A 72,089-nucleotide genomic window follows, 5' to 3' on the forward strand; every position below is an offset into this window, starting at 1 on the left:
TTCTACCAAGTGCTGCGGTGGAGAAAAGGAAAAGCGGTGGATGAAATGACGCCCTTCCAGCAAAAACAAGTCGCTAAGAGTGGGCAGACAAACTCTTCCAGGCATTCAAGAAAGTGACGTTTTTTCAGAGGAAAGGTAGTGTGGAAATCGCAGCGGCGGCAGCAGCAGCGGATCCCTGGAGAGGTTTGGGGGCTGATGATGGCGCAGCAGTGCCTGTCAGTGGTGGTTGTGCGTCTGCGGCTTGAGATTTGGGCACAGAGAGGCTTTTTTGTTGTTGGTGGGTGGAAACATGTCAGCGGTTTGCACCTGATAGGGTAATCTTGGAGAGACCATCAGCTTGGAGAGGGTTTTTTCCCTCTCGGTGGGCAAAGCGCTGCGCAGAGGAGAACAAGAGCAAGGAGATGAACTGCTTTTTGGTTTGTTTGTTTTTCCTTTTAATTACAATTAGTAAACCTGGGAGAAGATTTAATTGGTATGCAAATGACTGATTTAATAGATCTAAGTCTAATTTAGAGGCATGAGATGGTACGAGCCAGCCTACTTTTCGTTAAACTAAACTTTTACGTTAAGCAAAAATGTACTTTTCATCACTTTAAGGCCCGTGCGATAATAAAATGATCACAATTAATCATTAATTAATCATCATTACTACATAGCTTCCGCTTGTGACAATAAGCAGAGCTGTTGTGTTGTAAGAGCTACAGAAACTGCTTCTCCCTCTCTGTTATTTGTGCGTTTTAAGCCGCTGCTGGTTTGTGGATTGGCCTCGGCTCTCCCAGACACCATTCAAATGCAGGTTGTTGTCGGCCTTGATTTTTTTCAATAATGTGCTATAACTTATCCCGCATTTAAATGAAAGAGAGGTGTGAATGTGTTTACGAGCTGGCAGCAGTAAAGTGAGCCCACATCCCTGCTGCCGTTAAAGAAGAAACAAGAAAAAGAAAAAAGAAAAAAAGAAAAACCTTTGTGGTTCGCCTTTATTGTTCCATTAAAACTGGATCCTCGGCATTCCTGCGCCATTGATATTCAAAATGATCCTAAATGATTACATACTAAACTTCCCATGTTGGGGATTTCAAAGGGCCTCCTGTGGCGAGTTTAGTGGGAAATGAAAAGGAGTGTTTGACTAAGTGCTGATCAACATCAGGCCAACAGCAAAATAAACAAAAATCAATTATTTATCTGGGAAAATATGAATTTATGGCTTTTATTTCAAAGTGTTTCTGATTTATAATGACAAGTTAAGTCACAAAATCGTTTGTATTGCCTGTAAGTACAAATGTGGATAAAGTGGGTTGATGTGGGTTTACCCTGTGATTCATGGCTGTCTGCCTAACAAGAAGGTTTGATCCTGTCAACCACAGTGCACTTTAATAATCCCTGTAACACAACTGATGTATAATGTCATTTAAAGCATGACTAATTTAGCCTTGTCTGCCTAAGGGAGGGAAATCACAGCAAAAATAAGCAAATAGTAATTACCCAGACAGATAATTTGATTATTTCTTTACAAATGCAAGGCTTTGGGTAGTGTTTGATCAAATAAGGCTTACATTAGCTGTTGCTCACCGCCGATAAAGATTTCTCTGGAAGTCCAAAATAAAGGCACCCGACAACTGATTTAAAGAAGGCAGGATGATAAACAGCAATTAGCACACTGACTGTGAGAGAGCCAGCACTGTGGAGTCACTCATCGCCTCTTAAGCACATGTTTGTGACAAACTTCTCGGAGCATGACTGTAAATCCACAACTGAGGAAGGAGAGCGCAGCAGCCGGCTTGGATGTGGCCACCTGTGAGTCACGAGGAGGAGGAAACGAATCCGTGCTCGTGGCGAAAGGGAAGATCCCAGTTTTTTAAGAGGACTATTTTTTATCATTTTTCAGCTTGAAGAGTGTGGGACATGAGTAATGGCTCCGAGCCAGTTTTTGGAGGGGTCTACCATGCACTTGTCTGGACTCACAGTCACTTTGTCAGCGGGCCAATCAGGAGGCAGAGGCACAGATTTATTCCAGAAATGTGAACTAATGTGCTGCACAAAAGAAAGCAAAGCGGGCAGTACTTTACTGCTCTACCTGCGGGCCATTTGATTTACTATAAGAGATGAATAATGACTGTTGAAATTAAAGAACTTTATTGGCTGCGTCCCCTTTGAAGACCCTCTTGTCATTTTACCTTTTCCATATTTACCTGCTTACTTTTTGAGCTGTTGAAGTTGAACACAACGCCTGAAAATGTGAAGAATAAAGTGATGCTTTTTTAACTATACGTCTGAGATTTCTGCACATCAGTTGTTGACAATATGAATTCTGTGGATATCCAGAATAAGTACTGATTAATAATAATAATAACTGATTTTGCTGCTGAATTTTCAGTGCTTAGAGCAGCACACAGTCACCTGTAATGGTGTGTTGGCAAAAATGTCAAAACCTGAGCATCTAAAATCAGGACAATGTGCACGGCCAGATACTGTTGCACTTTTTTTTCTATTTGGGTGAACTGACCCTTTAAACACAGGACTTTAGATGTGGATTGCAGAATACATTTTCACACCATGACTTAGAAGATCTGATGCTCCAACAAACTGTGAGCTGAAAAAAAATGATAAAACGACAAGAATGAATCGAATGCAGTAGCTGCTGGTCGAGCATAACAAGAGAGCGAGCTTTATGAATGGGGAGCTGTTCCACAGTCCAGTTTCTGAGGCTCGGAGGAGGAGGGGGGGGCAGCCACTCAAGAGTTGGGATAAGGTTACCCACAGAGATTAGCTGACAAGAGCGAGGGAGTGAGAAAAACAAGCAAGCAAGTTAAAGGTCTTAGTTTACCTGGCTTGCTGTGCTTGGCAGCCAATGAAAGTGCTTTCAAACCACAGATTCAAACCTGCAGTGATCCTCTGCAGACACATTTGCCGATTCTGTTTCACTTCTGATGAAAACAAATTTAGCTTTTAAGTCAGGAGCTGCAAAGTGGCGAATGAGGTTATTTACACGAATCCCAGACTCCTTTCAAGCCTTTGAATTTGAACCTCGCCACGTCCGTGCAGCTATGCGTGTCTGTCCGCAGCGACGGGACTGTGGGAATGTCACCGAGGATATCTCATTGAAGCTAAAGGAGGAGGCATCTGAGGGCGGGCGAGCGCTCAGCGGTTCAAAGGGCCCTAGCAGGCATTTAGGGCTTGACAAAAGAACTTGGCAGATCAGTAAGTGAAGCCCGATGTACTACATTAGTGTCAGGACCCCCTCCGCGTCCCTCCCACTTTGCACTTTCATCTCTGACACCGACATATTGACTTAAAGGAAAGGAGGGGTGCCAGGGCCGCAAAGGAGGAGTGGGTTTGCCGGGGGGGTAAATGTGTCCCATTCAATTCTCAAGGTGAGGCGATTGATGCAGAGGGGTGACCACTGACTCATATAAGCCACCCAGAAGCCTTTTTTTTAACTAGAAGTCACAGGCCGACAAGCGTGTGAGACCTAAACGGGACGGCCCTCTTCCTCTCATCTCACTGAAATCAGCCTCACCCCATTAGCACAAGCTGACCCCACCCCGCCTCTCCAAACACACACACTCACATCGCTTTTCACACTGCCGGCCGTGCCCTTCTGCAGGCTACTGAAGTCCAACGGCCAACGCGGGTTTGGGTCGTAACGGGGTCGCGACACCTTGACATTGCGGAGGGTGACAGAGAGAGGAGCCAGAGGAGGGAGGGCGCTGCCATCCAGCTCCCTCGGAGACCTTTCAAGTATCACCTGAAGGAGAGGGAGGAGGGAAAAAAGCGGGAAGTGTTTCAGTAATTTGTCCCCCGTCACACGTTGTTTGCATGGAGTCATTAAGGGCCGTTTAGGTTTTGCCTTGAAGGGAAGAGGCCAGGGAATTTGGGTGCGGGTGCTCTTTTGGAGGAGAGGCAGTGGGAGTGAAGGGTGAGAATTAAAGCGTCGCTCCTCAACAAATCATCTCTGAGCACCGCGGGACATGCAGAACATATTAATGTTTCCACTGACTTCAGTTGCCTGTTTGACATTAATGATGATTTGCTCCATCTCGTCCAGTGGGGAGTCTGGGGTTGTCCAAAAACATAAACAAAAGTATGGCTCTCTTGTTGCTAACACGTGGAATAACTTTATGTGACTACATGCATTTTGAAGACATCACTAAACTATTCTTGCTTGGACGGATTCTCTGGCCGCTGCTCAGCTCAGAGAAACTGCCAAAATGTGTCACAGCGCTACAACTGAGTAACAATCAGCCGACAGACCCCATGTGTTCTAAGTTTTTGGCCAGTGTTTGACAGATAAATGTCAAGTCTCTTGGACGAGCAGAGGTAATGAAAAAGTCTTGTTTCTGTTCTCAGACTTTTGCTGAACAATATGAGTGCCTTAATGACATAATAAGCCGTCAGAGCTGGGCGGACTGGTGGTGAAAGTTTGGGAAGTAAAATGATGTAAGTGTTTTTTTGTCAGCTCTTTAATTTCTTTTTCCTCCCTGAATTGAACGACCCAATAATTGTTTTCTTGGATTGCCGTAATTACTAAATTAAGGGGCTGGTTGTTTGTAATGTGGCATAAAATTGCTGTGAGACTCAAACTGGCCAGAAGGTTTGACTCATTCACACAAAATATGTGATTATTTGACAATTGTTAGAAACACCTCGCTGCCCCACTGTGTTTGAAATGCATCTTCAACCCTTGAAGAAATGGCAGTTTATAGATCTCATTAATGACACAAAGTCAATTAAAAAGCAGCTTTGAAAAGGTGATGCTTTGGAATCAAAAGGATGTTGAAGCCCACCAAGAGTGTGACCCGGACTCACCCACATGACTTGATGAGGACTTTGATTTTAAGTCATTACCTTCATGTTAGGGGCGAGAAGTACTAAGTGAGTGTTCAAAGCCGAAACCTGTCAGGCTAATGTTTATCTGATTACTGTGCTGTCTGAAAAGCACTTCCTCAGGTGCAACTGGTCTGTTGTGCCCTTGTTGTGGCAACACAGGAGATTGGTCTCATGTTGTGTAACTCGGGAGCATATTTAATGATTAAGAGGTGCATCATTCTGTCTATTAATTACGTTTGGAATAAACCCTATAATTCTGACTTATTGTTAAAGTCAAAACCTGCTTTTTCTTTGAAGAAAACCTCTCTTGTACACACATTTCAGGCTAAACTTGTGCTAGAATCAGCAATTTTGAACGATCCTAGCACCAAATCTGCGACATGATTTAGTTTTTTTGACAGATGAAAAGAGAAATCTAGCAGAAAAGTTCAGTTTTCTCTGCCAGCCATTTTGATTTTGTTTCAATTAATCACTTCCTGAAAGTGTCCAACACAGCCTCATAAATAGGACAACTATGTCACCTAATGTCTTTGGGATAAACTGTTTTACTTTACCTAAGCTTGTGCTGCTTTGTGGCTGCTTTAATGTCAAAGTAGCTTAATCCTAACCCAGCTCTCAGCAGCATCTGCACAGAGCGAGATCAACAATCAAGGGCAACACAAGGGGTCAGTTAGTCCACCATCAAACTCCCGAGGCTCTGCCTTACAGTTTAAGTTCAACAATAAGCTGCACTGCAGTGCAGCTGCTGCACACTTTTCCCAGTCACGAAAGGTCCCACAGCAATTGGAGTGGAGTCCCTCCTTGAGCTGCCTCTGCTGTGGTAAGCTAGCCTGAACCTGCAGTTCCACTCATCCTAATCGCTGAGCCCAATCCATTCCCCTGTCTAGCACCTCTTCAGAGGCCGCTCGCCCCTTTGTTCTGACAATACACAAACGACCATTGAAATGGAGGGACTCTGTAATCAGTGAAATACTAGCCTCTGGGCTTTGTAGGATAGAAAAAAGGGAGAGAGAGAGAGAGAGAGAGAGAGAGAGAGAGAGAGAGAGAGAGAGAGAGAGAGAGGGAGCAACATAGAGTGAGAAGACAGGGAGAAAATCCATCCATGACCAATCAACTCTAACTACCTGTCTGGCTTTTTAGCTGCAGATGTTATTTGGGAGAGAGGGGAAAAAATGTGCCCGTTCCAGATGTAAGATGTACAAAGGGAAGGCAGGCTGGTACCTCCACCCACCAAGAAAAGGGCCAGACCCTTCCACACCCATCCAGCTTTGATATGGCTCATGTTGTTTTTGCTCTTGCCTACGCCATTGCCTTCAAAGAAATATGCGATGCATTGCGTCACCTGAAACTAAATTTAGACAGTACCAAAGATGAAAATATGATTGATGCAGTCTCACTGTCAAAGCCTGCTGGCATCTTACTGGATCATTTGGTGCTGAATGTCACCTGGGAATGTTTCTGGATCATTTCTGCAGGTAAAAAAAAAGTACATAAATATTCATATGACTAGGTTTTCAGTGGGTATAATCCACCTTTGGAAAATACAAGATTTGAAAAAGTGTTTGTTATTAGAAATTCAGGGTGATGCCTTTTAATTTATGTTCTTTATGTGTGCTTTGCAGGGTGGAAATATTTACTTTGCTGTATTTGGTTCATTTAGTTTCATCCTGCACAACAATAAACAAGCACATGGTCAGTCATGTAGGTTATTTATTGCACAGAGGTTTGGAGGTAACAGAATGCTGTCGTCTGCAAGGCGGCAGATTTTTGTTTCTAATCGTAGTCTTGCACTTTGACTTAGAATGATGTTGTGCTGTAATATAGGAATGTATTATCAATACAGTGGTATCACTTATCACTGAAGTCTTTTCACATGTTAGACTGAAAATTTTGTGATGTCACTGTGCCGAACAGTCCAATATGTCCATATCACCAATTGTTGGAAAACCTCTCAGTCGGTGAAATTAAGAACGTAGCTCTTATCACTTTCCTGAAATAGCTTGGCATGCTTCAAGTTGTGATTGTTAACCCCTGCCAGTGCTGATACACTGACATGTCAACAGGTAAGAAAGCAAATGCTCCAAAATACTGAACACATTTTAATTTGTGGCGATAAAAAAAGAAACAACAAAGCTAAAACAGAAGCAGCTAAACCAGTAAATCAGGTTAAAGCCTGGTGGAGCATTGGTAAAAGTGTGTTGTAGGTCAAGTAATGCATTTGCTCAACACAGTAAAGTGTTGGATGTTTTTCATTGTTGGTTGTAAGTCATCTCCCTCCTCTGTACTCCTGCTGTGAAAACCATTTTAAATGAGAATCATAACAGTCTGCAGCCCTGCAGCTTAGCCTACCTGTGCAGGGCAGAAACACATGTTTAAGTTACTATGTTTGTGTGTGTGTGTGTGTGTGTGTGTGTGTGTGTGTGTGTGTGTGTGTGTGTGTGTGTGTGTGTGTGTGTTTAGAGGTTTAGAGGCACTTAGACCTTCTATAGCTTCAAACACTTATCTCCTTATATCCTGGATTTTCCCCTACCTTTGCAGGGAAGGAGTCAATGACGATTGCATGTGTTGGATAATTTGTAATGTTTTCTCACTTAACTTTCTCTTCTGTTTCACTGGCAAAGAGAGCAAACCAACCAATCATTGCAGTTGTCGTATTTCGATGTAATTACAAAATGGAAGCATCTCCTTGTTCTCCTTGTTAAACCCTCGCTGAGAAGAAGCTGGAAAAGAGATCAATTGAGACAACATGCAAGGTGCATAACGGTCTCACAGAGCTCGGGGGCTGAAGTCATTACAGATATCAGCTTTTTGAAGTTTGGGGACTGACAAATTACCTTGTTGAAGTACACTGGTTTGAGTGAGGCATGTCTGTCAAATATATGATAAAAGTGCTGCCTGGGGCTGCTGATGATCTTGGACAGATAGGTGTGAAACAGTGTGTGTTGAGTGAAGTAAACTTGTGTTGTTGTGATAAACTATTGTAAGTTGAATGCCAACTCCTATCTGTGGTCACCACAATGTTCAAGCAATAAGAACTCTCAACCTAATCTAACATCTAACATGGTTAACATGCAACACTGGAGAGGCAAGCTGAAGCTCTTGATTTTTCTGGTTCTATCTCCCCTGCTGAAGCCTACTGGTCAGGTAATACTCTGAAGATATCAGCAGTCAAAGCAATTAGTTCTCCACCACTGAGAACCACAACTCCACCCACGCCTGCAACACAGGGTTTGAACGCTGAGCCAACAGGACAAATTTGCGCTTCTAGCATTGTTCACCAATGATAGCAGCCCAGTCCATACTGAGGGTGATTATCGATCAGCTTGTCAACCACTGGCAACGAGCCACAAAGTCCGTAATTCATAGTTCACCTGTTCTATACAATCAGATTATTCTCCATCCCCATTGTCTGTACTCTGTGGGCCCACCATCAAACCATTCGGGCCAGTGCACTGGCAGGGATACAGGAAGTACCTTCAGAGTCGTCACAGCTTGTCTGTTGGACACAAGAGACGGCAAATTGTTGTATTGAGTCTCAAACTGAGTATCTTTATTTGCTTCTTGATATTCTGAGTTTTTATTGAGACAAGGACTCATTCATTGGTAGTTGAACTGTGGGTTTTGTATTTAGCACTGACTACTTCCTTGGTGGAGGTCTGAGAACATTTTCGAATTCAGTAAATTCATTCATTCATTCATTCATTCATTCATTCATTCATTCATTCATTCATTCATCATTATGGATTCCTTCACACTATCTGTTTACACTGATACATACTCATGGAAATAACAATAATTTTGTAAGAAAGTGAAACTTTTCAACAATAAAAGTCTAATTAGGCCTATTTTTATGAATATTATTATTATTTTACAGCCCAGCCACCACAGTGTGCCCTTGGTCCAATGCAGTTGATGATCCCTGGCGCAGGAGACCCTACGTTTGTCTTCAGGTAGCATAAAAACACGCAAGGCCCTCTCTAGGGCAGGAAAAACCTTTCTGGTTTTTCCATTCTGGGCTACTGCAGAGACATCGTTGTGTAACATGGCAGGCTCCGTGGAAGAGGACCCACTCCCTCTGTAGATATAAAGCTAAGCTAACAAAAACAAATTAGCTTCAGGTGATTATACACCAATGAAAACATAATAATGAACACTATATTCCATTTCAGCCAATAGATCCCCTTAAATCCTACACATTGGTCCTTTAAAGCAGCGCAGTGCAAGTCATTGTGATGGTTACCAAACGAAAACCAAACACTGAGTCATATAGAATTTGGCTTGTCACTGGAAATTTTTTGGAATATCAGATAATCTTCTGAAAAAAGCTGAGCTGCATAAAGCCGTTATTGCTCTTAGTCATGCCCTATCTAGTTCAACCTTAACTGAACAGGTAACAGAGATCCCAACATATTGTTTCAGTGGAGCTGTTGTCTCTGCCACCATTCAGTCAAATGTCAACTAAAAAAGATTCTTTTCCAAAATGCGAGTATAATCTTAAACTGATGAAAATGTGGCAGACAAGGACACAGAACAAAGTGTAGGTGCGTTTTCTTTAGCATTGCCTGAGCCCTCAAACTCCCCCAGATCTGAGCCTAACTCTCAGAAGCCTCTCCTCTGTGTTAGGGGAAAAAAGCTCTGAGTTTGTGGGCAGAGGAATGCAGCTCACATCTTTGCCATAGCAGCCGTAGAGGTAATGCGCTCGCGTGTTGGCGCTTGTCGAGGTGAGCGCACCTCCCTCTTCTGTATTAATAACCGCATGTCCTATTGCTGTACCAACTGGGCTGTGTTTTACTGGGCCAGGGTTTGCTTACGGGAAGATAGATGATGAACTCCCCCACCTCTTCCTCTAATTTACACAATTACTTCCCCTGATGTCTGTTTCGCTGAAGTGTTCCCAATCCCTGGTTGAACAACCCTCACACATCCCCACCCTGTCACATGTTACCAATGCCAAGAGCAGACTTCAGCAAAAAAAATGACTGCGGCATTAAAAAAAAAAATGTACAACAGAGTGCAAGGACTTCATTTCTGACTAGAATAGTTAAAAATAACTCTGTTTAGTATTCACACTTTTCATGATGATGCCACAGAGTTCACAAATCCTGACAGGAAAAGAGTTGCCTGCTTCTTTTCCTTCTTTTTTTTTTTTCTTGTGAAATGTTTACATAAGCGCATCATCCGTGACAATTGACTTATACATAGAAGGAATTGTTATTAAGATACAGTCAACTGTCAAAATCTTGCCGTGAAAGAGAAAATCACTGGTGATGACAATGATGGCTTCCTTTCCGTCTAATATAAACATACCAGCATGATCACTTTTTTCCCCCAGGGCAAAGTCATTGTTCCATTTTGAAAGCTCTCTCTGAATGCTTGAAATGTTCCCTTGATATTTTTTCCCTCTGCTCGTTTATTTGCTTGTATCCAGGTGATGTGCCAACCTGTCACATCAAGCACAGACGGCCTTATTTCCTCAGAGCAAAGGTCAAAACAATTGTCATGGGAGGGATGGGTGTGTGCGCGGGGGGATAAACCACGCTCAGTAGTTTTAGTCTGAAGCACAAACTACCCGAGGACACAGATATTGTTCACGAAATGCTCACTCAAACATGTCTTTGACAGAGGTTTTGACATTTTGGAAGATATTTTTGATTTTTGTGTGGCTGCACAGAAAAGATGTTGATCCCTTTAGCAGACTGTGTTTTGTCAGATTTGTGTAATAAATGAAATTCAGCTGGTTTGTTTCAGGACATAAAGAAGCTAATCACAACGTTAAAAAAAAATCTACTTTGTCCAAATCATATTATGTCACACTCCACAGCTAATGAAGGGTAATTAAGTCCAAAAATCAGAGTTATCTTTCACTGCCACTTGGGGCCGCCAAAGAGCAAATCTGACAGTGCAGCCTTAAAAAGAATGCTTCTTCTTCAACACATCTGCATGTCCCAGTTTGGAGGACAAATACTGAGCTGCTTTCCAACTTCACTCTGTCTTAATAGCAACACTTATCACCAGTTACAGCACTGACCACATTCTAAACCGCACAATTATTATATAGCATTAACATGTGTTAACAACACCTGTTGTCGTGAAGAGAGTTTTTTTCAAACGAGACGCACAGATGTGTTTAAAATCACACATCCCTTTGGGTCGTGAGAAAAAAGAGGGCGGAAATGTACATGCCTGCAGAGACATGACCTTACATTTCTTTCCACCAGAGATGAGCATGAAAATATTGTCCTCAATTAGATGTCCTGCAGGTAAACCCTATAAAGACAATTTGACTGGTAATACATGATTTCACTGAACTTCTGCAGAACTAGCAAAACAAGACCTAACAAACAGTTGGAGTTTATACTAAAATAGATACATAGCAGGGCTCTCCGAGGTGACACTACTTTAAAAAGCCTCACAATTAGAGCAGGTTTAGCTGCCATCCAGCACAGCTTTTAGCTATCAAAACTGGAGTAGTAAAAATGCAGGCTGAGGCGTCGAGAGCGGACTGATGCAGTCAGTCTGACAGCCGTGTTAGCATTCCCTGAAGGCAGTTTAAAGAACAGTGTAGGATGAGGTTGCATAATCTGTGCTTCAGATTCATGGAAAAGAGTGCCTGGTCTTTGAGAAAGATATACTGACACTTCCAAGACGTCTGGAGAGAAGCATGTGGAGCAACACTCTTGGCAAGAACACACGTGATTGTATCAAATGGAAATTTGTAGCTTAATTGATGCTAGTTGCTACAAGTCATACCGACAGTGGAGGTGATGATGTGGTGACAACACACTGTCTGAATTTTAATGTGAATTTAACATTTGAGTGGCTTCTTCAAGCTTATGTAAGGAGATTTTTGATCAGAAATGATGGGCTATGACCTGGAAACAAACTTTGAATTAATGTCATTTGTATTTTGTTGTTGTTGAGAGGCAACTCTGAAGACTACAAGCCAGCGAGCATGGATGTAAACAACGTACAATTATGTACAATATGCTAAGAAATACGACTGCAATGTTTTACGAGGAAGAAAATGCATTCAGCATGTTTGTTAGACCTCAAGGTTACACACAGTGCGTTCTGGTGGGAAACACTGAATGTAAGCATAACTTTCATATGTTTATAGGAAAACTCCACAGGGCACCTTTAATTTGAAATGGATTTTCAACTGGCAGACTGCTGCACCGACAAGCTGAAAGAGTCTGATCATTCTTACTGGAGTTCAAAGGAATGGGTTAAACCATAGAAAGGATCCCATGTTATTATATAAGTCCTAGAAATATCCTGGAAGATATATAATTCTGGATTTCATCTGTCAAAGGCCTCTCGCAGCCTTGACATTTGCATATTTTCCTGCATAAGTGTTCAGTGTTTCGTAGTGTATTCTGTCATGGCTCATTGATCAGGTGAATCCAGGTGAAAGTTGTAACATGTTATTGCTTTCATTTACTAAATCCACTACAGCCATCGTGCAGAAGAGACTGGAAGTGTAACCAGAGGTAAATAGATGGTGAACGACAACGTGCAAATGAATTTTGATGACAATTCATGCACTTTAATTTGGAGTATAGCCGACATATTTTTCTGTCCTCTTAATTTTTCTGTAACTCTGCTGCAATAACATCTGAAATACACTTTCCCTGAAAGCTGAATCTCATGTTTTGTTCACATTTTGTGACTTTGTCTGATCTACGATCAGTCACTCAAAGTGTTGACGTTAGAGTAACTTACTCGTTTTTGTTGTAAGTAGCATTTTGTTAGCGAAGAGCTCCACCTCGAACGTGAAGTAGCACCTGCAAGCTAAACACTCTGTCCCCTCGGTTTCTAAACATGTCGTACAAACCTGTTAGGCTACATGCACCGAGCCTCTGGGAGCTCTTGATTTTCTGTTTATTTGTGATAAAACATAATCATTAGCAAAGCTCTGTAAAGGGGATGTTGCGTCTGTTATTCCTGACATTATCCTGCACAGTTACAGATGATGGGCTGTGCAGTGAGTCAATACATTTAACTGCAGATGTAAACAGAAGTTACTTTTTAGTGGCAGTAATCCTGTACAGTAACAAGTTACCTTTAGACCAAAGCACTGGTCACTTGTAGAACAGGATGCGCTGGTTCATATAACATGAGTATGAAACCTTTTAAAGTGTTTGAAGAACTATGAGAACATGTTTTCTGCTGCTTTTCCAACAGATTGTTTGAATGTACATGAACAGCCTGAGCCTATTAGATGTTATCTACTGTCCCTCCTCCCCCCTGATAGCATCTCACTAAGAAGTGCTGTGAAAACTGTTTGTGTGTGATCATGTCTGGTTTGCAGTTGTTTGTGCCTTTAAAGATACAATAAACATAAAATCCCCGGAGCTGCAAGTTTTTCTGTTTCAATGTAGAAAAAAAAAAAAAATCAGACGCAAATTATGTTTTGTTTGAGCTAAAATACCCGTGAAGAGTACAAATGATTCACAGTGGATGAAAGATTATTTAATCTATCCCTCCCACACACACACACGCACACACCCGCAAACACACACACACACACACACACACACACACACACACACACACACACACACACACACACACACACACACACACACACACACACACACACACACACACACACACACACACACACACACACACTTCAGGCTTCAGGCTCTTAATAAAGCAGATGGTTGAACAAGCTGGTTTTACGCAGCACAGACTGGCCGCCCTGTCCTTCCCTCACACGTTCTTCACGGGGGGCACGAACACACTCACAAACAGAACACACCTGTTCTCCTGTGAGCACACACAGGTTGAAGAGGTCCTCAGATGGAGGCGTTTATGGTTCAGAACAGACTGTCACGGCTGTCCTGTGCCATATCGTGTGACTGCTGGATTAGAGAAAGGGCGATATTTCCCTAATGGCCTGATGTTGTGTTTGGCTGCCTCACGTAGGGAAGTGATACCTGCAGCGTCACATGCACACCTGCCTCATCCCTCTGTGGTTTAACTGTTAAAGTAAGGAGCAAACACCACCAGAGGATGGAGTACCATTTAAGGGTCAGTTCACCCAAAATACAAAAGAAACCTATTCTCACTCACCTCTAGTGGAATCCAGTCTCTTATTTCTGCCTTCAGCCAAAACAATAATGATGATAATTAACAGAAATTGATGTTTTCTCAGGTACTATACTTTGTACCAAAGAAATAATGCCAATGAGTAGTTAACGATATGTTTTGTGGATTGTCCAGAGTAATGTGGACTCCCACAAGTCGCCATTTTAAAATTTAACGGCCAAGGCGAGATGCCATCAGAATAAGTGAGCTATTTTGTTGTAATTTGTTGATGTTTTGGGGTTTTTAACAGTATGACCACACCTGCACTTCAAAACCAGTGCAGATGTTACCTGTGTTGCATTTTGTTTGTATTTTGTTGCTTCAGTTCACAGACGGAGCTAGACTTGATAAGATATACCGTGTTATTATTTGTGAGTTTTTCTATGAGGTTTTCCTTTCTTTTCTGTTTAAACTAAATTTTATAGAAGCAGATACTGTAAGATGGCTGAAATGATGCAATGCAAATGCTTTTCCAAGGCTACCATTTGTTCCAAAGTTCACTCATTATCTTACTTTATTTTGCCCGTTACTACAAATCCAGCTTATTCTGACGTGCCCCTACAGGGGACTGTTGCCCCCCCGCCCCCCCCCCCCCCCCCCCCCCCGTTAACTACCATCTGATTGATGCTCCTTTTATTGGATATTAGTCGTTCAAATGGAATTAAATCTGCAAGCTTTACTATTTTTTCTCCACTGACGCACACAGGCAACTTGCATGCCTACCTTTATAAATATGTGTGTGTATGTGTGCTTTGAGATTTTGGTGTGTGTGTATGTGTGTGTCAATACCTCCAGGCTGGTTCAGTCAAACCCTGGACTGGAATTCAAGTCAACCACAAAGGGGGGATTTCCACGTGCCTCTCAGTCGTCTTGTTTGGAACATAAAATTGTGCGTCATCCCGTGGCTGCATCCGCTAGTGCGCCTCACTTCCTCGTGGCTACGGGGCAAAAAGTGTTCAGCTGGCAGTGAAGTAATGCCTGACTCACACTTCAGGTAAAAGCTTAATCAATTTCTATCATTATGAGGTCTCCTTTGAAGTTGATGCCTGGACTTCAGTGCCACCCTGTGGTGACGTGTGTCGTTTTTTTTTTAACTATGTCTCAAATACTCACACGTCCACATGTGCACTGAAAGCACCGCTGGTGGCTTGAACTGTTCTTCTTGTAATCAGTCGATGCAAAAAAAAATCTTAACGTTTTTTTAACGTATGACAAAATCCATGACACTGTTACAGTGCAAAAGCAAAGTTCAGCCGAAGCTAACATGAGTTTTCAGGCAAATCGAGGAGGCATTTACGTTGCTATCCCTCCGTCACAGCTCAGCCAGCAAACACTGACTGTGGAAACACACAACACATGAATTTGGTGCTAAAACACATTAACTTTGGATGAAAACTACTCGATTTGTCGAACTCGGGCTGCCGAAGCCTCAAATTATCTGAACTTTTTAAGTCATTTTAGCACAGAACAAGTTCCTCCTTCATTCAGACTGAAATTGCTTCGTAAAGGAATCTCTTCTCAGCCAGTTCAGACATGAGGAACAAAAGCAGCGACTAGTGCTTCTTTCAGCGTACGAATCGGCTTTTTCAAAGTGCAGAAAATTATCCTGTGACTGTCCACGTATGAATAATCTGTGCATTATCATTAGTCAAGCATTAACGATAAAGCAGGTTTTTGCTGTTCTGTTGAGCTCATTTTAGACTGCAGCTAATGATACTTTCATTCTGGATTTATCTGCTGATTAACTGCTCTATTGACTGATTGGTTTATAAAAACTCTGAAAATAGAGAGAAATGCTGTTACGAGTTGAATAGCGTTCCCTAATCTCTTTGTGTTGGACATTTACGTTGAAGCTGAATTCACACGTGGCTAATACTTTGCTCTGGTCCACAGTCCACAAAAAACATCAAACTGCGTGGCTCAAAACCAGCTGGGATTCACTTTATTCAGATAAACGTTACAGATAGGATAAAAAAAAAACTGGATGGATGTGTTCATCTCAACAAACCATGAACGGATCGAGTATCCACCATCAGGAATCATGCACCAACTAATCAATAAAGTTTGACAAAAAAGACAAAATGCACTTTCAACATGTCAGCTCATGTCGGGGGGGGGGGGGGGGGGGGGGGGGGATTGATACAGTATCAATCAGAGATCATCTCAGAACTACTTCAGTCTGATACTGCAGTTCATACTATGACTCAAAATCCAGGAAACTTTATATTTAATAACTCATTGTTTTACCATGCTAGTAGCTTCATAACAAGGAAATAAACTCCTGTTTGCTGCATATTCTATTTGTGGAAGCCGAATTTCAATCCCACTGCTGTTATTACTAAAACGATTAAAAATAATGAGCTATCAGCTACACATTATCAATAAAGATCATGATCGTTGGAGATGTTTAGGAAAACTGGAATCAAAGGAGGACAACTCAAAGATAACAAACTAGAAGAAGACGTTAACAAAAGGGCAGTATTTTAAAAAGGGGGGGTTAAACTCAACAGAAAACACTTCTTTACCAAACTAGAACACAAACATCATGACAACAGATCCAAGCTGCATAAACAGCTATGAGCAGGGCGGATTAAGCAAACACGTAAAAACATAACTGTTCAGCTGCCGTACTTGTAAATAAAAGCAAGCGATTTATTTACAGAAAAAGGTTCATTAAGTTTGATGCGAGGGGAGAATCGTGAATTTAACACGCAAACCAAAATTAGACCCTCAGGATGGCAACCTGCTGCTGCTGAAGCCTCAGGACAAAGAGGACCTTACAGACATTTCAAATGCAATATTCAGGTCAATTATCAGGGTGACTTGAATGGTCTAAATTAGTTGAAGTAGTTCAGTTTCCAGCTATGGAATTTCAAATATCCTCTACAACAACAGAAAGGTCGGCCTAAGCGATTTGATTGGTTAAAGATGGCATCCAACTGCCAACATTTGGCTCATAAAAGCATTATACAGGATCATAAACACATTATACACACAGAGCGAGTGTATGCTTGTTGTCACCCCAGCACTGACTTACAAGAGTGCAAACAATTACGGGGTTGAGTTCTTTATGGGGTTTCTGTAAATGACGTCATGTTATTCTGATGTCATTTTCTCATATCTGCCTAATGATTATGTTGTAATAAATAAGATAATCTGGCTTAATCACAGGCTTGTAATCTGTTTTTAGTGCATCAGGGAACAGTGAAATACACTGAAAACAGTGTTAGTGCCTCGCTGTAAATACGTATACTCCTGGAGCGAGTTAACAATCTCTGTTTTTAACTTGTGTGTGATGTATATTCCTTTAAAGAAAACCATGTTAGTCAGGGCATCTGCTGTCAGTTTATAGAGCTCACACTGCTCTTATGAACACTTCTGCCACAGATGATTTTTGGCTTTAAGTACCCCCTCAAATAACAGATGTTAATAGCTTGATATGAATTCACGCTCCAAAAAATGTCATCTGAAACGGCTCCAGTGAGCAGGTTCTGCCAGCTCAGATCATCCAAATATAAACTTAACTCCGTTTGTCTTGAAAGCATTTAAAATAAAATTAAAAACACGATGAATGACGCTGCTCTCGTCCACAAATGTCAGGTGTGTTCCAGGTGAAAACACACGATGCTGCTAAAGATAAGCAACAGCAACACGGTTAAAACTGCAAACATCCATGTAGACAGCATGTGGTTCTTACTGTTTCTGCTCTCCTTTCAAAGGGAAATGTTTTATCAACTCTTCAACCTTGTTGCTGATTCTCTTCATCGCTGCAGGAAACAAATAGTATAAAATGAAGGAAAAAAAAAAACTTCTTATCCTCGACCCACACTGGCGACTTTCTGTACAAAATGCACGCAGCAGACAAACTCATCGTACAATCTATAAGCGTGTTTCGCAAGCTAGTAAAGTCGGACACAACCTAAAATAACAAAACACTTGAGGAAAAATATACTGTCGCTGTCCCACTGCACCAGCTGTCTTAACCACCCTTGTCTGCAGCACTTACGTTCACACAAATTGGGACTCTGATTTATCTCAGTTTACAGTAGAGATATTTAAAGGCACATTCTGCAATATCTCCTATTGCATTGTTGACTCAACAAGGACACACAGTGTCATGGATGCGAAGCACCTGAAACCGCGCTCGGCCAATGTCATCAAATTGCAATTTCAATGCAAAACGCAGTACTTATACGTGAATTAAGTAAGATGCAGACATGCCGATAGCTCACCCCCTACAGGCAGGGACAGGAACAGCTTCTGTAATTTCAGTCACACCACCTGCGGCTGTTGTCATTTTCACAGGTGTTGTTTGAGGATGTATGTCTTGCTTCTATGAGCCCTTGTGTGTAGGATTTGAAAATGTATGTCTTTAGCGCCTCCTTGTGGTGGCATCAAAGAAAAGATACCGTAGCTAAACTCAGAGGAGGTTTTTTTAATGTGGAAAAAAAGAGTTATGACCGAGAGGCCATACAAAAAAATTAGCAATGACTAACTTCACACGGTTCTGTCTGGTCTGTCTTTGGCTCCAACTTTGTCATTACTTAATAGTTTACATATCTGTTCTTTATTGCAGCTATAAAAATCTGCAGGTGCAACATTTATTGCCTGCAGGTGGCGCAAGTGTTAGAATCGCAGCAGCCATTTCTTTCCTGTAGGAAAGCAACACCAGCAGGTCCTACTTGATGCTGCAATTACTCTCCTTCCCTGTAGGGGGTGCAGATTGGCATGCGACAGAAAATCTGCAGTCTGCCAGCACGATAGAGCGAGTTTGTGGGTGAATTACGAACGAGCTCCAGGAGGTGCTTCGCATCTAAAGAAAAACAAAAAACAACATAACAGTGACACCTGAATCATTAATGGCTTTCCTCATTCTCAGCTCTCAGTCCTTCGGTTCACTCATGATGACGTCGTAAGGCCGAGTAGGAAATCTCGCTGACTGTGCCTTTAAATGTCTTTGCAGGATGCAAAACATACAAACGCCTTAAAGTACGAGGTTTGTTACTTCTTTTCAATCTTCAGTGTTTGTACAAAACTCCAAAGGTCCTTGACCACCTGAGGAAGGCACAGAGAGGGGAAAGAGGGGCAACAACAGAACAGAACAGAAGAGAAGAAAGAAATTATAAATCATCCAGATGAAGTGCGATACAGCATTAGACACATGACTCACTTTTACTCCAACATGCTTTGTGCGTCTCGCCTGTGGGAACGCTGAGTTTAGACGGGGCTGCTGGGGAACGACGAGGGGTTGGGTGGGGGCAACAGTACATACCAGAGTATATGACTAGGTGCTCCAGGTCTGACAGATCTCAGCCTTGGCTGATGAAACCAAAGCACTTCCACAGATGTTTCTACACACGGGGATCGACGAGCTCCCCCCAGCCCAACTCCACCCCCCACTCCTCTCCCTGTCCAACCGGCCCATGCATGGGTCTAAAGAGCTTTCACCTGCTCTCATAGCGGTACAGTTCACATTTTAACAATGTAATGCAATCACAAACGAACGTCCCAATAACCTTTTTCAAGTGATCGCCTTCTTACAGATGCTTTGATACAGAAATACAACTCAAATAATTTAGTCTGTGGTGATAATGTTAAGTTTTTGGGTGATTAATTCATGCTCTGCAGCATAATGTGCAGGGGCTGTTGTTTTTCTTCTGAAATGACAAGCAGCATTAGAAAAGATTTAAGTCCTGCATTTAGAAAAAAAAGGGGTTTTTGGGGTTGGTCAAAGGCCTTGAACGTGAAAGAGACTGGTACCATCCACATACCGCCAGTCCCTTCATTAAGGCTACAAGAGACACACAATCCAGTAAATCACTGAGAAAGAGTTTGCCTTGGCAGGTATACTCCCATTCCATCTCGAAAGAGCTCGCTGACACAAAATGAATATAATTCAAAGAGAACACACTGTGCTGGAGAGACGTCTGAGGCATAATGGACAGTGTGAGGTATGAGGACAGTGTGAGGAACAATAATGCATTCCTCGGTATCTATCACAGCAAAAAGCTCTTAAAGCTAAATATGAAGGCTGATGTAAATGTGCCCGTGGCTACTAACACCCAGCAACTGGAATATTCCTAGAAAACAAACAACACCCCGTGGCTAAGCTTTCATGAGATTAAATGCAAAGACTGCAAAAGCAAAAAAAAGCATGGAATTGATATAAATTGCACATGTGATGTAAGAGCTGAAAACATAAAAACTAATAAACAGAGAGCTCATAATCATGGCTCTCAAAACCATGTGCAATCAATAAATATATACATAATACATCAAATGACTCACGATGACTTACTTTTTTGTCTGTGATCTTAAAAGAACTCCTCACGAAATTCTCAAACTTCTGCTCCGTCTTCGGTAGTGGTTTCCCCTGATGAAAAAAAGCCATTAAATCATCAGCTTAACCGCGCCTCAGACATTCAATTAAGAGCGGTAATTTGCAAAAGAGGATGACAGCCTTACCTCCTTGGCTGCCGTTGACAACTTGCTCTTAATCTCAGTCAGAGAGGGAGATTTAGACGGGCCAGCCTGGGCTTTGTCTTTTCCTGGGACAGGTGTCTTCAAAAAAAAAAATACCAGCTAGATAAGAAACACTGATTGATACGTCAAACAGAGATGTGCAGCTCTGTAGATAAAAGACACCTTCAGATATTACGACCAAATCTCTGCTTTTCCTCAGGTTCAGCTCTTTGATGTCACCTTTCATTTGTCTGTGTCCTTGTTTGAACACAAAACTGTTAATTCTGACTTATTGGTGATGAATCGTTTGCTGACCATCAGCTCCAGCCGGTCTGGACTACAGACCCATCGTGACCCATTTTGTCTGGGTCTGAGTTTACAGCCTTGGCATGAGCAACCAGCTGGAAGAAGATAAAAGCATCAGAAAGGACAACAAATTCTAGCCTAATTACACCATCTTTCTGTTTTTTTGTTTTTTTTCAAATACATGAGGTACAAATTATGCTTTTATTGTTTGCAAGCAGGAGAGGGCAAGCCCTGACTCTCCAATAAGTAATAGAGATTGTTTGTCAATGTGTTTTTCCCTTGATAGTAAATCCCAAACGACTGAACTAAAGAAAAAAAGGTCAAAGTGCAGCCAATGTTCTTGTGCTTGTTTCTCAATAAAAGTTATACTGACAAATCAAATTAATGAGTTCCACAAGTAAAGATGGCTCTTCTCGCTCTTCTGCTCAACATTTATAGACGGTCAAGACTCAAACAATACTGTCACAAGCAATCCGTCTTTTTCATGTTTGGTGCCATTTCAATGCACCCCGTGTGCGTGAAGATGAGAGCAGCGTGAGCGCCGAACTAGCCGGCCCACAGGTGTGTCCAGACCTGGGCAGTCGAGGCCCCAGAGGTCCTAAATTATTAGTGTATGAATGTGACAAAACAACAACACACACCATATGCCGTGACTGCATGTTACACAAGCCGCAGAGCTTGTCCCTACATGCAAAGCCAGTGTGGAATCCAGTGAAATTGCAGGGTTTCATTGATAGCCAGAGACACATTGGAGAGAAGAGGGAAGCCATGTTTCAAGCAACTTTTTTTTTTTTTTTTTTTTTTTTTAAGAGTCGAACGGCAGCAAAACCTCACCTGCAAATGGACGGCTGTCCAGCAGGTGTTCTGTCTGTGGTTTTAAGTCGGATTAGGTATAATTTGTCATTTTTTTTAAATCTGATTTTGTGTGTTTGGATTCAGATTTCTACTTTCTGGTCATATTAGTTGAGTCAGACACTAAACCAAAACATGCGGAAAGCAAAAACTTATTTATTTTCGAAGCTTATTTTCTGCAAATGTCAGGCCCAATCAGACAGAGAGCTTTTTGCAGGTTGCACAACGCAAAGCACCAAACGACCGTATATATGGACAGGTGAAGTTTTTTTCAGGTGTTTAGGTGTTCAGAGCTCTCATGCAAAAACATGAGGCACTCTGGATATCTGAAGCGCAAGGGCTCACAAGCAGTGTGCAAAACGCTCACTGACAACTGGTCTGATCGGACCTTTATGCTGGTGCAAACACTGATTTTTTACAAGTGACCAGACGTGTGTGATTTGTTTTGATTCAAATGAAAAAAATGATGTGCAATACCTATAATTGTTGAACTCTAACCACCCTTTTACACAGCAGCTCCATTACACCGCATATAGTATGCGTCCGGCCACTGCAGATGGTTTGGAGCCTCTGTAACATATGTAGGCTAAACGAATGCAATCAACAAATGCCCAGAGTTACAACTAAATAGTTCAAACACCTTTAGCCACTGCAGGCTCTGAGAACCAGGGTTAGACCTGAAAAGGTTAAAAACAGGTGGAACGATCTTGAGAAAATAAATTCTCTCTTTGGTTTGAAATATGTAATTATCTGTCCCTGTCCCCAACAGATCTGCACTTTATGGCACAGATCAAAAGGTATAAAATGGAGAAAGCCTGGACGACACACATATGCTGCTGGCTCCTGGCCAGACAAATGCACTATGTATTTATTATTTATGGGCAGCTCTCTACTTCCAAAGGACAGCTGTGGCCCTGAAACAGCTGATAAACACACAAAGCCAGCAAGCTTTTTCATCTGGGCCAGACACTGATTACAGATGCCACGAGACATGGAACTTAATCACAAGCACGCTATCATTTGATGCACTCTCTTGTCTTCAATCCAGTGCAAACACATGGTTGTGACACCTTTGCTCATCAGGTCTGTCCGGGGGTGGTAATTGTCTTTTTGTCGGAATGAGAGCCTTCTAGGTTCACGTCTGGGGAAACGTCAGGTCACCAGAAACTGTGACTCTTGTCCTTTGACTGAATATGTAAGTAAACTCTTGTGGTCATAATCTGTAGTCACAGTTAGAAGCAAACATCCTTACACTTACGGTGTAAAGACATAAGCGCTAATAAGACAGGCACCTGCTGGAACATATGTCAATCAGTCGCTAAAACAATGACTCGCACTTTTGGGAGAAGCCTGAGTGGAGCGGTTAACAACTTTACGACTGTGACGTGTGCTTGAAAGCATCGACGTCTCCAAACACATCAATCAAAAGGCACCAGCTGCAAGATAAAGTTACTTCAGATCAGCACAACTCGAGTTAGCTGGTTCTCGTTCCGAGCCGGTTACGCAAGAAGTCGCAGCGACACGCTGGGCTGTGAGAGGTGAGAACTGCGGTACTGGCAACAGATCTGACAAGCCAATCTAATGACCAGTCACCTGCGTTTAGTAAAGAAAAAACAGACATCCACGCCCGCTTCCTCGCTCCTCAGGGGCATCTGGAAGCGCAAGCTGCACCAGACATCAAACGCGGGTAATGAGAGCAATTGGGAGAAGGTGTGTCCAGGAAGTGAGGGGTGTGAAGAGGTTGTAGAGAGGGAACAGTTGTTGTGTATAAGTGGAGAGGGGATGGGGGCAGTCGAAGCTCCACGGGCCAGAAAGTTAAACTGGCGGGATGGTTTCGGCGCTTCAGCTGCCCGTCGGCTAATCCCCCAGAGCATTTCAAGAGCCACTGTGTTATGTCTGGACAACGGCCACCATAGAATTAGCTGCACTCTCCCACACACCAAGAACGCTGTCCGGGGGGGGGGGGGGGGGGGGGATCTCTTTCTCGCCTCAGGAATTTAGAAATCCTGCAGCTCAGTGTTTAACATGATAAGAATTACACAGCTTTCTTTCAAGACGTCAGACAAGAAGTGACAATGTTCTTGCGTGCAGGTGAGTGAGATGGTCTTATTTTAGCATCAGCCACATTTTGTCATTATCTTACATGCATGCCAACAAATAATCCTTTATCCTGTCATTTTTATCACAGCACAATGCTTTGAGAAGCTTGTAAACCTTGCCAATTTCTATTCCCTGATGTGTATGTGTGCTACAGGGGGTCGGAGGGGGGGCATCAAAGGTGGCTGCAACACAAGACGGCGGGGTCAGGCCAAGGGGTCGCGAGTTTAAACCTTGCCCCGGGAAACCCGTTTAGAGGTCAGGTGTGTTTGCTTAAAGAGAGGCAGAGTTCAAGCTTTGGGTTTTGAGAGGCGGCTGTCCAAGACATTCCATCCAAGAAATTAACTATCAGGTTGAGCTAATTGCAATGCGCATTTATCACATTCCTTGGCGGCGGAAAGAGACAGCTCTCCAAGGTTTTTTTTTGGTTCTTGTTTAATAGAGAATGCCAATAAATGTAAATGTAAACAATCACCCCTGGTCATAGACAGCTTGTGTCTTCTCAGGCTGAGGTTTGAGCAGAAAGAATTTAACACAAAAAGTTGTTTGTACAAGTTTTTCTTTTTCTATTTTAAATGCACTACATTGTGTAACGCATGTTGCTCGCAGGCCTCATCAGGTTTCAACAGCAGTCGGAGGTCCATGTCTGCTCGCAAAGAAGGTTTTACATTTGTTGCTCTCCGCTGCTTTAATCTGTCGCGAGTTCATTTATTTTTTGCATAACTGTGACAAATCAAATCATACTGTATCAACATGGCATGAGGAACATAGTAACCTAATTAATCAGCCAAGCAGAGATAATGTTCTGGCCTTCTGCACAAATCTAACCACAGCACATTATTTCTGAAAATTTGAAAATAATATGTGCAAAAAATATAGGACATAGGAGAACAGCTAGCTTTGTGTCAGACGTCTCTGTTGTCGTCTTTTACAGATGACTGTGCATCAGGGCGGAGACGTGTTCGTGACCGTACTTCTTCCTATTATGTTGAGACGTGAGGGTGCTCACAGGCTGCACTGCTCAAAGGCAGTGCAAGAGACAACTCACCCACCTTGTTGAAGTTGGAGCAACAATCTGGATTGCTTGTATTTACTGTTTGGACCAAGTCACACACAGAGGACGCTGCCAAGTGTTTTCCGGCTTGCTTTAAGAGCCTCGGCTCTCTCACAGCAGAGTCTCTGTCAAGTTGCAAAGTGGCCTCATATTTCTGAAGAACGGTGCTCATAACTGCGCTGCCAAAGCGGTGGAGGTCGTTTCATTCACATTTCATTCACCCCGGGCTGCTTCAATGAGCAAAAATGAGGATGTGTGTCTTTAACCTTCATGAAAAACATTACAGGGTTGTTCTTCATTCAGCTCGTTTCTCTATTTAGCAAGTGGGCGACTGGACTTTTCAGCTGACTAGCTCATTTGTTAGCAAGAGCTGGATGACTGAAATTCTTTGCACCTGCATAAAACACACCTGTTTTATCTGCTAGAAGTGGATGTGAACGACATCAGTTTGAGGCGGAGCCCCAAAGTAGCTGCTGTCTCTTGTTTTCTGGATATCCTCAGTAGGTGATTTGATTGGGTCAGATGTGTTGATGACATATGTAGATAAGAAATGTCTATTGATGACTAATAACTGTAATTCAGATTTTTGTCGCACACGTGCACCTGTGTGCCAGTTATGTGCACTCCTAACACAAATAAATAGGTCTGAGCAGGTGGTAGAGCCTTCCCTACCTTAATCTGTGGTTTGACCGCTGATCCTGAAGGTTTTCCTGTCGGGCCGTTTTGTTTCACCGGCGTCTTGTTGAGCTTCTTTGTTGAAATCTCCAGGCTCTGATAAAGAAACACAACCAAAACTGATATATAAGACATCCCAAGTGTGACTTCCCAACATTTTTAGGAAACGTGGGCAGTTTTTGTGTTAAAAGCTCAGACAAGGAGCTGAAAACTTTAGTAACACTTCATGCAAAAGGGCCCTGACTGACTTTGAATGAAAACTGCAAAACCTGGTGCAACGGCGGCTCAGTTTAGATGTGTATTGCATATACTTATCATATCCCTGCTGGTTAGTTTCAAACTGCAACAGTGGCTCCTGTCTGTCAATATGTGACTTAGAGCCCGTTCCTCCTCATATCTTATGTTGATGTTAAAAAAATAGCCTCGTTGGGGCTCTAGTAGTTGTGTCATGTTGTTTTGAAAACTCCCATATCAAAGCGCTATTTGCCAAGCCTCTTTTATAGCTGACAAATTATAATTGGCCTGTAACATAATGTGAACCACATTTGTAGAAGTGCCTGCAATTGTGGTTAATTTTCTTCAGAGTCTTTTGCCATGAGGTGTTCACGTTGTTTTCGCTCCCCCCTGTAAGGTCACATAATATCAATGCCGCATGTGTAGACTTTCATTTTAACCCAAGACAAAAATGTACCAGCTTCAACCAGAGAGGATACCAACACTTCATTCTGAGTACAAATGATTGTCCATCTACAGGCTGTGCTAAAACCATAACTGTGACCAAATCAGGGACGACATGTAGCCAAAACTGAAATTATCTCCAAGCAGCAGCGCTACATGAAATTACAGAGGAAGCACGAGACATACTTGGTAATTTGTCACTGATCAGATACTTAGTACCCCAATAACCTGTCATTGTTCTTCTCCACACTGGAGGCCTTCCCGTCAGGTTTCCATTGCTCTCAGTCACCTGTGTAATTACCTTGTAATAGCCGAGGCAAGTACCTGCATTTCCTGCGCACCAAGCCTTTCTTAGCAATCACTGGTATTCGCCTCAGAATGGGCTAGAAGTGTAATTGCCTGTGTTGACATAACTGCTACAAGGCAATTACACATGTTACTTCCTCGAGCAATGCCTGGTGATACAAGATGCTGTGAGGGAGTTCAAGTGTGGCTGCACAGCTTCTTTGTTGGAAATCAGACAGATATTACCGAAACACTGAGCTGTCTTCAAACCCTTCATGGGTGCACCTGATTGTATATGATCACTACTTTGAACTCAGAATGACAGAATAATAAGAGGAAGTGGATGGATCTGCCTCAAAGTTTGGACACCTGTCTACGTCACGGTGAAGATCTGCTCATTTGACTCCATTATCAGCAGTTATAACCAGATCTCACACCCTAAGCTACTGTGCCCCTCCCTAAAACAAAGGGAGAAATAATGCTAAAAAGCTCTGACCGACCATGAAACTATCACAGACTAATACATATTCACAATTAACAGATAAAGAACCAGGTAAAACCTCAATATCTCACGATTTGGTGACAGAAAAAAACGACTAGCTGGGCAGTCAGCTACACGACTGTCAGCAGTCTGAATGAATGCTGCACACAAGGTGCAGCATACACTGCTTGTGTTGGAGCAGTCTGAGATGTTCAACGCTGTAAATTCCAAGTTCCTGGATCATCGGAAAGTTCTACCTCGGGAGCAAAGACTTCTTAAGGCAAGAATTGCAGCCGAGGAGCCAAAACTGGTAAATTCTCAGAGAACTCTGCGCTCCTGGCAGTGTCTGTAGTGTAAAGGCACTGAGCTGAGTCTTCTTAAATACCATTTAACTCAGTTATTTCCTTTTCTTAACTCTGGTTGTGTTTTGTTCTCGGTGCCAACACCAGCGCTGCCAGACTGCTCTGTTGCCAAAATTAGCGTAATTGTCCTGAGTGATGATGTAAGATTTGCTTGTCATGGCACTGCTGTTAAATTACAAGTCAAACATCTAAATGCAAGTCAAACGTAGGCCCCGTGCCTCAGGATCTTATTTTGTAACACTCTAATAAAGTGTTTGCTCCTCAGAAAACATCAAAATCATGCAACAACAAATCAGCACAGGCACATTTTCAGCTGAGTGTGATTGACCCGAAAATCAAACTCCTATTAGAGCATGAAAATTTGATACCAGTGTCAGCATGTAATCAGCCTCACTACCAATGCCTGAAAAGAAAAAATGTGAAAGGTGTTCTCTAGAGCCAGCGTTTGGTTTGTCTCTTCTGGGCTACTGTAGAAACATGGCGGTGCAACATGGTGGACTCTGTGGAAGTGGACCCGCTCCCTCTGTGGCTATAAAGAGCTCATTCTAAGGTAACAAAGGTTCTTGTTTTAAGGTGATTACACACCAAAGAAAACATACTAATCTTCCTTTAACAGAAGTACATACTAGAACTCTGGCTAAAACATAGTCGAAACGAGTAAACTTGTAGTAGTAAACTACATTATAGTTTCTTTTTCTGACCAAGCATTGATCCTGAGGACACATCTTAGTCGGTACTTAAAACACTAACGAGGTTTGATACCACAAAAAAGGGGAAGAAATTATAACATATTACTGAATTAGCAGACAAAAAAACAGTAATTGCTCCCAGCCCTACTTTCTAGAGTTTTGTGCTTTCATTATCAAAGAATGAGACAGGAAAGGCATGGAGCTACAGAGAAGAAAGGTGAAGAAAAGGATTAAGGTCATGGAGGGGAGGGGTGCGGGAGGAGGAGGAGGAGGAATTGGAGGAGAAGACAACAGAATAAATCAACAGGTGACAGAAATGCTCAGCTGTCATCTAACCCCGAGGCAAGAATCGGCGCTCACATCGCAGGTATGCGCATCTGCCCTGCTTTGATCTTTTGCCTGGCACGGTTTGCACTGGGATGGCGTGTTTAAAAAAAAAAGAGAAAGAAAGAAAGAAAGAAATCACAAACAGACACCGACGTAAAAATGAGGCAGATACACACATGCACCCACACACTTGCAAATGATTGTGGTAACACGCAAAACAAGTGTTCAAAGGCAAAGGCCAGGTGCAAAGCTGAAATGGCATGAGAGACGATAAAAAGGAGCAATCATATTAACAGTGGGATGACAGAGGGACAAAGATATGCAGCGCTACAGAAAAATGGGAGGAAGATGTTTCCCATAACTGCTGTGTGTGTGTGTGTGTGTGTGTGTGTGTGTGTGTGTGAGAAAATGTATGTAGTATGTCCTTCTCTGCATATGTACTGTAGATATGCATTGTTAATGTTTACAGACTGTGTGTATTTTTGCAAGTATGTGTGTGTACTTCCTCATGTCTACATTGCAGTGTGCACACACCTTTGAGCATGTGTGTGTGTGTGTGTGTGTGTGTGTTTGTGTGTGTGTGTGTGTGTGTGTGTGTGTGTGTGTGAGTGTGTCTGTGTGTGTGTGTGTGTGTGTGTGTGTGTGTGTGTGTGTGTGAGTGTGTTTGTGTGCATGTCTGTGTGTGTAACTGTGTGTGTGTGTGTGTGTGTGTGTGTGTGTGTGTGTGTGTGTGTGTGTGAGTGTGTTTGTGTGCATGTCTGTGTGTGTGGGTGTGTTTGTGTGTATGTCTGTGTGTGTGTGTGTGTGTGTGTGTGTGTGTGTGTGTGTGTGTGTGTGTGTGTGTGTGTGTGTGTGTGTGTGTGTGTGTGTGTGAGTGTGTTTGTGTGCATGTCTGTGTGTGTGTGTGTGGGTGTGTTTGTGTGTATGTCTGTGTCTGTGTGTGTGTGTGTGTGTGTGTGTGTGTGTGTGTGTGTGTGTATGTATAGGATAACATAGTGTCGTCTTGTTGGTGAGACAGTGAGAATTCTAGCAGATTACAGAGGAGAAATCCGATCATTACGCCACACAGACCCTGTGTTTTACTCGTGGAAAACAGGTGGGTACATGAGCGAACAGGATGAAAAAGTTCCACGTTTTGTCTCGTACAAAACGGTGGACGGTCAGCGAGTGCAGGAATGGGAAGGGCCCGCTGAAATGAAACGAAACTATAGGATACAGTGTGTGGGAGTTTAAATGATGTGGTAGAAACAAAAGGGGAGCGGGCGGACTGCAGCAACACAGAGGAATTCCTCTCTCACAAACAAACTGAGGGCAAGCCCTTGGCTACCCTGACACCTGGTGGACAACAGGGGACCGGAGACACTCCAAGCACATTTAATGTACTGCACAAAGTAAAGTTTGAAGGCCTGGGACAAGATGTGAGGAAGATGTCTCACTTGATAATATTGAAGGCAGCTTCAAAAACACACATCTCAAAGGTCAAAAAACTAATCTCAATCTCTCACTGTTTAATTCAACGTCACTCAAACACAATCCAATACTATTAATGCTCTTTAAATTCTTTGGTGTTTATAACCTACAAGAACAGATGAAGAAGCAGCTGAAGAGGAGCATCAGCTCAGTCTGACTATAGGCTTTCAAAACATGTGGTACCTAACGAATGTAAACTACCATCCTCTTAATCATTAAATGCTTTACAGTCTTACAGAAATGTGGTAAACACTCCAGCAAATCAATAACTTGCTCCACAGAAGATTGGCAAGTTGTATTTTCAATAAATTCCCATTTAATGTCCTGGCATGTAAGTGATAGGTTGGTGATTTTGCAAGTGCTGAACAATGTTTGTTTTAAGATAGTAAACTGTGTATGATCTCTGCGTGTGGTGTAAGTGAGAATATATCCTGCAGTGAAATGAGATGTTTAAATTCTCATAACCTCCTCGTCATTAAACTTCAGATATCTTATTTATTGAACCAACAGCAGTTTACTTTTTCCTCTACAGCAGGGACTTTCAAAGTGCAACTCCCCAACATGTTTTTTTCTCTGATTTCTTTCTGATTTATGGACGCTGACGTCTTGGAAAGTGTAAGAAACACTGAATCTAAAAATACGCACATCGTGTCTGTGCGCCTCACAGTTTGCTACCTGTGTGAGGTGCAATCAAAGTTTACATTTTTTAATGTTATTTATAAAGGGAGCAAAAAAATCTTACTTTTTTGAGTTCTTTTCCGACAATCTTCTGAGGCTTCACGTCATTTTCATCACTGTCGTCCTCTTCATCATCACTAGAAGAAGGAGGAAGAGAAAGAACGTGAACGCTGTTTCTGAACAAACGCTGGAAAAGACATTTGGTGAAAAGAATGAATTAGGCTAAAAATTCAGATGAAACATACTCGTCATCATCCTCATCACTGTCGTCTTCATCGTCATCAGAATCCATCTTGAGTTTTTTCTAAAATGGAAATCAGGTGTAAGTTCATCAAACAAACAAACAAACAGGACTTTCACGGAGGGTCTGAATGATCATTATTTTTATGGGTATTAGTGTCAGTGTTAGTGATGACACAATAATAATTCCAATACTGACTAACGTGATGGCACATTATCTCATGAGCTCAGTGTGAAAGCAAGCCGTGTTTCCTCTGTGTGTTTAGTAGAACAGCAGCAATTAAATAAGCCCCACTGCTACAGAACAGTTTTTACTAACCATATTTAATTATCAAAGGTTAAAACTCTTTCTCTGAATAATGTTTCCTCACAGCTGAGGGCAGCTGTGTAGCTTAATGAATTCAAAGGACACACCAGCGGAGGCTTCTTCCCCGACATCAGGCTTGCAGGCCGCTTCACCGGTGATGTGTTGTTCTCCTCTTCCTCATCCTCTGAATCCTTCACACCTACAGACAAAACACTGGTTACTGGCACTGCGCAGTGATGAATTCAGATTTATATTTATAGATCTGCCCTCGTACAGACTTTCAAATCATGATTGGTAACAGAGAGCAGTATTGGCGGCATTAAAAACCGCCATGACTGCACTGATGATATTAATACATGGGCTCAGTTCGTTGCAGCACCTACATCTACATCATCCTGCACTCTACCATGCAAAGTGAAATCCATGTATCGACACCATCCAGTCCCTGCTTATTCCAGCAAGACAATGCAAAGCCACATTCTGCAGTGTTACAACAGCGCGGCTTCTTAATAAAAGCACAAAATATGACATCAGAGACCCCGACTGTTGGGCAACTGTAGTCACATATCAGACAAGAATGGAAAGAATTTCTCTTTCAAAACTTCAACACTTTGTGTCCTCAGTTCCCAAACACCAACAGGGTGTTGTTAAAAGAAAATGTGGTGAAACACAGCAGTAAACATGTCCCAACTTTTCTGGAATTAGGGTTGTATTTCTCTCTGAATGAATCAATGTAGCAGTAGGAGTCGCAAAGTAACATTTGCATTTAGGAATATAACGTTTTGTTTCATGTGCCTGTAAAATGAAGCTCCATTAACTGCCATTTGTGACTGACATATTATAGTGAGGAGCAGGTAAGTACTTCATTTAACTGATGATAACCCGAGTCACGTTTTGTATGTTCATGTCTGTAATTCCAGAAGAAGAAAAGGACAGAGCAGCACCACCATCTGCTGCCTTAATACTCACTAACAAAATGCTGCCCGCTGATGTGAACTGGTCCAGAGCCGGACTGGAGATGGAAGGTAACTGGAGGTGTGATTTCAAACCCACCTAAACTCATCTGGACAAGAAAAAACAACCACAACACCAAATTACACAATGTAAGTAATTTCACTGTGATCATCACAAGCTCAAAAAAAGACCATGTACAAAATCACATTATAGATCATACAGATCACCTAATTGATAGGCCTTTTCTTACTCATATACCATTGAGTAAACCCTTAAACACTTCACAAAATGCTGTCAGGTATGGCGTTCACTCACAGAGGGCAGGACGGACGGTTTCAGGGCAACCAGTGGCATTTTGGTCCTTTTTCCATCATATGTGAGACCCTCGACTTCCACCATGTGGAACTTATCCTCAGCCTCGGCTCCCAGACACACCTGGAAAAGCAGCACAGCTCCATGTCTTAGTGTCATCCTCATGCTAACGTTGCTCCTGATCCCCTTTGCCTGACTGAATGCTTCACAAAAGCGCAGCTTCAACTAACAAACCTTATGTTGACCCTATTATTTCTATTGCAATTGTTTCTAGGAAGATTGCTGCCTCCAGTAAGGGTTGAAATTGGTGTTAAAACAGTTAGTTGGTTAATTTATTGGACGGTAACTGTTGGCTGCTTAATTTTCCCTGTACAGGTACCAAAATGTTTCAGGATCCAGCTGTTAAGCTGAGACTTTATCAGTCAGGATCTAACTTTAGGTTTAACAAGTCTTGGTTTTCACTGTTTCATATCAGAAAAATTAAATGTGCATATATCACAACCTGTATTTGTGAAATCAGACTGGATGTAAATCTTAGGAGGGTAACACATGAATACAGGGTACACTGGATATAGATTAAATCTTTTATGTTCACTGCGGGTAGTTCTTCTCATATATAGTAGCATTTCTGTCTTTTTATTCAATGCTTCGCCAACACAGATGCCTTTAAGTTACAGTTAATGGCAGTAAAGCAGACAGACGGAGGGATGTTCGACAAAAATAGCACCAACTACATACACGTTTGCCCCAATGTGATCTTATCACTCCATGAGAACAACCTGCAACTTCCTGTGTTTAACACCAGCCACCTTTCACTCTGAAACACGCGTTACAGCCGCACATTTCAGCTCGAACAGATACTCTACTCCATGCAATGGAAAGCTTCTTCCTTACTGCTTTGAGTGACAGCTGTTGCTCCGTATCATCGTCGTCTACGTCAACTCTGAACTCCCGTTTGTCCGATTTGAGGGTACAACCTAGAGAAAATGATACGAGTAGCATGTAATCGACTTTATGTTTGCACTTATCTTGAACAACGTACGCAAATGCATAAACCTGTTTGAGATGCGGGGTTTTACTCGTTGCTGTAACTCTGCATCTCCTTCCCTTGCTCGGCTAACAGTTAGCTAACAAAAGAGCTGAATTGGCGCGAGTGGGGGCAGGCAGGATAGCCAGCTAACTAGCTTATTTCCTCCAGCTAAATATGTTAAATGGCTATATGTGCCTGATAACATGACATCAAAACTGATTGTGCGACCAAAAAATATAAGATTCGTCAGAATAAGCGAGCTCACCAAACAAGTACATTTGTGGTCTGCTCAAATCTGAGATATCGTCCTCCATCTTTGTAGTGGGCGGTTACACTTCCGTAAACCGGTGTGACGGACATATGACCGATCCAATGGTGAATCCGAACGTACGCGACGTTTAAAGAAAAATGAGCCAATAGAACTTGATGCAGGGCGGGCCACATGAAACTGAACATTCCAATGGATAAACACTAGATGGGGCTGTCGTTTCATAGATTGAGGTTAACGTACAGGTAAATAGTCTACTTAAAACATAACTATTAAAAAATCTAAACGACTGTCATGATCACAATATTAAAAATTAGGATATGAGTGATGTTTTAACAGAGCTTAGTATTACAGTATTACCATTATGTTGATAGATAGTCTACAAACACAGATACAATAATACACGTAATTAGCTCCAACCTGTACTCAAAAAGAATATTTAAAAAGTGTACAAGCAGGAAAAGCATAAGATTCATCAAGACAGAGAACAAGGTGGCAGCAGAGAAGGCAAATAATCTTCACATGTTTGATTATCTTCCTACTTCATAATGGATTCCTAAAAAAGGCATTACAGCTTTTATATTAAGAGTGGGATATTCTCCCTTATGTCTGTTGCTTAATGTGCTGTTTGGACTAAATAAAAGAGGCCTTTGGCCAGTGATATTAAAAGTCCAGCCCAGGGGGCAGTTGCAGCCTTTGAAGAGTCTTCTGTGGTTGTTAAAAATGTTGATAATAAAATGGAGAACCATTGCAGTCTCAGATATTACAGAGAAGAGAAATTAACCTGGTATGAAACTTTCCAAACTGCAGACAAAATATTTTTATCAATGGCACCGTCTGACAATTTTAAGTGCATATAAGCATTTCTCTTTCTAATGATGATCATATAAATCAGATGACTAATACTACTACTGATATACATTTCTCAAAGGTCAATGATGTTAAAACGTTCCAGTTATAATTCCTTCAGCACTGTGTTTTCATTGTTGATGCTCTGGATTTCTTTTCTTGCAAGCACTGCAGGCAGGTTCTTATGTACTTGCAGGGCCGCTGTGTGCTGTAGGCCTCTGACCTTCCAGCTCACAGAATTTCTCTTTCTCAGCTTTTGACCTCGAATCCCTGACGGCTATACTTTACTTCATGTCTGTTGCACGTGAAAACATCTCAGGGCGCACAAGCATCTAAAATGAAATTCTTGAAATCTCTTTCTAACCTTAAAAACATGCCCCACAGTGAATCAGTAGCTGGCCCGTATTGAGCAGGTGTTGAGTCACTGAGGCACAATACCAGTATTATAAAAAGGAATGAGTCCTCTTCATGCATGCCTGAAAGCTTGAGAAGGCTTTAATGTGTCACAGACTGCCAGGACACGTCCGCAGAGCCGTTCTCATGGCTGATATGTCGTCTTTGCCTGTGGAGTTGCTCAACTGGGTTGCTTTGCGCGTACAGATCCCTGAAGGTGTACGGATATGACAAATTGTGTATTTGTTACATTGACTAGTCATCTTCGCTTACACTAGAAAGTTTCACCGCCACATAAAATGAATTCATAAATTGACTGTCAGCATAAGAGTGAAATGATTCATTGTCATGACCTCACCACTCAGAATAGGAAAATGTTCATATTTGTGTTTTTTCAGTGTGTTTGTGTGTGAGCTTGCTCTTTGTCCCTGCATGTAGCCTCTTATGCAAACATGCACACGTGCAGCCATTTGTACGTGTATATGTGACGACGTGCACACAGAACGGGAGCATGTAGCTGACAGAGAGAGAGAGAATCATGAAAGTGTGTCATGTCAGCAGGTTGAGTTGACTCTGAAGTCTCTGTCATGCTGTCAGACTGCAGAAAGAGTTCTTCATTCTTCACTTGACTCAGCTGGAAGTGACTGGATGCTGCAGGATTTTCCTGCTACAGCAAGCAACAGTTGTTTAATAATCATCAATCCAAAATATGATGACTTACAGAACTAAAGAAAGCCTTGTCAACATTGTTGCCCTCCCCATCTCTATCATCAGTGTAAGTGCCTATGAGCATTTTTTTTAAATGTCCTCTTTGAGTTCAAATTGTCTTGTGTTTTCTTGCGTGTGGAATTTCACATAAAAAGTGTCTTGAATTAAATTTCTCTTGAGAAGTTTATATTTTTGGTAAAGTTAAGGCATTAAAAACATTTTTACAGACAGTCCAGTGCAGTACAGATTTGTGCCCTAATCTTCTTCAATCAAAAACAAAAAAGTTAATCTGTCTAGCCAAACCAGTTACCATCATTTCAGCCAGACAGCCTCCACTCAGGAGGTTTTCCTTCAGTTCACAGGACGTCACGAGAAGCACATTTGCTTCCTGAGCAGCGATACATTCAAACACAAAACAACAAGCTAAATAACATGGAACCATTCCATCGATCACCAGATTGATAATGCTGATTATTGATGTCGGATCAGTGAAAAGGATCAAAGATAAACGGCTCTTGGAAAATCACTTGTGAAATACCCGTGATGTACAATGTTTTCATTTTGCCGAATAACCACAAAGCTGACGTGAGTCTGGTTCAGACTTTCCATCAAGTAAGTATGTTTAGGTTTCCACAGCGAGCGGAGCAAAGCCAGTTTGTGATTTTCATTTGTGTCCAGGTCTACTCAACCCTGGTGTCACACACATGCAAAAACCTGTTAATGAGTATTTCTTGCAAGAACACTTCATTCTTGACCAAACATTGTGGGTAAACTGTGCAGATGAATGCACATCATCATGTTGCTCGTTATTGTAGAATTATTGATTTAGAGCTGACAACACAATACTGGTTCCTCCACAACAGAGCAAACGTTATTTTCCAAGTAACTCAAACTAACGGACCGTGGCAGTATTTTAGAGTCAAGAACCATAAAAGCCTTTTGTCAACAAAGCCTCACATGTCAGCACATTAGCAGCAATCTAATAGGCTTTGGCAGTCTGAGGCGGCCGTTGCTTTCCCACAAAATCTTGTGGCTACAGCAGCTGTCATGGCCTGAAAATGGCTGTTAGGACTGTGTAACGATATTATTACATCTGGTATCAAGTAAAAAAAAAATTGAAAATGCAAAAATGAATTTTGGTATCACACCCAGGCTCGTATTAGTCATGTGTTTGTGTTGCGCAGCTGTGGATGCACTGCAGAGAATCCCAGTAAATTTCAGCCATCAAGCCGCAGTTAAATAAACATGTTAACTAAACAAGAGTCTTCAGCAAACTCCAACTAATCTTTAAACTAACAGCTTTATCCTCCTGCTCTTCACAGTGAAAACTAACAAATGTGCCACTAAAACAGATACAATGAACACTGAAAATCTGGTTTGACTTGTTTATCATATATAAACAATCTTTCCTATAGATGTCTGAGCGAACAAGGCTGAACGATCATACATAAACTGAATATACGTCACAAAGACAGGACCAGAATGCAGCAAATGACAAATTATTGAACACCAGAGTTGCTGTTACCTGAAAATCTGAGATATTTGTGGATAAACTGTATAATGTTGCAAGTAGGGCTGCAACTAATAACTAGTTTCACTGTTGATTGATCTCTGGATTATTTTCGTGGTTAATCGATTAGTTGTTTGGACTTTAAAATATCTGAAAATGGTGAAAAATGCCAAGCAGTGCTTCACAAAGCCTGAGATGATGTCCCAAAGATATTCAGAAACCAGAAAATATTCACATTTAAGACACTGGAATTTGTTTATGAATTGATTATCAAAATATCAAAAAAATAGTTGGTGATTGATTTAATAGTTTACAACAAATCGATTAACCGATTAATCATTGCAGCTCTATTGCAAAGTGACCATTTTATGTGAAATATGACATTTGCTGGAGGTCTACCAGCCTCTCTTTAGGACTCAAACCCACAACAGGCACCTCACTGAAGCTGCAACCGCTGCCTGAAAATGACTTAACTGTTTACTGCGTTTCTCCAGGATGGAAACAACTGATGGGAGCAGACGGAGCGTGACTCAGAGCACAACACAGCTTATGTGATGAATAGTTTTTTTGGTGCCTCTGTTCAAAACAGAGTGCTTGATAGGAAGTCTGATATACCCTGAGCCTCTTGCTCCTGTTCATCTTGTGTGGTGACATTTTATTGGATAAGGACAGGGCTGTTTCGGCGAGAGAGAGGGGGTGAGAAAAAAAAAAACCAGGGTCATGACAAGAGAGGAGAAAAATCTTTAAGCACCTGTAGTAAAACACAATGCACGGTTTTGAAAACAGTAAAGGGAGGAATTTTTCTAGAATGGGCCAAGTCACGTCTTCAAGGCGGCCGAGACAGAGAGATGAAAGCTCCAGGGAGCGGAGGAAATGGGGGTTGAGGAGGCGTCACCTGGAGGACTGCCTGATACTGACAGGATCCCAACCAGGCAAGACGCCCTAAAATCTGACTAAACATAGGCGCTGGAGAGCGCAGGGTTGTTGGGGGTGGATGCAGTTGCAGACAGCTGTTTCGAACCAGATCATCAACCTGCAACAGCTCAGAGGCCCGAGCTGCCAGATGCTGCTAATCCCAACAAAAGGTACAAGATGTTCACCCTGGAGTTCGTCATAAAAGCCTGTGATCGGTATTTGTCAGCAGCAGGCATGATCAAGATTAACAAGAGGCTGACATAAAGCTCACAGTGCAGAGACATGGAGTGATTCGCTGTCGGGGAGAGGAGGTGGGCATTTCCTGTGACATTCATGGTGGTGCAGGCTCATTTACGGGCAAAGAACCTGAGCGATGTGTTTACTGTGCTTGCAGATGGGTCGTTTTTGTTATGACTTGGGTGATAAGCATTTGCATGATAGGGTGGGTATGGTGATAACGAATGTTTATGACTGTCTGGTGTCTATGTGCCCGTGATTCACGGAGACAACAATGGAAACCAGAACCAAAAATGGTGTGTAAGCTCACATCCACGACATCATTTAGGATTATAGCCAGTGTGATAGCCAGTGTGCACACTTGGCTGACATTTTCCCCGGCATCTACTATATTTTTACGTCTTTTCAAAACTGACTCCCGAGTTAAAAAAACATCCACCCAAACAAAGGACATATAGATGTGATGATAACATTTGTCCGGTGACACGTATCTGAGGGATTGTTTGAGGGTGGAGATTTCCATTCCTCCTGTCGGTCTCAGCTGATTGACTGGAAGCAGAGCGTAACGTAATGCAGCACTGATACTGAAAACAAATGAACTCTGACCAAAATCGGACCACGACTGATCATCTCATTCTTGCGAAAGTTGTTTTTCACATTTTGCAAGAGTGAAGGCGGCGAAGGGCTTCCTGGGTGTGCGAATCCCAGCGGGAGCAGACGGGTGAGGGGCAAGGGACACAAACTTCAAAACACATCATCTTTTACTTTGCTTTTAGGTTTCCTGCTCCACCAAAATCTGGAATGAAACACACGTAAACACAGACCTGACAGCTGCATTTCAACTGTTCACTCGGCAGCAGCACAACTTGTACTTTCTCCTGTACCCTCATTCTAATTTGAGCTGGCATCGGTTTTCAGACCTTTATTTATCCAGGGAGGGTTTTGCTGAACACGCTTGCTGTTTTTCGGCAACGCCCTCCTTCCCGTTCACACCTGGGAGCTGTAGTCATCAGTTTTTATGGATAAAAAAAGGTATTGCGCTGTCCTTCCGATACAGTTCGATGGTATCTTACCTTTGGGTGGTTTGAAACTTTAATGTGTAATCACGGCTCAATCCCAAGAGGCTAACTAGCTCGCTAAAATCATAAAGTATTATTGCATGGTTTTCATTATGGTGACAAACAACAAACAGGCAGTGAGTGAAAGAACCCGACGACACAAAGAGAGGGAAGAAAAACAGAGAGGTTTGTCATCTTTTCAAAAAGTCACAATATCATTTAATATAAAACACCTTTAAATTGAACATAATCAGGAATTCGCCATCAGGAGTTCCACCAATCCACTACCACTTGAACACTGCAGTCCACCGGGACAGCAGCTGACTTCAATGGTACTTCCGAGTGCACACAGAAAAGGGTTGAAACATGCATTTACTACATTGTACAAAGTCAAAAGCGAAAAACAGGAGGTCTTTTTTTTGCCATTATCGGCAGAGAGTCTCTGCTGCCTCGTGAGGGATCCAGAGGCAAAAGGGGGGACAGTCTTGATAGTTGGGCATGTACAGAGGTGTCCATTTGTTTCCTGGCACTTACGGATAAAGTGCCCTCCTCTCTTTTAGACCGTCAGCTGAAGGGAAAGCGGAAACTTGGTGTAAGGCAGGAAATTGACTCAACACACTTCAGATATTTCAGATAACAGTTGCAGACTTGCTTAATTTTGACAAAGAGCAATGTCAGAGCGGCTCCCGTGCTGTGAAGTCCGCATACAGTGTTTCTGTAGGTCTTGGCAGTAACAGAGAGCTGTCTCTCTCTACACAGGCTCCCCCACCACGCTGCTGGTAACGATCAGTGAGTGAGGAAGCACGTGTCCACTCAATGGACTCAGTGGTGCTGCGTTTTTGAACGTCAGACACGTCAAAAATAGAATGAAGAGATTCCTCCCTTTTGTCCATTCTGACGACACCTGATAAGCACATTTCATTCCCAGCTTTGTCCCTCCCTCTGTCTCTCCCCCCTCTCTTCTACACACACACACACACACACACTCTCTCTCTTTCTCAACGCACACACACGCTCACACTACAGATGCCACGGAGGTGACGGAGGTCACCTTATTGTCTTCTGCCCAGGGCTGCAGGTTCTGCAGGGCGTAGAGGGAGGAGTTGTGCAGGCAGAGCGGGTCCGGCTGTAGAGGCTGGCTCAACGTCTTCTGGAAAGCTTCCTGCTGAAGCTGCAGCATCAGCCGGTTGGCCTGCTGCCTCTCGGCTTCTCTCTCCTCTGCAGTCTGTCTCCTGGGTGGATGGTGGAGACACGGGGGGACAGAGGAGGATTTAAGATCCACATGATGTTTAAGTTTTACACAAGATTGACTAATGCTGCATATCACAGCAGTGTTCCCGATGAACGGTCGCATGTTCTCAAAAAGAGGCAACGTAACTTTCATTTTTCTGGTTATAGTTTCAGATTTTCCAATTTTTGTTCTGTATTTTTTCCTGCAGACAACTGGATAATTTTACTTCCTCAAACCTCGAAGAAATATCACCATACAACGTGGAAAAACATCACTTTTTGGTTGAACTGGTCACAATGGTGCAACCAGTGACAAAGAAAACAAAGAAGAGACATGTTTCATTCTACTCTCTAAATAAATGATTGCCAGCAAAATAACAAGAAGATGCAACATGCTGAAAAAGTGTCTAGAAAGAGACAAAATCCTGCTTGAAACTGGATTTTCAGTGTTCATGATATTTTAGAGTGTGTTTTTCTTTGGCAGGGCAGTCAAAGAAAAGGGATGACATGAAAATCAGTACACTTTTACATGTGTCAGAAATTGTCCAAATGAAACCTGTTCATTCGCTGTCACTGCAGCTTTCTCTGTATGTTTATTCAACACCTGTGCCAGCAACTGCAGCTTCGGGCCAGGTGGCAGCTGATCAGGGTGAGTGACAGGTGTTACACACAATGTGACTAACCCAGGGGGAGGGGGCACAGTACACTTCCTGCCTGAAGGTGAAACATTGCATCTATGTCTTAATGCGATGTGTGTTTTTCTGGCAGCTTTAAAATAATGCATCCTCTTGATGGAAAAGTTGCAGTGTTTATGTTGGAGAGTAAGTCTGCAGAATTATTAAAAGAGAAAAGAGCTGGGAGGATGAAAAGTAGGAAAATTTTTACAACCAAAGCCCCAAATTCTGCTTTCATGGTGATTCAGAGATGATAAAACGCAGATTTTTCTTCTCCTCAGCTGAAGTTTCTTTCACATTCAAACCAACTCTCCTGCGTTTTAATCAGGACGTTTTCTCCTCTGCGTGTGTGCTAATTTTAGCCCCAAAATGGCCTGAACAGTTCTTAATTAATGCACAGATTAATGCACAATGAAGACTTTTCTTGGCTCTTTTGGAATTATGAAGGTGTTACTAATATCACAAAGCATAACAAACAAACGATCGCCATCAAAATCAACAATAAAATGCAAATGGTGGAAATCACGGGCGGAAACACACCTCTAAAACACTCTTTCATGCACACCAACCTCCATCCATTAGCCACACATTATTGTTAACAGCATTATCATAATACGATTCCCCGGCTGTTGATTTGATCATCCTCTTGTTACTAGCGTAGTCGTCACGCAAAGACATCCCTCATGCTCATCCTATCAGGTGCACACTACAGGGAAATGGCATAAATCTCTGCAAAACCAGGAAATCAGAAAAACGAGCTCAGCCGATTCCCTTGTTAGTTGTGACATGCCGTTCAGTCTTGATGTAGTTTGTTTTAAGCAGATTCATTTTCATTCCGTCTTGTGGTGAAGACTGTCCTGTTTTTCACGGCTCCTGGATGTGCCTTTTTTCTGTTTGTAAAAGGGTTCAGACCTTCAACACTACACAAACATTTTTTTACGCGTCTTCTATGTGTAGCTTTTGAATCTAAAAAGCTTTAGGATCATTTAAACATTAAAACCCTAAGAGGTCATTTAGCTGTTTGTAATACGCTTTTGAAATATGCATCCTGTCCCTTTAACTACAGGCAGGGCTTCATAATTTGATTTCCTACTCATTTACCTCCAAATGGCTATAAACAACAGTTAGAATGAAGTGAAGAAGTGTGTGTGTGTTTCTCTGGCAGCCGGTTCCTCCTGTGAGTGTTTCAGTATTACTTTGGACAGCAGGTTTCTAAAAGGCCTTTCAGGAGGCTCAGGAGTAATTGTGCTTGGTCAAGTGAACTGGCCTCGACTGGCAGCTAGGCTAAGCAAAATAGGTGTTGTGTTGTACAACGCCTCCAATGCTTCAGCTGCGGGCCGTTTTGCTTGTGTAAAACATCGGGAAGCATCTCGGATCCAGGAGCAAAACACATTCAGTGCTGTTGATTTATGGCGCAAGAAAAATTGGAAGGAGTGGCTCATCTGCCCTCATAAAGACAAACAGCCTCCGAAACAATCCACCACGGACTCTTTGTTTTGCTTAAGTAGATCATGAGGGAGAAGAAATGAGCCAAATACGGCCGAGGAAGAGAGGGCTATGATGCTTTAGCTTTATTGTTCTCAACTTTCACACCAGCAAGCTGCACCAGAAAGCGCTTAAAGTGCAGGACCCCCCCGCTGTGATCTTACCGCCATTTTGTCCGTCTGTTCTGAAACCAGGTCTTGACTTGTGCGTCTGTCATCTTCAGGGCCTTGGCCAAGGTGGCGCGCTCGGCCGACGCCAAGTACTTCTGCCGATGAAAACGTTTCTCCAGCTCGCAGATCTGCACCCGGCTGAAGGAGGTGCGAGGCTTTTTCCTCTTGGGCGGTGTCCGGTTCTGGTAAGGGTGGCCGATGCGACGGGTCACCGAGAAGGGCGAGAGGGCAGCTGAAAATGGCCAAAAAAAGAAGGTTTATTTGACTTTGATGATTCTTAAGCATTTCGCTGAACATCATGCAGGAGATTCTGCCAAAAAGTCCATGTTAGCATTAGCAAAAAGGTTACTGAAAGAAATTGAGGTGTTTGGACTTTAAGGGCTCAAGATTAATATCTGTTAGTGTGAGCAGTTATTTCCATTTCTAAACTAGAATGATCTGAGCTTCTGAAATTTAGAGTTATTTCCCTTGAGGTTTTGTTTCGATAGGCTCATGTTACAAACACAATTTTGTTTTCCAGTCCTTGAGTAGATAAAATTATTGTCCATTTTGTCTTAACTCTGGAAAAGCCAGTGTGTTTGGGGAGTCTAAGAGAAGGCCCAGAAGCTGCCAATTGAAGAAGATAAATGTAATTACAACTAATATTCCCCTGCCAGATTCTGAAAACCGAACAGCACACTGGTTTGTACAGAAATGAACTCCAAGGAAAAGTCAGAGAGAGACATTTAGAAAGCTGGAACATGCAGCATCTGTTCCAAAAACTGTTCAAGAACAGATCATGCTTGCAACTGGCAGTAAATTGGCCTCCTGCTGTAAAATGATGGTGAAAAGCACAAATCAAGATTTAAACTTCTGCTTAAGCATCATTATTTCCACAAAGAAAGACACAAAACTTTCATTATCTAAGCAGCACACAAGAGGGATGCAGTTAAAAATCAGCTGTGTGAGGATGGGTGAGGTAGGGGAGGTGGCTGGTGGGCGGAGGGGGTGACTCACCTGGGCAAGCCCCCTTTGGAAAAGGATAGTCTGCTAGAAGGCCATTGCCGTCTCGCAGGTGAGCGAGCTCGGGGTAATAGCATTTGGCTAATGTCTCCACAGTGCTCCAGACGGGGACCCTGCCGATGTCTCCCTTGGGGAGAGGACAGAGGGACCCGGTGGGCCCCGGCCCCCCTGTGGCCTCTCCGACTCGGCTCTCCTCTGCCTGCTCCCCTAAAGGAAAGGGAGACACAGTAAGGTCCCACATCTGGAGCACAGCAGCCGCTGTGCAGGCGCCGACGCATAGCAGCTAATCACATGAGGGAAGCCTGAATGATGAGCAGGGTCTACTTTAACATCATTTACTGCTGCTTTCTTAAGTTAGCGTTTGGAAAGGTTTTGCTCCAAAATGAGATATCTGCCATTTAGAAATATAAGTGACAACTAGCAGGTTTACAAAGATAAATCAAGCACATACTGGTCAGCCAATCAGAAAATCAGGGTTATCCTCTGACAAAGTAAAGGTGGCCGCTTGTTATCTAAGCACCTTTCACATGGTTTCAACCTACAGTACAATTTTTGAAACATGGGTAATTTTTTACCATCAGACAATTTAAATTCAAAGATATTGAATTTTTGCACTAAACAGCTTCCATACAGAACTGAGCATTTGTCATTAAAACTCCTAATAATAACATTACAGGGTAGGTCATGCACAGTTACACAACTTTTCACCATTTTTGCAGAATAGACCACCTATATTTTATAGATATTGATGATGAATTTGAGGCAATGATTTCTTCTTTTAAATAAACGTCAGCGTACATGTAACGGCCGGGCTTTTCTCAGCTGCTTTGGCACTGTGTCTCCTCAAAAATATGAATTATGAGCCTCTGCTGTGTTTCAGTTCATTTCTTCGCATCACTGCCCGCTGGTCCTCTTTCACATGTCACTGAATCTGGGTATTAATAACAACTTATCTTCAGCATCATAAAATATCTATGAATCCTGTCTATTTTGTCAGCCATGGGTAAACAGAAGATCGATAAATGTAATGAGATCGTTTTTGGCCATAGATCCACTCCCCAGCCACATTCTCGTTTTGAGGCTGAATGGAAATCAACAGGAGAAAAATGGTTTCTGTCTCCTTCTCTCCCTCTCTGCATCTTTATGTCATTCCTCCCCAGCAAGCTGTTTCGCCTCCTGTCTTACAGGGTGTTTATTTGTTTTTGTTTTGTCCGGAAAGCTCACTAGAAGCCAAAATGAATATGAAAACATCTGCATAGGTGTCCCCGGAGGGCCACGTGCTGCCGCTGCTGCTCGCAGACTTTCAGCGCCCTGAAAATTCATTTGCCACACAGACGATGACAATTTGGATGGAAAATGGAACATGAAGCTATTATGTGCTCGGCAGTCGTTTCCAGGGAGCTGCCGACGTCCCCTGATGGTGCTGAACACGAGTGGCAAATAGAGGCGTACACGAGCAAATGATTTGTAAAATAAAGATGAATAGCTGCAATGTGCTGTTACAGTAGGTCACATAAAGTTAACATTACCTGAGTGGAAATTAGCAATGCAAATTTAGTGTCTGAAATGAAAACTCACTACCTTTTATTGTCTTTTGTGCTGGATTTATAATGACCATGTCTTCTTTTTCTTCCTCTAATTATTACTTTTAATCTCCTATGGTAATATTGCTATAATATTATTATCAGGTTTCACATTATGTGTTGCTCTGATGCTCAATAGTAGTATAAATGGTAATTGTATCCCTCTAAAATTCCTTTTGGGACTTAGACAGGCATCTGTGGTATTTAATCATGAGTTTATGGTGACAAATTTCCCATGATGTTTCTGATATTTCTATAAGGTACTCACAGGAAGACTGCAGCACCTCTGTGGCCCTTAATCGTGAGTTTATGGTGACATTATTGCATTAATCATATGTTTTTAAATTGAACATGATACCCAATTTTATTCCTGTGGTGACTTTTCTGTGATTTTCTCATATAGATACATTTAAATATTGCAATTGGTCCTTTTTAGTCGGCGTCTAGTTGCCCAAAAGTAGCCTTACGGGTCACATGCTGAGAGCGAGCAGGCCTGTTGTTGCTCCCAGCGGCAGGTCTGGCTAAATAATACTGCATTAGATGGCTATTTCAGGCCATCTGTGGGCTAACTAATGGACCAGGCACATACAAGCACGTTCAGAGGCAACCCAAGTGGAACACAACATGCAGCAGGAGCCTTTGGATGTGCCAACTGCAGAAAAGCCTTCCCTGCAGTGTACAAAATGCTGATAAATACGTGATACAGTGACGCTATGGATACTGCATCAGCCACGTTTCATGTTTTGACTGGACGTGTAAAGCTAAGACAGTTCAGGAATCAGATATGCTTTCAGATTTATGCTCTGCTATTATTATCAAGAGCGTAAGCTAGAAAGGCTGCAATCTTTGTTAACCTGACGTCAAATCAAAAGACTGCTCCTGCTCAGCTGCAGCAGTCTGAATGAAATGCATGAATGGAAATAACCCAGAACAGTCCTGTGTTCTTCTGTCTACGTCACTCAGATCTGTTCACTGTGCCCTGATATGAAGTCAGCTTTTGTCTGAGTTTAAAATGACCTTTTACGACAGTATCACACAAGGTCAACATATGGAAAAGGTGTGAGGCAACATGATAAAACATATTTATGTTTTTGGAAAACAGACATTTGCATTTTTCTGAGACTAATGTCAGAGTAACATTCAAAAAGTCTGCATATTAAAAAAAGCTGGTTGCACTTTGGATTTATGGTTACTATTCTGTTTTCAGGATCAGCATAGTTAGCCAATAACAGCCTGGAAAACGCTGAAACTGGCACTGCAGCATCTGTGTGAAGAAGGTGGAAAATTATTAGATTTAAAAAGAGAGAAAATCTTGCTCCTATATATATATATATATATATATATATTTTTTTTTTTTAATGGAAATAAATATTGCTTTTTTTTGCATTTTTTTCTTCCTCTTTGTCAACTGAAAAAGAAAATATGGGGGAATACTAAATCTGCTGCCTGGGTAATACAATTTAGCATAAGCATATCAAAAAATAAAATGCTACCATGGAGAATATGTTTCCCATAATAAAACCATCTATACTTAATAACACTTCTCGGTGACAGCGCCTCCCTTCCCCACTGCGGATATTACCTTTGTAGCAATCTAATAAATATATCCGTGAAGGATTCTAAAGGGGATATTGAAATATAACATGAACATATATTGCTATTTATTACAGTATACGGGACAAAAGGCAGGGACACTGTCTTCTGTCACACTGGGAAGCAGACGGACAGGAGAGGGTTCAACACGGAAATAAAATCCGATTTTTCTTCTCTGCTGCCATTAAGTCCCAGACAGAGATTTACTGGAGAGAGAAAAGGGTTTAATTATGTTTTTTTATTGGTGCTACGTGGCCTGTAGAGTCACACATGCTGTATTATGCTTCAGTTTATTGTCAAGATGCCCAAACCACCCGCATTATCCTCTACTATTACTATTATTATTACAGCAGTGCCAATTTATAACAGCTACTTTTAAATTGTTGGCCATCATATAGTTACTCATTTAAATGAATTCAAACAGTCCAGATTATACATTTATGGTTTTACGCATCTTGTTTTGCAAAACACTCAACAGTATTATTGACTGAATAAATGTCTCAGTCTATATTTTATGATAATAGCTGGAACTTTGTTTTTATGTTTTTGCCTTTTTAGTTTATTTCTTTATTTGTCACGTCAGAAAAATCATCGGTGACCGTTGAGCAAAAATATGAGTTTAAATAAAAGTAAATGCCGAGTGGCACAGGCAAATAATGCCGCCAAAACAGCAATACTATAACAACTACCACCACTACCACCACTACTACTACTACTACTACTACTACAATAATAGTAATAATAGCACCGTCAAATGTGCGGTGACATTTGATGTAAAATTAAGAAATAATTCAGATGAAATGAATAACTTTCTGCTCCTGTGATCAACACAGACCCACTGGTATAAACAGGTCTTTGCTTAATCCTCCGCGTCAGTCTGATACAACTTCTCATGATCTACAACACGAATTTAGGCCATTCGGACGCTCGCCAGGCTGAAAAATATCTGCTGTGCAATTGAACAGGTTTCGTTTACAATCCAAGCAAATAAAAAAAGCCTCCCACGGCTGCCAGAGCTGGAAGCCTCTGGCAACATGTTTAGCTGTTTAGAGCTGCAAGAGGCCGTTTTTCTCCTCCGGTTTCAAGCTGAAAAGCCAACAGAAAAACAAGAGACCGAGAGAAACATTTAAAACGCTGCTCTGGCCATCAGGATGGATGATAGTCCATCTGATTTACGGCCTTTTATAGGAAACAGAGCAGGCTAAATCTGGATAGTGTGTGTGTGTGTGTGTGTGTGTGTGTGTGTGTGTGTGTGTGTGTGTGTGTGTGTGTGTGTGTGTGTGTGTGTGTGTGTGTGTGTGTGTGTGCTGCTCATCTTTGGCTGATCAATACAGTGGAAAGATATAAGCAGCGAAATAATTACAGCGACACAAAGCTGAGAGAAATTAAACGAGAGGCCCTCAGTGACTATGAGCAGAATTGATAAGCCTATTTACACCGTATCTTTTTGCAGTTGACATATCGTCCCCCAGTATTTAATAATTGATCAGGTAGAAAGGACGGAATGGTGAATATTTAATGCGTGGAGAGGTGGGGGGTGAGGGCGCGCGAATCCATGATCATTTTCATCTTCATCACGATGAGGTCATGAGAAAAAAGAAAAAAAAAAGACCGTAAACCAAATCAATAAGAGAATAAAATAACACATAAAATATAATGATATGAAGTCGAATTAGCAGAGCAGAGATAATCCCTGAACCTAAGGAGTTCAGAAATATTTTTAAAATCTGCATCTTCATTTATGACGACACAGAACAGCCTGTTTGTTTGAATTCACACGTGCAGAGACAAAATTCAGCATCTGACCAAGACACAGAAAAATGAAAAATGGCCGTAAACAAAACGTGAGATTTTGTCCTTGCAGGTAAAACACAAAGCATATGGATAATAAGAGTGGATTAGAAATGCCTTGATCTAAGTATGAAGGTGTTCGAGCTCCATCAAAATCTTATCTTGTGAGACTGAAGAAAAAACGATTAATGCGGGATTATGGGACGCAGATTATTTGCACTAAAAATATCAGCAGGGCTCGAATTTACGTGTGAAAAGGCACAAATTTCTGTTTATTTGAAAGAAATTGTTATTTGCCATGTTTTTGTTTTCATTGTCTTTTTCTAAAGAGGAGGATAAGAAACGCAGAAGGTTATTAAAATCAAAATAAACTTTAAGTCTATCTGAAGTCTACATTTCTTATTAAAATGATTTCATTGCTGCGTCATTAGTAATTGCAACAGAAAACAGAAAAGCAGCCATCAGTTGTTGATTTTTACTTTTCTTCCAAATTCCGTTTTACACAGAAAGAAACGGAGCATCTTAATTAATATTAAGAAGAATCTGGGTTAACAAAGACCTAAATCTGGGCTCCACGAATGAACCAAATCAAGGGTTTATGTAAATTATGCACATATATTTTGACACATTTGCTGCAATGACTGAGGCGTTAAAAGTCTCTAAAGTAGAATAAAAATGTTCCATTATTCGTAGTGGAATAATGTAGAATGTATCATAATAATAATAATAATAATAATAATAATAATAATAATAATAATAATAATAATAATAATAGAGATAACCTGTTATTATCCACTGTTATAATAGATTTTAAGATGACATAAGTTATTACTATTATGACTCATCTTCCTGCTTTCTCAATTGGCTCATAGACGAGAAAAAAAAAATCATTCATCCTCATGAAAAGACGGGGAGCGTCGTTATCCGTCATCCGCTGTAAATGGAGAGTGATGGTCCAATACTGATTCATCAGCATGTCCATGTCAATTTCTCCTCTCGTTTATCAGACTACCCTTCCAGCATAATAAAACCGACTCTGTGCGCGCATATACGATTCGTTATAGATTACAACCTTAAGAGGAAATCAGCATCCACTTAGGCCCAATTCAGTCCGCACGCTTTAGCGTTCAGGGTCTGTTTTTTAAACACAAATGTCAAGAAATTTACAACTCACACCTGTAAGGTCATGAGGAAGTCACACAGTAACACTGCTGCTCTGCGCCGGACTCTGGGCTCATGCATTGTCCTTTTAAATGCAGGTGAAGGAGCAGGAAGGTTATATAATCATCTGTTTGAATGGGAAACACAAGTCAGACTACAGGTTGCAGGATCGCTAAGAAACTCTTTTTACCTGTTAATCTGTCCTTGGCAAACCTCCTACTGCTCTCCATCCACGGGAAGGTGAAGTTTGCCGCATTCCCCATCCCCATCCCGGGCACCGAGGGGATGCCGGGTCCGATGCCCGGCGGATGCGTCGAAGGGGGCGGATGTGGCGCAGCAGCGGCGGGCGGAGGCGGCATGGGTCTGTGCGCGGGCACCCGGATCACGCCACCGGCGCCGCCTGAGTTCACGTTAACGTTCATGTTCATACTGACGTTCATGTTCATGTTGACGTTGTAGGAGCCGGCCAGACTCGCCGCCGCCGCCATGGAGCAGGCCGGGTTGTAGACGCTGTTGTACCCGTTGCTGTAGACATTGGAGGACAGCGCGTAATCCGGGTCGCTGGTCCGGTTGGGAAGCATGCAGCCGCTGGACTGGTCCGAGCTGTTGAGGATCTGGTCAATCCCGAAGCTGATGGGCTCATGCTGCTGCTGGTGCGTCTGGTTCACCTCCTCGATCCCGGTGTGCTCCATAGTTTCTTGTTTTTGTCGGTGATGTTTGTCAGTATGTTCTAGCAGTGCTCGGATGTATTTTTGTCATACAATAATTCTCGCCTTGGGAAATGAAATGTTTGTATGTGTGCTGCAGTGCTGGGCTGTTTTTTCTTCTCAAGCATCGACACAGGCCTGCTCTACTCCCAGGAAACCAACAACGTGTCCGGCGCAATCCCAAATCTTGCCATAATTTTTGTCCAGCGCTTGGATCGGGTGTTCCCTAAATTAAATGCCTATCCATCGGGCTAAGAAACAGCGTATCCATCTTTAACAGCGTGTTCTCTCCCAGTGAACTACACAAAAAACAACCTAACGACAAGAAAAACAGCCGCAGATGGTTATCCTGAGTACTTACAGACAAAAATCCTGGATTTTTGGGAAAGGCAGTTCTCTGGAGAGGCTTGGAGCGCTTTGTTCGCCTATTCTGGCTGAGACGATCCATACGCAGAGGGCATGGTAGGCTACCCAAGCTCGTCGCATTAAAAGAAAGCAACAGACAAAGCAAAACAAACCCAAAGAGGCGAAAATGAAGCGCTGACCTCGCAGGCGTGGATATTAATTGGAGGTGAGAGCGAAAGATGGCTCTGTTGTGCTGAATGGTGAAGTGCGTTTCAGCAGGTGAGACAACCCTCTGCGTAAAAGCTGCCATTCGGTCATCCAGCCAAACCTCCCTCCCTCTCTCTCTCCCTCCCACCCTCCTCCTCTGTAGGGCAGTTGTTTTGCTACGATGTCTTAAAGAAGCCGCAGCTTTCTTTATTTCCTGCAGCTTTTCTTGTAATAAACAGGAGGTTTTGTGCCTTTTAGTGGTGCCAGGGGTCCGGGTCAAGTGGTTTCCAAAGAGTTTTGCGTCAGTGAGCGAATACATGTTTAAAATCTAAATATATAAGTTCATTCAGTCATTCAAGATCAATCGTTGAGAGGATGCGGTCAGAAATAGAAAAATGCCTCTTTTCATGACAGAAAAGACACATTTTATCTTGAAAGGGGGACACAGATCAGGCTTTTTTTCTTTTTACTGAGTTTTCATGGCGCCTCTGAGTGAGTCTGTCACTGTCAATGCTCGCTTCATTTTCATATTTTCCTGTCCATCTTTTCCCTGACACTCTTCATATTAGCCTCGCTCTTTTGTTGGCATGTGATTAAAAAGGTTTAGATGGAAGCTGGTGCTGTGGCTCGCAGCCTTCCAGACCCCTGGAGAATCTAAGCCAGGGTTTTTTGGGACGTGTCTCCCACCTGAGAAGACTCCTGCTGTTGGACGTGATTTGGTACAGAACTTAACAGCAGGTCTGCAGCACTTTGTTTCCGAGGCAGCAGTGAAACCTGGGTGTCTTTTTGTGCGCGTGCAATTAAACCATCCACATATTTACCCATGGACCCATATAACTCGTCTGAGGACCCCTAGAGTTTCCCGCTACACCAGTTCAGGGACCACCAATATTCGGATCAATGAGCAATGAGCGACTGAGCGACTATAAGACGAGATGGCAAGTTGCAGATCATGATAATGAGCCTTATGAGCCTTATTCTAAAAGGCAGGTTACATCAGCACATTATGTCCTACAAGAGACAACAAATACTGGTCCATATCTGTGTGTGTTTGCGGGGGGAGGGGTTGCACTGTTATACACAATGAAGCCATAAATCCGCTGATATTGACGGGAAGTGTGCAGGAGTATAGGCCTGATTTAAAGGCACTGATAGGCCCATTCCAGCGCGCGTTATCACAAAGTAATGAAATGCAAACCAACCGTAAGCCATATTTATCCTATATGGGAAATAACATATAGACCCAGGAGTGAAATAAAGCCTTTACATCTCCAACATGTAGAGCAAAGAAGGATAGATAGATAGATAGATAGATAGATAGATAGATAGATAGATAGATAGATAGATAGATAGATAGATAGATAGATAGATAGATAATTAAACAAATAAATAACAGCTGGAGTCACATCATGAAGCCAAATGTGAAACGCGGCGTTGCTGATTTGCACAAATTATTTAACCTTTCTCCGCCCGCAGCGACGACGCGGATCGCCGGGGTCTCAATTCAATAAAGATGAAAAATGGCTCATAATAAAACCGCGACACGGGGAAAAACGAATTTAATATATCACCGTTTTATTACGCACTTATTTCACTTTCCGTGCGAATAAAGATATCTCTCAACTGCACAAGGTGGCTAGAGGGAAGCATAAAAATCAATTGTGTGAATTCGAGGCCATATCAATAACGGTGCGGGGACGAGAGCAGCGCGAGTGCAGCGGCTATTAGGCCTGTTTATATTTGCGCGTTACAATCAAATGAATAGGGACGAGAGGATGCGCTGCGCCTCAGATCAGCTTACTGACAAGGTAATTGGCCGTTTATGCAAAAAGCAGAAAGATCTATGGGCCGGAAGGCGGAAAATAATGTTTGAGAGGCTCGTTGGGGCAACACATCTCTCCCTGACTGCTGGTGATGTCAGCAGCAGAGATGTGATGTGTGACCGTGCGTCAAACCGAGCGGTTCATCTTCAGCGGCGCAGGGATTTCCGCACTTTGTCAGGCGCCAGGTGAGCCCAAAAGGTGCAAAAACCCAGATGTGTTGCGTCAAATTTAAGGTTGAGACCTGTCATACATCAGTAAATATTCAGTGATCGATCAGCTGAGTTCACAGCGTGCAGCGCTGCTGTGGCACACATTCTGTTTCAGTATATAACAATTAATATTACATTTTTCTTTCTCTGTTTAGTTGTTCACCTTCATTTCACACTTCTCTCTTGTTTGGCAGGGCAGGCTGGGATGCCACGTGCACCTTTCTGTCATAATAGGCCGTGTCAGTCAAATCACTAGTATGTAAATCTATCTATACTTATATCTATTTTGAATAGATAAATGGCTTCGGGCTGATTGGAACGCCTACACGCTGTTGGATTTTGCACTTTTTGGGTTAACCTGGCTTCTTGCTATTATTTTTAATGTACAGGATTATCCAAAGTGTACACATGCACGACCAGGCTGAGCATTTGATGACCTCCTCTAATGAGAATCATTTTCAGGTGTTCCCTAACAGTTTTGGTTTGAAGTTGCACGGTTTTCTTATCACCGTTGGGTTAACTGAAGCAGCACTAATGACTCTTCCCAGTGCAGTACATGCTTTAAATGTGCCAACGAAATTAACTTCATCCACTATGAGAGCTGCTGTGGCTGTGAAAGCAGCCTGTTATCTCTTAACTGCAGTTTTTATTTCATTTTATTTTTATTAATTTATTGCTTTTTAATTTTTACATGTGACCAAACTAAAAAAATTAGAGCCTCTGAAGATCTTTCCAACACTATTTAAATTTTTGCAACTAAAACTTCAAAATATTCCTATTTGACTGATTATAACTCAAATGTCAGGAAGCAGGACGTTTTAAAACCTTTGCAGCACACTTGGTGTTTTTATGAGACGAAGCTCTTCGCCAACATGTTGAACCCGATGGTAAAATGCAAACCTCGAATCATCAGGAGCAATACTGAGTCCTCTTTATTGAGCCTGACAAGCAGAGCTTACTCAACAAGACAGCAAGTGTCCTGTTTCATTATTCTCAACAAGTTAGGCCATTCACTGTGATTCGCTCCCATGAGCTGCTGTTATAATGAAGCATAAGGAAATTAAAATGATTTTAAAGGCTTATCTGATTTCTAATGTGCAGTTTGGGACTCGTCAGATTGATATGTCACCATTAACTCCATGAAAATTACCATCAAAAGAAAGATCTGTTTTCAGGTTACATCTGGGCAGCACACAAATAATGACAAGATGATTCTGTATTTCTACTGAAGCTACAAAGGAGGAAAAATCCCATTCAACCATGTCTTTTGGGTTTTTAATATTTTTGTAAATATCATGTTTTGACGACCGGACAGAGCCCAAAAAGAGTATTCAGCCAAAATGTTATATAAAAACCTTTCACACCAAACCCTTCACATATTTCTCCAAATCTGCACATGTGCGTTTGACATATCATTCTGCAAAGGAAAACACAGACCGTGGATGTGTATGAAGTGCTTACACTCCCTGGTTTCCTGCTCCAAACGCTTCTTGAAGGGTCTTCATGAGGCCACTTTTGCTCTATTCTTAGACATCTCTCTATCTGCTGCAGCAATGACCCAGTTTTCCCACAAGGATCATTAAAATTTTATCTAATAAGCTATAGCAGCAAAACATGAGGGAATTGAAATTATTATTATTTTTTAAATAAAGATCCCTGACTTATTATGGGCTGCCACTATAAAACTCGTTATAAAATAGACCAATAGGAGGTCTACCTATAGCTTTTAAACGCAAACGTGACACGATGCCGTGCAGGATTGTAATCAGCAATTTTACTAATGCAATAAAACCCCATTGCCAATTAAGCAATACCTCCACCCCACCCCCCTGCACACACACACACACACACACACACACACACACACACACACACACACACACACACACACACACACACCCTCTCTCTCAATATGAAAGCCCCTTGCTGACTTTGCCCAAAGGCGTTGTCTATGGTTGCCGGCTGTGCGTGATGAATCGTTATCTCCAGGCCATGCTGCTCGTCTGGGTAATAAAGTACCAGCAAAGCGGAGACAAAAGGAATTTGTCACAGTTGCCTCCCCGATATATTAGCGACCTACCGGTCGGTTTAGCTTTCGTTTGGGGGTCCAGGGGCCTGCAAACCAAATTAAAATGAACTCAAAAAGTAAGAGGCAGAAAAGGGAAAGTTCCGCCTGTAAAGTTAAGTAATGGGCCAGTGGAGGCTGGTTGAGAGGCTGGAAGAGGCCGTTTAAAACCAGAAAGGGGGGAGCTAACCTCCTGCTAGGACCAGCGAAATAGCAGTTCCTGCTACGCTGCACCTGAATCACCTTTACGCAGACGCTCAGGTGCGAAGCGCTTTCGAACGGCCTCAGCCAATCAGAGCTCTGGAATCTATGGCTAGTTTCAATGCATTAAAGAATTAGCTTTTACAGATAATCAAACATTTAACTGAGACACTGCGTTTATTTAGACTGGATTATATGTGCATGTGCTCACAGAATGCTAATCCTATCTTTAAGATATTTTATTATTGCAAATATAATAAGACATAAATTAGAAATTAGACACTGAGCAGATTGAAATCTATATTACAGACCGTTATTACAGAGCTTTTAACATGGAGCCTAGCACAGTGGAGGAAGAGGTATTCACATTGTTTACTCAAAAGTAGAAATACCTCAAATTTTTATTGAAATAATAAAAAGTACAAAAAGTCTAAAAAAAACAAACTTGAAAGCAAAAATAATCCCTCTAAAAGCACTAACATTTATATATATAATTGTATAATAATTTTTATTGCTGCAGTAATGTGTTAGCTTTACTAATTGGACCATTTTGTATTCACACTGTGATCATTTGTTTTCTTATTCAGCAAAGTACTGAGACGTCATATAAACGTAGTAGAAGTAACATAAAGTGGAATTAAATTGCAAAAACTACAAGTGGCTCAAACTTACTGAAGTACAGTAGTTGAGTAACTATACTTGCCACCACTGGGCTCGTGCCTCAGTACTATCATTATCGAGATGATGAAGCCTGTTGCTGCTGCTGTTAATATTGTTAGACGTTGTTTTGTGTCATTAGTTCGTGTAAAGTCTCTTTGTTATTGGTCATTGGGGTTTTTCCCACAGTTCATCATGGAAAACGCTTCCTTGGACTTGGTGTTCACTAATTGTTTCTGTAAAGAGGAATGATGAGGGGGGAAACTGACGGAACAAAGTTGTCTCTTTCCTGTTTGTGTAACGTGCGCAGTGATGTGACGATGCAGGTGCGAAGGTGTGGATGCAAAATTCAGCCTCAGTCCAAAAGAAAAGTGGACATGCATGGTTCGACTCGTCCACATGCTGTCAACTAGCTGTTTGAGGAGTCTTTAAGACAGGAAGGGGAAAAAACCTGGCAAAAGGTACACCAGACAGCAGGGGCGTCCGATAATGGATGTCTAGCCGCTAAGTTGTCCGATAACGGACGCATTTAAATTGACAGCTGAAATGATCCCAGACCTGGGGAGGAGAAAAAAGCTGCCTCTGCGATCAGGGATGTCGGAGATTAGTGTGACGAAGGCTGTCATCCTCCTCCCTCCCAGGCCCTGTTTGGCTCTCTGCAGCTATTAGGTTGAATTTCAGAGGATACACCCAGAAAAAACAGGGTTCAGTGGTGAAGGAAGGGGGCTTATTCGACCTGCAAACTCCACGAGCCGCCTTTCAGACAGAAAATGTGGTTCTCCCCATTTCCTTTTACTCTTTATCACCATTTATTTATTTATTCCTCAGCAGGCTGCAGCCTCGTCAGTGAGGTACACAGCATTTTAGGAGCACTGAGGCCAAGTACAGACACTGCCCCCCAGCCCTCCCCTGAATGTTTTCCAAGGTCACTGCTGAATTAATGGCTCAGTTGTGTCCTCTGTAAAGGTCTACGTGACATTTCTCTGGCCTTTATACAGTATCAGGAAAAGATTCAGGTGGAGAAATAGGTCTTATTTGTTGTTATTGACCTATTATTGAGTCCAAAATTACTGGACTCATCCGGTAAAATTCAGTTTTGAACTTGCCCCAGATTGCTGAAATGCCCATGAATCCCAGAGAAAATGCAAAGGAGATGGGGTCTATCATGGAGCACATAACACATAGGACCCATTGGGGTGTATTTAACAGTTATTGAGCAGAAATAAAATCACCTTGGTAGTAAAGTTTACTAAGAAACACGTTGCAGAGATTAAAACCTGCAGGTCTGATCAGTTAATGGCACAGAAACATGGTAAAGTAACCATGAAGAGAGTCTATAAGTGGATGCCTTGATGAGTGTTTTCATTAAATATGCAGACACTGAGGTTCTCTGTGGGATCAGTACAGCAGGATTTATACAGAATCGAATCATTCTGCAGTGCACTCTGCCTCCAATGATTGAACCATTTTGTGGTTCTACAGCTAACCTTTTTACTGAGAGTGTGGAATCATTGTAAACAAACATAAGTAAATCTCTTGTTGCACAGCTGTTTTCAGAAATGCCCACATGTTTATTCCCAAACTCTCTTCCAGATGCAGTGTAGCCAAACGCGTTCACGGAAATATGAGAAAAAACAATTAGCATCTGACTGAAGTGTGAGGAGCTTTTGGAGGTTCTGGAGAAGAACATTTGCTGACCAGCGTTTATGTTTTTCAGCTGAGATGTATGAAAAGGAGCCTGGAGTCAGGGCTCTCTGAAGGTAACCAAAGGTGAGACCAAAGTAGTTAAACCTGAGTATAACAACAACAACAACAACAACAACAACAACAATAATAATAATAATAATAATAATAATAATAATAATAATAATAATAATAATAATAATAATAATAAATCCAAGACAATCTAATTAAGAGATGGTGTCATTTTTAAATTTTCATTAAAAAATTACATTCAAAATGTAGTCGATGAGATCGACTTTTAAATCACTTCTTTAGAGGCAAAAATGTATTTCAACATTAAAATCCAGCCTAAAAAATATGAACCCAAACTGTTCATTAAACATCCAAAAGAGATTTCAGAGCTGCTTTAAAAACCTTCACCTGCTTTATTAGATTTTTAAAGGCGCACTCACTTTTACCTTCACTCCCTAAAATGATTGTTTAGATAATGTTGGAAGCTTAGAAGTTTATTTACAGCTTCTCTGATCATCTAATTTATTTATTTAGTTGCTTGTCTTGATGGACTCTGATGTCCATGTCATGGCATTTTGCAGAGACAAACTTGTGCAAAAATAAATAAAAACAATAGAAAATGTACTTTTCCCTGAACCGCCATAACAACATGTTACACATAATCAGCCTCTGCAGACATGAATTATTTAATGGCAGTCTATGAAACCTCTTTTCTTCAGAGTGTGCAGCAACCAGTATTCTCTAATAGAAGAGGCAAAGAGCTTTCTGCAGCCTCCGGGATCTTTTCTTCTCAGAGTGTAGGGTCCTGCTATAAACCACAAACCCCAAAAGAGCCGCTCTGCATCGCGGGACCCTTTTTACTGAGAGTGTAGAATTACATTATTCTGCATTTGAAGGGTTCAGTCCTTGACTCTTCGCCTCCCCTCAGGGGAAAACCTGGCGCCTCCTGCCCGGATCAGACGACTCGAAACTGGACGGAGTGGAGAGGAGGAGAGGGGTGGAAAGGAGGAGGAGGAGGTGGAGGGGAGGAAGGGGGAGTAAAAACAGTGAAAAAAGAGAGGAGAAAACGCTGAAATGCAGGCTTGGGACCGGGAGGATGGAGGGATGTCATGTTGCTGAGCGTTGCAGGCCTCAGAGGCTGCAAGAAAAACAGGTAGGCCTAATTAAAAACATCTATTATTATTATTATTATTATTATTATTATTATTATTATTATTATTATTATTATTATTATTATTATAGTTGTTTTTCTTGTTGTTCAGACTTAATCTATATTTGTAAGAAAAGAAAAGAAAAGAAAAATCGTCCAAACTTTCTCCCCTGAGATGAGTCTATTTGGACAAAAATCGGTCCAGAAAGGTGAAATAAAAGCCGTCATTTCATTACTCGACGTCAGATTTCTCAACTTTGTCTTTTCCTCTTTTCCTTTCCAATGCAAACCGATTCATTTCGCTCTGCCCAGCTGTTTTCCTCAGATAAACCTATCGATTAGACATCAGTTAGATTCCTAGCCAGGGCTTTATTGAGTAAGTTGGTGAACCTTAAAGTGAATTACAGGAACTGCTCTGCCCCTCCGGTGAACTATTTAGTTGAATCTAATTTACTTTGATAAAGACCATCTATTTTATTTACTCTGATCGCCATTTTCATCGGGGGGTTATTGTGAGGCTGTGAGGGCAGAGTTTGTGCAGGATTTTTGGAGAGAAAAGGAGATTGTGATCACGGATTTAGCTTCTTTTGTAGATTTAAACCGACGACAGTAATCTGTGCGTTTTTTATATATATAAAATACAAATTATTATTATTATTATTATTAGTAGTAGTAGTAGTAGTATAGTTGTTGTTATTTTCCCTAAAAGTAGTAAATAAATCCCTGAATTCTACCTATATTTTTGCAGCAGATGCTGAATGAACTTTTAAAAAGTCATTCATATTTTCTCAATCAGTTCTCTCTAACCAATCAATGAAATCTACAAACTAGCCTTCACGGATTTTAATGTGCATTTGTCTTTTTTTTCTGCAGGAATCGCAAAAATCAGCTATTTCGTCCAGAGCTGCACAACCGCTGCAAGATGCACCTGCATCAAGGTTAAACGGGAACATCAGACTGCTTCCTGCTCTGTTTTCAGATGTAAATCCACTGTAGTTTAGGTCTTTTAAAGAACCACGTGTGGTATTTTTTGGAGAAGACAGACGCTTAAAATAGATATATTGTCTCCCACAATAATTAAAATTCTATATTTCATCTGCATGCTTGCATATAGCATGTAATTTAATTTAGCCCAATACAGCCACTGACGGCAAAGTGACACATTATGCTCATGCTTTTATTTTTAATATTCTTTTTTTTTTCTCTCAAGACAACACCATTTTTGTGCAGACTGCTCAGAAAAATTAAAACTGATTAAAAATCATATGGACATGATACTGTGATAAATCTCCTCAGCACAAATAAAAACAAAAACTGTGTGGACAGCCTGTTTATCCTCCTCTCCATCCCTGATCCCGCAGTCTGAAGCCGGGCCGCTGTGAGAGCCTGTTGTACACATGCGTCGTATTTAAGTGTAATTGGCCGTATCATTGGCTTTTGTCTTGTTTACAAAGCGGGCAACAGGAGCGGTAATTTAATTTCCTCCGCCGCATTGAAGAGCCACCAGCCGCCTGTCAGGCCGAGCTCAGCCTCCCCAACCCCGGGCAGCGGGCAGGAGTCTGGCCCCGGGGCGATTCTGGAGAGGGAGGAGGAGGGTGGAGGAGGGTGACATCTGCCTCCAAATAAAAGCGTGCATGAATGATATCCTGGGATGTAATGGAGGGTGAATCCACCTCCTGCCTCTGGCCTAGCTGACATAAATGTAGAATTTAATAGTAATAAATATCATTAATGAAGAGACAGGTTTGTCCCTCACCAGCATCCTCCTCTGTCCATGCATGTTTGTTTGTATTTTTACATGTTTAAATTGTGACCAACATTACAATTCTATATTTATTTAAATATATTTTTTGCATTGCTTTATTTACTGCCTTTGTTTACTTTGTGTTTTTGTATTTTCCTTATGGAACATTTTAATTTGTTGCAGCAAAAATCTCTATTCTCCATGGAGATCTTTTTTTTTTAATTATTTTTCTATTGGCAACAAACAAATAATTGTAGGAAAATAGCTTGGCCATTTTTGTATGGGTTGTTCTTTAGGTGATGTTGATGAGCGACTGCAGGTTATACATTTTAATCTCCTTTAAGGGCCAAGAGACTTGCAAAGGTGAATTCATACATCATACTCATGCAGCCAAGTTACATGAAGGAGCATCGACTCATCACAGGGACTGTGGGGTCTGTGAAGATGGAGAAAAGGCAACCACAAGCATTTAGGATTATACAGCTATGTTTGCAGTGATGATCACCAACTGCAGCTTATCTCTCTTTTCATTCATTTAAATTAACTCCACATTTTTATGGCGGAGGCTGTGCATGAGGAGAATAGAGAGAGATACAGGAGGAGGGCTGAAGACAAAGTGACAGCAGCGTTTAAGCAGAGGCAGCGTTATAATGAAAGCAGTGCTGACAGTGTGTTAACAGTGGGTCATTTATTCTTTAGGAAGCAGAACTACAGTCAGTGTTCAGGCTTTGTGGCTCGTCATTTGACGCAGTGAGAAGGATGGAAAACATGAGCGCAGGCAGCAGGGCTGTAACAGTGTGACCTGAAGCTGGCGACCATTGAAAGACAAAGGGGCGATTATATGGGAAAGCTTATTCATATTTTCAGAAAGCTACGGCCTCCTTTGTTTTGGGGACACGCATCCTCCACTACAGCTGCACTCAGAGCTCAACATCACAAAGAAATCCAGCTTGTTTTTCGGTCATTTAATCCCTTGACTGATAAAAACACAAAATCCTTTTATTGACTGGATCTTTGATTATGTTCCAGAGATCAAATAATGAGTTTAAGGCTGAATTTATTTGCAGCACGAAAGAAAAGCAGCCTTTTGTAAATGAACTCTTTATTGGCATCGTACACATCTGAGGAAGAATGAAACATGCACTGTGCTGTGTGTGTGTGTGTGTGTGTGTGTGTGTGTGTGTGTGTGTGTGTGTGTGTGTGTGTGTGTGTGTGTACTAGACCAGAGCAAGGGGAGAGAGAGATGCACATTAGGCCTGAGGGTGCATCATTATTAGAGAGCCTGGCTTCCCTCCCTCTCTCTCCAGCTCTCCCTCTCTCTCTCTACCAGGCTCCCTCTCATCCAATCACAGGGGCGGTCGAAGACAAACGGAGAGCCGAGCGTCTAACGGCGGCTTCAGTGCGGGGCAGTGCAGTTCCTGCTCTCTAATTACACCATGATACAATGCAATATTCCTCTGCAAATATTCCCACATAAATTCATTTCACAGCCCATTAAAGATACAGCGGGTGAGATCATTTACATCACCGCGTCCCAGTACAATACAGCACGATGCTGGCTTTTACAGCGCCGCCAAATGTGCCAAGTCCCCCCGGTTGAACGGCAACCTGGTAGGCATTAACTCAACATAATGTCTCACAAATTAAAGTATTGCTGGGGCTACCACCGCGGCGTCAGATAAATGTGCTCTATTAGGAGGCCCCAAGCTGTGCGCAAAACAATTGATTGCTTGTTTGTGTTTTCATATGGCGTCCGCGAACATGCAGAGTGATGGATGAGAGCCCACCATCTCAAGTTGCTGTTAGTCGATTGCTGTTTGGTTTTTTTTCTTCCCTTCCTCTAATAGGAGAGTTGGTCAGTCCACACACGCACACTTTATATATTCTTTATTGAGGCTGTAGGAAGGCTGAGACGGTGCAGAGGGGGCTGATGGGGGTTGAATCCGGGCCAATAAGGGCAGATGTGATTGCAGTGCCAGCGAGGTGTTAACTGCAGTAATGTTCACAGGCAGGGCTTCGTGCTCACCTTCTAATCGCTGCTTGTGTCAAATTTTATTTCTGCTCTGCTGTTTGCTCATATCTATTTCTGGATGCAGCCTGTTTCTGATTCCAGTGCCAGCTGACAATGTCAAAAAGACACCCCCCCCAGCAGAGTCAACAACAACGTGAGGTGTCACGTCTGGTTTTGTCTCAAACACATTTCAGACAGAGTGACTAAGCTCAGTCTCCCTGAACACTTATTACTGTAAGTAAAGCTCTCTGGCTGTCTTTGTGTCTCATTGTCCAACTGGCTCAGTGGAACTGCTTAAACCAAAAACAGAAAAATCCGATTGATTCCACAAGAACTTATGTTTTAGTTTACTGAAACTCAGGACGTTCATGCAGGAGGCCAGGCTTCATGTCCTGAAAGCAGAAGTGAAGGTTGATTTCTTTTAAGTTAAGAGACGTCATGTAAATAAGTAATGCAACCAAGATCTTATCCAAAGAGAGAGCACTTCATAATTTGGAGTTTGTTATTGATGCTGGTGCTGGAAAACAACATATAAAAGGGTTAAAGGTTGGATACATTTAGGTCCAGGTTAGGTTGTGGTCATGGTTTTAAGGAATCACTGTTGACAGTTGGTAGGAGATGAAGGCAGCCATCTTTGATGCCCAAATAAGATGCTCTGTGAGGCCAAACATCCACCCTGACCCCCTCCTTAAGAGATTTTGCTGATCTACATCAACAGCTCCCCGTCCTGCCTTTCCGTCTCAGCGACAACAGCAATTATTTGCATGAACTCAGACGGTCAGTTCAGGAAAACATGAATATATGTTGTTTTAAGTCTTTCAAAATTGACAAATTCTGCTGCTTTTCTCTTCAAGACAGTCTGTTAAAAGATTATGTCAGATCTACTTGTCGTTACAGCCTCTCCTCCGAGCTGAGGTCATGAGAAGGATCAGCGTTGTGACTTTCAGTCTGTGATCTTGTAATGAATACCTGCTTGAAATTGTAATCATCCACTTAAACCATTTGGATTCACCAGCTCCAGCATGCAATCTGATTACGCCCATTTTCCACTGGACTGCAATGTCTTCAAACTAGTTTAGTTTGAAGGTAATCTAGCAAGTAAATGAAGTAATTTGACCATTCCTATTGTTATCAAGTACAGCAATGATTTCAAACTGAGAGCTTTGTTCAGAAATAGTTGCTCTGTCTTTCTTTCAGTCTGTAATGCCGGGTCAGCTTTAGTCTCCAGAGTACTTATTTTCTCTAATTGCATTACGTTAAGCATCACTTTTTGTATTTCATAACCCTGAAACAAGGACGTATGTTGTTGAACTGACATCAAATCTGTTGTGCAAGTGGTCATTAACATGCATTTGACCCGTATTAATTAACTTGAAAATAATAAAGACATTAATAAACCCAAGATGTCTTGTTAAGAGATTTCTCTTCATCCTCATGCCTGCAGATCTGCATCAAGCTATGAAGCAAATGGAATCTGTTATCATATCCTTTGTATGAGAAAAGGCTGCATTTAGCAAAGCACGGCATTAAAACACCATCTTCCATCAGTGTCTCTTGGCTGATCACCGTCACCGCTGTCATCAGAGGGCTGCTGCTGCTGCTGCGAGTCCAGGTGAGAGCCGGGACTCCAGGAGGAAACCACGGCATTAATTGATGTTTAGCTCGATCCGTCTCATAGGTGCTGATTGCAGGTGCAGCGGCAGAAATGATGAGAATGCCCTCCCATTGCTCTCCGACATTACTCACTTCCACCACCACCGACAGCAACCCTCCGCCCACCCCTCACACATCTCTGCCCAGTGGTAAATACACATATGAGTAAACTGTGACCTCCAGTGTGTGATCATCATTAGGCACGCAACCACAAATATGCACAAAAATCAATCATAATTTGAGAAAAAGTGTTTTCAGATGTTTTTTTTACAGCTGTTTTTCTCAAATAAATCTGCCGCTTACTAACTCTCAGAAAGATTAAAAGAAAGAATTTACACCATGATGGTTCATCAGCCTAAAATCATGAGTACATCCAATTTTGCAACACCCTCAGCCCAACAAGGCTCATAAACAACTGCACAGGAAAACAACGTACAACCTCTTGATTAGAGAAAGGGACGTTGGGAAAATAGAAATAAAGGGGAGTATATGATGTGGAACCGGCTGGAGGTTTTCATGCACTAGATGCTGAGTCTCTCGTTGTAAACTGAGTGTTTTATCTTGGGGAAGCGAGCAGCCAAGAGGAGGCCTGGCTGCAACGCCAGCCAAGGCGGCTAATTACATTTTCCATCTCGACAAGAATGGAGGATTCCTTCCTATGTTATTAATCATAATGAGGGGAATATAATAAGCTACCATACATCATGCTGTTGACAGTCGTAGTTTGCCATTTGCAAGCCCAAGCATTCTTCTTCTTTTAATGGCCATAAACTGAATTAATGTACAGTGAGTTCGATGCCCATAATCAATTGTGGATGAGATTTAAGGCCTTTTAGCTTCACCCTCCAAGATTTTGGATGGACATCAAGAACATTACTGTCCAGGAAATCATTATAGGTGTTTATGCTGTATGTTGTGCATAAGTACTGTGTGTAGGCCTGCATAAAACCCAGATCATTTCTTATCAACAAAATAATCATATTAAACAGAGTGTTAGATTTTCACACTCAATGTTTTTTCATTTCCCCACAACATAGTGTACTTTTACATACTATGATCTAATGTGAAAGGAGCTGCTTGCCCACACAGAATTATCCAGCCTGTCTGTTCGGTAAACAATCAGATTTATAGGTTGTCTGTGCAAAAAGGCTTTAGGACCCATATTTATGTTTATTGTCAGGTGTCAACCTATAGTGGCTGTAATAATTATGACGGGGGCAAAGCAGGAAGTCAGGTGATGTATTATAGAGATAGAAAGTCCACAAATGAAGGAGGTGGGGTACACAGAGAGGTCAGGCAAACAGGACTTTCACCACTGTTCGTATCCCAGGTGAAACCAACAGTCAACGCTGACTCGCTTTAAGCTACACAAATTCCACCATCTACGTAACAGTAGCATATTTTATTAACCTAAACCATCTTCTCCTAAACGCAACCAAACTGCAACCCAACACTGACCAGGTGATACAGACGGTCTAGTAAAGCTAAAGTGAGCTTTGTAGCCTCTTTTCTTGTAGTTTTGTTTTAAAGCACATTCACTGTCTGGTTCAGTCTCCAGGCTCTCATTAACCCTGTTTAAAGAAGCAGCAGACGGCTGTTTCCAGGAAGTAAAAAGTTCTGATAAATCCACCCCCAGAGGTGGCGGGAACCAAACCAGAGCTAAAATGAGACTGAATATGTGGGGAAATGTTTCTCAAAATGTCTAACTTTTCCTTTAAACGCCTCTTATTTAACCATGCAGATTTGATGGTGTCGACAAATACTAAAGATTTGAAACCACATTTTCAGGAGTTTTGAAAAACATGGTGGGCAATGCAGTCTAGTTAAGAATGGACAACTAAACCACATGTGCTGTGGAAAGATTGTGGTTAAATACTGAAGAAGTCAAGTTGCATGGTGTCCACGTCCCTTTTCCCCGCACTGCGTAACTACCTCCTGCACTGGCTTTAAATGCAAAGCAGTTTCATATGAGCGTAATTTGTAGGAGATTTCTGTCTGTATGCATGTGTGGGTGTTCACTTGTGTCTGCAGAAGTGTTTTTGTCTTAGATCAGATGTTGGAGGTGACAGTAAACTGCGAACAGCAAGCCATATTTCTTCCTCTGTTGTCAACCCTGACATTTCTGAATCAACTAGGGGGAGCCGATTCTATCACTGTGTTTAATAACGGCAGGAAAAATGAAAAGATCCTGAAGGTAGCTATACCTCCTGAACGGTTATCTGGAGAGAGAAACAGCACTGCAATGTAATTTATCATGACTGAGCTACCAGCCCCCAGGCTTCTCCTTCAAAGGAAAAAAAATCTCAAAAACTAACAAATAGGAAATAAAGGCATTTCTCCTGTTAATCCTCCTCACCTTAAGGGTGAAAGACACAGGTTAAAGACTTCACAGCCGTATACGAGCGAGATAAGGTCCAAGTCAGTCTGGTCAGTATTTCGATAACTTCATCAATCCCGGGAAATGCAATCAGATACAGTCCAACTCTAAGCTGCCGCTGCCCTCTGGGAGGCTGAGAGAGACATTCATTTCGGCGAGGAGGGCACACAATCTCCCTTTTGTAATTAAGAGTACCCAAATAAACTGTGTGTGTTACCCCTGAAGTGGAACAGTTAGAAACAAATAAAAGGCTAATGAAGAAATGATTGCTCTTTTACAGGAAGAGGGAAGAGAAGGAATCTTAAGGCAGTGAGCTGCTTGTATGCAGCAGCCCAAACTCGCTTTGCACACAGTAGAAATCAGCTGGAAACAGACGAGGTGCGTGCATGTACATGTGACTGTGGCCAGTTTTAGAGCCTACTGAAGCTATTGAGCAAAAAAAGTTGGCTTCTATGTAAATGACGTCATCAGGGTTATCTCGGCTAGATCTTGGTGACTTTTTGACTAAAGTCATGCCTTACAAATTGGGCGTGGGGGACTGATTTACAGGCAGCAGAGTCTGACAAAGTCTGTTGAGCTGAATCATATGATGCAGTGTTTTTGGTGCTTGACACACCAGGGACAGGATATCAAAGGACGGGATACCTCAGCCTCTGCTACATTGATTTTGACCAGTCTTTTGAAATCAGTCTCTCCCACATCCCACGAATTTATGGAAACACAACACTGAATGTCTGGAGAACTTTGCAGTCTAGACAACTGGAGCTACACGGTTATGGAAAGATGGTCTTCAGGGTAAAAGACGTCACTTATGATTGGTAGTAGACAGAACACAAACTCCTCTGAAGAGGCTTTGGTGTGTTAAAACAATGTGTTGAAAGCTCCAAAAAGCTTTGACCTTTCTGTTCCCAAAGGTCAAAAATAAACTTATAGTTTAACACAAGTTTAACACAAGAGTCAATATTCAATTTAGGTGATTGTCACCCCAATTTAGTAGATAGAATTGACTTTGGGGAGCTCACATATGACAAAAACAAACACCTGAGGACATACAAGAGCCAGCAGTATATAGTATCCAAATAAACAATAGTAACCTCGCAAATTAAAAATTTTACACAGAATATATATCATCATCCTATAAAATCTAATACATTCTTAAGGGGTTGAATCAGCTCTACTTCAACTTACATATAAAATGCAACTGTAATAATAATCCAATAACACATTTAAAATAAAACCAGCTCTTTGTTTACATGTGTGTTCAAAGTTTTGTCAGATGTAACAGTAGAGAGCAGAACAATACATTGAACATATAATCTTCACACCGATATCAGAGAAATATTCAGATTCAACTCAGATTCCTCCAACACCTTTAATGTGAAGACATTTTTCTGATAACACATGCACTTTGACCTCAGTAAAGTTTTGAATGCAGCATTTGAATGTATTTTCTCTGAAACTGAGCAATTGCTCACGTTGTTGCTGTCATTGTCTGCGTCCTCTGACGGGCTGGAGCTGTGAAACACTCGAACACCTTAAACATCCGTGAGCTTCTCGTAATTAAAATGTTTCTCAGCGTCTCTGTTACTCTATATTTCTCTGAGTGTGGCCAGTGTTTACTTCTCTTGTCAGATAACTGACTGCACATCAAGATGCTTGGCCATTTGCGATGAAAGGTTTTGACTGCAGAGATGAAAGTTTGTGAATTCCAAAGCACAACTACGTCTCCGGTTACAAAGCGAGGTCAATCCACTTGCGGTGACTGGATCTCAGCGTTGAGGGCGCCATAGGTGGATGAAAACACGCAGCCACAGCAGACACCTCAGCTATTTCAAGTTTTCAGCTGTCTCACCACGTCTCGCCATTTAACGATCAATTTTTTTTGGAGGCCCAGAGAAGAAGATGAAATTTGTTTATGTGTCATCAAAAACTTGATCATCCGTGGAAAGTGCTCCACATACCGACACACAGAGCTGTTGCAGAGGCTTGTTGGGGCTTTTTTGGTGTATCAGCACTCATCTGAAATGTGATCTTTCACATCTGTCTTTCCACCGCGGCCAAATTCCTGGCTACTGTAACTAAGGGGATTGTTTTGTTCCACGGCAGTGCAACTTCTCCCCTCCTTCGACTGTCCACCCATAAAAGTGTCAAGATTGAAATATCTGGATTAAGAATGAGTGAAGCGGCTGCAGTTTTCCAGCAGCTCGTGTGAAACGTCTCTGTCGTCGGCAGCGCGGCCTTCAGCAGGAGGAAAATGCATTAGTCCCAAATGATCGTGGTCCTCCGGAAACCAGATATGGTGCTTTTATTAAGAAGGACACAAGTTAATTTATGTCAGAGCTTGCTGCTTCTTATGTTAATGCTGAAGCAGGTGTTGTGGGGTTTAACCTCAGAACAACAACTGGCTCTGTCTCACGGTTGAATCCAAATGTTTTCTTTTCCAAAGATTATTAGCGGTTTGTAAAGTCAGTATCAGTCAGAGTAATGATGTTTTATTGGAACGGCCCCTGAGGATCTTTAGTAAAACAAATACGAGAGCATGCAGGCACAAGTTTTCACAAGGGTTACTTAAGAGGTTGGGAGAAGGAAGCCGTACACAAACGTCACACAGCGGCAGAGTCGGAGAAGGAGCGTGACACTCTTGAACTTTGCATGGCGTGTCCGTGCACGCAGAGGGCCTCCTCTAATATTGACGCATTCCCATCTGCCATTGTCTTGCCAAAGCAGAAGCCTGAAGATCACAGCTTGGAGAAAAAAAAAACCAGCAGCCTAACATCTCCCTCCCTCCCCCTCACCCAAAACCAGTGAGCTCCACACTGACTCATGGAAAGAGCACTTGAACTGAGGCTGAAAAGAGGCATCTGGATAGCATCTCTCTGCCTGGATCCTCTGAACTGCAGAGTCTCTTGAAACGTTTTGTCGCCATGTTGTCCGGGCTGTGCCATTTTCATTCCAGCGCAGCCGCTCTGCTCTTCCACCTGTCATCTGCACTCTGAGCTCCCTGCAGTCGACCTGCTGACAGCAGAACGTGAGGGGAGTCACAACAGCAGCGCCGGGGGAGAGCGGCATTGATGTAGCCTGCATGCTGTATTTAGCTGTCATTATGCTGCTCCGCTGATGGAGAGTTCATTACCCTTGTACAATTAAAACTAACCTTTGAGGGAACTTAAGTTACAACATCAGAATTTTATCAAGCAGAATATCAATGATAGTTAAAGGGATAGTTTAGGTTTTTTTGAAGTGGGGTTGTACTTTGTCAGCATGCAGCAGGAGTGCTAATGCAGGGATCTGAGCAATGAGCTGCTGTAGACGGGAGCAGCAGCAAAACACATTTTAGTCTCCAAAAAAAGGCAGTTTATGTGTACACTATATTTAGAATATTTCCAACAGTTAACCTTGCAGTCTGATGGGAAACTGAAGCTGTCACATCGTTCTCTCCAAAGCCACCAGACTCGTTTGACAAAAACAGTCATTTTTCCTCGCAGAACACAGGACATGCTGGTCTGCTGCTGCCTTGAGCGGTTAATTTTTTTGTACTATTGTGTGACCGCCTTTAATCCCAACCGACAATTTGAAAACACTGAAGTCACATGCACAAACTGATTGAGGCAGTGGGAGACCAGCAGCTAATGCGTTCTGCAAGGTAAAATGACTGTTTTGTGAAAGGAGTCTGGTGGCATTTAAGAGAGCGTAGTTGGACACAACAGCCGAATTTTCCACTTTTTGGTGGATAGAATGAGTTGAGCCTCTGTCCACGACAGTACCTGCCTCAGCTGCTGCACTGGGACTCGACTGTAGGTAGTACACTGACTGTGGAGTCCTGCCAATGTGTGTGTATACAAGAGGAAAAAACAGTAAGTTGACTGGGATGGAGGAGTTCACAATAATTTAATCTAAGACATATTTTTCAGTTGGTTTCTAAATAAGATGAAAAGATTCCAGGATGGGTATACAAGGTTTTCCAGGCCAGGTCTTGTGGGCACTATGAGCACTCATGCACTGCAGGAGACAGTTTCTATTTCACTCTTAAATTTCAATTTGTTTCTTGCTGTTTCCTCAAGTGCCCATACTTGATGCTATAATTACATTTGGGCAATAGGGTCTACAGTATTTCAATTAGTAAGAATGGGGCACGTTTCACTGTTGCAGCCCCACTTTGTGATTCAGACTGACATGAATGCAGGGATGTCATGTGATCATATGATAAGGCCAACTGAGCAGGACACCCACCTGGGTGTAATTCTACAGAAAAATATTGCCTAGTTAAAGTACTACAGCAGCGAAATTTACCTTGGTGCAAAACTTTAGTAATGAAGAAACTGCATTACATGGCAGTCTTATTCCAAATGTTCCATGTAGGAATAATTAGAAATAGAATAAGCAAAAAATTAATGTCTGTCTCTCTGCAGGTGACAGTAAATTGTCTTTGCCATGGTTCCTCAGTGAAAACACAACATATAAAAGAAGAACAATTAGATTCAAAACAACTACATAAAACAACTGTTTCAGCTCTCTTAAGATCATCACTCAGCATGTAAACCCACAGGGGTCAAACATAAATTTTAGGATCTCATAAGAGTATGTTTGACACGTCGTGTACGGGACAAGATTTGCAGCCGTTAATGTTTGTCTCGATCAGCGGGGAAATAAGTTCGACCCGTTGCAGTTTCGTTACATTTATAGAGCCTTGATATAGATCTTTTGGTTTTCACAGGATGTCTCCTTCACAGCGTGTGAGAACACCCTCAGCCACCATCGCTGAAGTGGTGATATATGAGGTTCAAACCATTGATGTCGGCCCATAATAATCCCAGGACAAAGCTTGGAGTGTTTAGAGAAACATAAATACTACCACCATGGCTTTCCTTTCAATAAAGCGGGCCCAGATTCATTCATTCATCTGCCTATCTCTGATCTTCTGCTTGAGCTGCATTACCCTCACCCTGACAGATGCTGAGGGGAGATCAGGTTAATGGCCATTAACAGTGAAGAAGGTAATACTGATGAAACCTTTCATCTGTCGCGATAAGGCCGAGGACTGTTGCTCCAGCTTTCCTCGTCAAAGGCTTTAAATGAGTGAAATCATGCACATTGTTTTCACAGCTTCACAAAGGATTATGAAACAACAGCACAGACAGTGAAACGTCTTTTAACATGTTCATGAGCAAAGAGCTAATGGTGATAAAACTCATGTTGTTTGACCTTAAGACCGACTCGCTCACTGTCATTGGACTCTCTGCTCTGGGTTGCAGCTTGCTGTGTTTCTGCGTAACCAGTTCTTGTTTCAGGTTTGTGGAATGGACGCACTAATAATTCAGCTGAAATCAACTGAATAACTTTATTCATCCCCAGCGGGACAAGTAGATGCACACCTGCAGGCGCTCAGGCACACACATCTCAATAAAGCACAGAAAACAAAGTAATGCAATAACAGCAACA

The 72,089-nt window shown here is 42.0% G+C and overlaps 2 protein-coding genes across 4 annotated transcripts; both read right to left on the reverse strand.

Moving 5' to 3' along the window:
* Nucleotides 1-15,836: 15,836 nt before the first annotated feature.
* Nucleotides 15,837-33,525, reverse strand: npm1b (nucleophosmin 1b). Its single transcript, XM_070962917.1, has 11 exons — nt 33,445-33,525; nt 33,044-33,126; nt 32,153-32,272; nt 31,853-31,946; nt 30,991-31,082; nt 30,582-30,640; nt 30,401-30,473; nt 25,364-25,462; nt 20,386-20,481; nt 20,219-20,293; nt 15,837-18,975 (listed from the first exon to the last, which is right to left on the reverse strand). The coding sequence occupies exons 1-11, from the start codon at nt 33,491-33,493 to the stop codon at nt 18,922-18,924; spliced, it is 894 nt and encodes a 297-aa protein (XP_070819018.1). The 5' UTR covers nt 33,494-33,525; the 3' UTR covers nt 15,837-18,921.
* Nucleotides 33,526-39,393: 5,868 nt separating this feature from the next.
* On the reverse strand, nt 39,394-51,106 carry tlx2 (T cell leukemia homeobox 2). Of its 3 annotated transcripts, XM_070962792.1 has the most exons (5): nt 49,997-51,106; nt 43,673-43,885; nt 42,671-42,908; nt 40,169-40,349; nt 39,394-39,685 (listed from the first exon to the last, which is right to left on the reverse strand). In XM_070962792.1, exons 1-5 carry the CDS (start codon nt 50,496-50,498, stop codon nt 39,674-39,676), a joined length of 1,146 nt encoding a protein of 381 aa, XP_070818893.1. In that variant the 5' UTR covers nt 50,499-51,106; the 3' UTR covers nt 39,394-39,673. The 3 variants fall into 3 exon arrangements, with proteins under 3 accessions (XP_070818893.1, XP_070818892.1, XP_070818894.1); XM_070962791.1 differs by lacking the exon at nt 39,394-39,685 and having other exon boundaries at nt 40,133-40,349; XM_070962793.1 differs by lacking the exons at nt 39,394-39,685; nt 43,673-43,885 and having other exon boundaries at nt 40,133-40,349.
* Between the last annotated feature and the right edge of the window lie 20,983 nt (nt 51,107-72,089).

The sequence above is a fragment of the Chaetodon trifascialis genome, chromosome 5 (genome assembly GCF_039877785.1).
Source record: "Chaetodon trifascialis isolate fChaTrf1 chromosome 5, fChaTrf1.hap1, whole genome shotgun sequence".
Classification (NCBI taxonomy): domain Eukaryota; kingdom Metazoa; phylum Chordata; class Actinopteri; order Chaetodontiformes; family Chaetodontidae; genus Chaetodon; species Chaetodon trifascialis.

Coding starts and splice junctions, on each gene's coding strand:
- npm1b (XM_070962917.1), bottom strand. CDS start 33,493: ATGGAGGACGATATCTCAGATTTGAGCAGACCACAAATGTACTTGTTT. Junction 31,947..32,152: donor AACCGTCCGTCCTGCCCTCT/GTGAGTGAACGC, acceptor TTTCTTGTCCAG/ATGAGTTTAGGTGGGTTTGA. Junction 20,482..25,363: donor CGGTCAAACCACAGATTAAG/GTAGGGAAGGCT, acceptor TTTTTTTTGAAG/ACACCTGTCCCAGGAAAAGA.
- tlx2 (XM_070962791.1), bottom strand. CDS start 50,498: ATGGAGCACACCGGGATCGAGGAGGTGAACCAGACGCACCAGCAGCAG. Junction 43,886..49,996: donor TGCCAAGGACAGATTAACAG/GTAAAAAGAGTT, acceptor CCTTTCCTTTAG/GGGAGCAGGCAGAGGAGAGC. Junction 42,909..43,672: donor TCCAAAGGGGGCTTGCCCAG/GTGAGTCACCCC, acceptor GGCCATTTTCAG/CTGCCCTCTCGCCCTTCTCG.